The sequence below is a fragment of the Cavia porcellus genome, unplaced genomic scaffold (genome assembly GCF_034190915.1).
Source record: "Cavia porcellus strain 051 isolate PalLab524CR breed Dunkin Hartley unplaced genomic scaffold, mCavPor4.1 scaffold_25, whole genome shotgun sequence".
NCBI classification, from domain to species: Eukaryota; Metazoa; Chordata; class Mammalia; order Rodentia; family Caviidae; genus Cavia; species Cavia porcellus.
This window is the reverse complement of record NW_026947508.1, coordinates 47,141,943-47,213,002: the sequence shown is the minus strand read 5'-3', so window position 1 is coordinate 47,213,002 and position 71,060 is coordinate 47,141,943. Positions and strand designations below refer to the sequence as shown.

Below are 71,060 nucleotides of genomic sequence, written 5' to 3'. Positions count from 1 at the left end.
GTTCACCTCTAAACCACATTTGCCAGAAGCCCTCTCCAGGCTCCATGTTGTCACTAGCACAAAGCTGCTGTGCTGAGCAGTAACTGGAGGAGGCAGTGGTTTCCTTACTGGGGAAGAGCACTGAGGCACCATGCTGCAGTATGGACAGGGCCTTTAGAAATGGGATCCTTCCTCCTAGTGCTGGACAGCACATGGACTTTGCTCTTCTGATTTTCCCCAAATATAGAGATTTGAAGCAACTTTGCTCATGGGAGAGGCTTCCCATCCTGCCCTTTACTATGCCCACCAGGAGGCTTCCCTTCAAGTTCCAGATAAAAACTCAACCTGTCTTGATTCATCTGGACCCTCATTTCAGCATTTCAAAATGAGGCTCCCTGCTCATTTCCTGGAGCTGGTAATGCTCTGCATCCCTGGTAAGGATGGAGGGAGATGAGGATGGAGAATGAGTGAGAGGGATGGGGTCCCACTGTTACCTGTGTTGTTCTCTCCATGTGAGAGACTGCATCCTTCAGGAACAGGGTGAGAACAAGAGCTTGAGGTCTGTGTGAGTGAGGAAAATTCCACTGGAGTTGGAGCTATGGTGAGGTGATGATGTCACAATGAAAGAGAAGGATGATCCACATTAATTCTCAAGTGGGTGCAAATGTTGGATACTTTATTATAAGTGAACACTTTTTCCTATATATGAAAATCGCAAAAATAATTTAGCTTCAAATATGAAATAATGGAGACAATATGAAAATGAATCATCATGCCTGTACATGACCTTGTCTTTCTATCCAATGATTAAGGGTCCACAGGAGATATTCAGATGCCAAGACCCCACTCTCTCTCACTCTCTTTGGCACCCGGAGAACCAGGCTCCTTCTCCTCTAGTTCCAAACAGAGTCTTGAGCATAGTGATGGAATCATCTATTTGAGATAATGGTACATAAGCCATACCAGGCTCCACAAGGCATGATTTTTCAGGTTTTCAAAAAGCACTCTTCGGTCCTAGAAAGGTGCATTAGCAGCTTATCAAGAAACGATTTCACACTCAAAATCTGCAGAGGTCAGGGTGAGGAGGCTGGAGTTTATTACTGTTATCAAGGAATAGTATGTCCTCCCCCAGTGATGCAACCCTGAGAAAAATCCTCCCGGCCTGGAAGGTCCAGCTGGTCACCTGCAATGTTGGGCACACCAGAAGAGTTTATTAGTACAGCAGAGTGCAGAAAAGGCCTCTGTGCATGACTAAGTAGAAAATCAAAAGAGCATGGGGACCTATGTTCTGTGCAGACTCTGCCACATAAAGAGGATGTGGCTGACTTCCACAGGTTCCTTGAGCTTTGCAAATTCTATTCTTTTTTTTTTTTCAATTTGGATGTAAACCTGAGATGGTTAATAAGATGCAATTGGTGTATAACATTTGTACTCTATCTACCTTTTTTTGCTTATTGTGTAAGGTTCACTAGGGGATGAGGTGGTGTCAGTCTGGTTTACAGGTTGGGAGACCCAGCCTACTACTCAGGAAGGATCAGAGTTAAAGAGGTACCTTTTTCACTTTCAAGTATGGATCAGACCCAATTGCAATATGGAGGAAGGGTGCATCATGGAAGGCTAACACCAAGATTAGTAATGATCCTGGCCATGTATGCACTAGGCTGTATCACATGTTCCCCACCAATCCAGTGGGCACAACTGAACACCCAATTCATTTACGAATCTGACCTCATCAGAATGCAGGAGTGACTTGAAAACAGGAAATGACCCCTCATTTGTCACAGGAATGCCACAGAACCCACTAACATAACAAGATCCAAAGGGGCAAGAGAATTCTCAAGGAATATCTAACATGGATCAACAGTAGTTAGGGAATTTATGGTTATGTAAAGCTCTGTCTTTCCATCAGTACCCATCAAGATATGGAAATACAGTAAAAAATCAATTTAATTTAACAAATGTATCAACTGTAGAAATAAAAAAGGGTCAAAATAGTGCAGAGTGAACTAGAAACACATAAATTAAAAAAGATGAATTTGATAATATAATAAGCTTAAAAGGGGACTGAAAAAATGATAAAATAAACAGCATAATACAACAATAAGAAAATGAGTCATAGAAATAAAAAAAGGACGAGAGATCAAAATACTGGACCACATTAAATATAAATAAATAAAGTTGGTAAAGGAAAACACAAAACAAAGCAGAGCAAGTGAAGCAAACTCTAGAATTCTCTTGCTGAGAAAGTTATATGACAGAAGTATTTTTCTAGGTTTTCTAAAAATGAATTAGTACTTATGTGAGGAGAGTGGTAGATCCCAGCCCAGGACAGGTGTGCTTCCCTCTCCAACAGCAGATTCTGCTGACAGGTGAGCTCTGCTATATCTTAGCCCCTAGGCATGACCAGGAAAGTGTGTGTGTGTGTGTGTGTATGTGTGTGCATGTGTATTTGTGTGTGTCCATTTCTGTTTGTCTGTGGGGGATGAGGTGTCACTTTGTAGGCCCAACCCCCTCTAACCTGCAATTTACAATAGCCGCCCTGGTATGCGAGAAGGAGGTAGAATAGGAATGCCTGTTCTCAGTGAGACCCCTCACCCTCTGGAATCCATACTGTGAGCTGGCTTTGTTTTGCAGAAGTCTTGAGGAAGTGGCTGGCCACCCTTTGTGACACTAACAGCAGACAAATTAACAACATTCTTGAGCTAATGAATTTCTTCCTGGGCTAGAGAAGTTATGAGAACTGGTTGTGATTATTTACTTCACTTAGATAGTTTTAGAATAAACATTGTAGTCTGTCACGTTGTAGCTTGCCACAAAGAATGCCTTTTCACCACTTAATTATCTGGGCTCTGTGAACTGATCGGGTTTACTATATATGAATCCTAAAATAAAGATTGTGCGTGCAGTGCAGTGTAACGCGGTGCAGACAGTAAAGGTGTCTCTCCTGTCTTTCTTTTCCGAGCACTGTACCCCCCGTGTCCCGATCAGGCGTGTGTGCGTGTTTACCTTGCCCGGAGTTCAGAGTGCTCTAAGACACTCACGACAAGTGGCGCCCGAATTCAGGGACTCCGAAGGTCGCTTAGGAAGGTAAGTATAATTTTATTACGGGGAAATGGGACAATCTGCTTCCTCTCCTTTCTTAAAAATTCTTAAACATTTATTATCTATATATGGCATATCGCTCAGGTCAGCTGACTTGGATATGTGTATTGATACAATTAAAGAATATAATCCTTGGTTTCCAGATGAAGGAACTTTGGATGTAGAAGTATGGAGGAAGGCAAGGGTTAGTATAGAAAGGGCTATGCAACAGGAGGAAAAGATTCCTTTACGTTTTTGGGCTATTTGGTCGGTTGTGTACTCTTTATTAAAAGCTATGGAAGATGAACATATTGTAGAAAATCTTCAACTAGAAATTAAGCCAGTTATTCAGGAATTGCCCCTCACAGAGGAGGAGCAAAATGTAGTTCAAAATGACGCTATCGCTTTAAGTAGTGAAAAGGCGTCCAAACTAAAAGTAAAATCCACTACAGCCGACTCAGCTTTAGCTGCCGCAGCAATATCAAATTATGACAATCGCCCAATTTTACAGGCTATACAGCATTTAACACAAGAGGTGAAACAACTCTCCGTTAAGCAGAACCCGCCTGTAGTTCCCTCTGCACCTCCTCCATCTAACCCTAATTGGAGTAAAGCCAAGCTAGCTTTGGCTGATCTACCAAAATTAGGGGATTCTGATGAGGAAAAGCCTGCCTTTGCTTTCCCTGTAATCAGGCCGCAGCCAATAGATGGAGCGGCAGTTCCCCCTAGATGGGAAGCATTTAATATAGATGATTTAGCAAAATTAAAAAAGGCTGTAACCCTTTATGGCCCTCAGGCTCATTACACTAAAGAATTAATAACGTCGGTAGCAGATCAGTATGGTAATCTTGCTCCTTATGATTGGAAGGCCTTGGCCAAAATTCTTTTAAAGGAGCCAGAATATTTACAGTGGCACATGTGGTTTATGGAAGGTTGTGCGGAAAAGGCAAGACAAAATGCTGACGATCGAGATCCTAATATTAGACTCATTTCTTATCCCATGCTCTCTGGTACAGGTTTCTTTGATACTGTTGAGCATCAGGCAGGAGCTCCAAGAGAGATTCATGCTCAATTAAAAGATATTGCTTTAAAAGCTTGGGATAAAATACGGTCTAAAGGATCAGAATATGGATCTTGGGCTAAAGTTCTGCAAGGAGCCAATGAACCGTATGTTGAGTTCGTTGCAAGACTTCAAAATGTTATAGAAAAAACAGTAGTGGGACAAGACTTACAAGAGCATCTCTTAAAAATGTTAGCTTTTGAAAATGCTAATGATGAATGCAAAAGGGCTTTAATTCCAATAAAAGATACTGGAACGATTGACAATTTTATAAAACAATGTAAAGATTTAAATTCAGAATCTAGGAAAATGCAACTGTTTGCTGAGACCATGGCAACCACGTGGACTAATTGGCAATCTAAAAAGGAACAGTCTTTAAAATGTTTTAATTGTGGTCAGATAGGACATGTAAAGAGGGCCTGTCCAAAACTTGTAGGCAATGATCAAAAAAAGAGATCTAGAGCTCCCGGCTTATGTCCAAAATGTAAGAAAGGAAATCATTGGGCTCGTGAATGCAGGAGTAAACAAGTTAATTCAGCTGAACAAAAGGGAAACGGGAGAACGGGCCCTACCCCGGGCCCCGGACAAATCAATGGGGTAAATCTACCGTATTCTCCCTACAGCCAGCCACCCAACACAGTGCCGCAGTGGACATACCAGCCTTAAAAGATGTAGAATTAAGAGGAGGACAATCTCCCGTGAGAATTCCTACAGGAATTTTTGGTCCCCTGCCTGCGGGAACTTTTGGCTTGCTCACGGGTAGATCTAGTTTAAATCAAAAAGGCATTACTGTTCACTTAGGAATTATAGATGCAGATTATACTGGAGAGATTCAAATTCTGATGTCCTCACTTACAGATTATAAATTATTAAAGGGAGAACGTATAGCTCAACTCATTTTACTGCCCTATATCCCAATAGGATCCTCTGTTGTTCAGCGAACAGGAGGGTTCGGCAGCACTAACCCTATTAATGTAATGTGGACAGCTAAATTATCTCAACAACAACCTCTTATTAATATTTTTATTGAGCATAAGAAAATTCAGGCTCTTATAGATACAGGCTCGGATATTACTATTGTTAAACCTACTGATTGGCCTTCTCATATTACTTATACTATTATTCCATGTAATATAAAAGGAGTAAGTAAAACTCCAGTAAATACAATTGGACAAGCCACAATGCATATACATATAAAAAATGAAGAGGGTCAAGTTGCTGTTATTAAACCTTATATCTTAGAGGTGCCAGTTTCTATTTTAGGAAGAGATATATTAGAACAATGGGGAGCTTATATACATTTTTAATATTTTGCATGTTTCTACAGCTTAGGGAAATGAATCCTTTAAAGCTTAATTGGAAAAATGATGACCCAATTTGGATAGATCAGTGGCCTTTGACTACTCAAAAGTTACAGGCAGCGCAGGAATTGATTGATCAACAACTTGCTCTACATCACATAGAACCATCCACATCTCCTTGGAATTCTCCAATATTTGTGATAAAAAAAAAATCAGGCAAGTGGAGACTTTTAACGGACTTACATGCTGTAAATTCATCCTTATTTCAAATGGGAGCCCTTCAGCCCGGCATTCCTTTACCCTCAGCGCTCCCTGCTGGTTGGTTTGTATATGTTATAGATTTACAAGATTGTTTTTTTAACATCCCATTACATCCAGAAGATAGAAAACGGTTTGCTTTTTCAATTCCTCAAACAAATTATCAAAGACCTTATCAAAGATATCAATGGAGGACTTTACCCCAAGGAATGAAAAATTCCCCAACTATATGTCAAATTTATGTTGATGCAGCATTAAAACCAGTGCGTGCACGATGGCCTCAGGTTTATACGGCTCATTTCATGGATGATATTTTATTCTCATATAGTGATAGAAATGTTTTAGAAGATATTTTAAAAACTTTACCTCAATATTTTTCTCCGTTTGGACTTGTAATAGCACAGGATAAAATTCAAAAGGAAGAAGTTAGTCATTATTTGGGATATATTCTTACTAGACAAAAGGTGATTCCACAAAAAATGTCTATTAGGAGAGATAAGTTATCCACTTTAAATGATTTTCAAAAATTATTAGGGGATATTAATTGGCTTCGTCCCACACTAGGTATCCCTACCCATGCATTACAACATTTGTTTGCTACTCTACAGGGCTCTTCAGATCCATCCAGCCCTCGTTCTTTAACAGCAAAAGCAGAGCAAGAATTACAGTTTGTAGAACAACGAATTAAGGATGCATTTTTAATTAGGATTGATCCTAAATTGCCTCTAACTTTATATATTATTAATACTTTTCAATATCCCTCTGCAGTTTTAGGTCAGAATGCTATGCCAGTAGAATGGGTATTCACTAAAACTAAGCAATCTAAAAATGTTATGCCTTATATTGACATGGTTGCAGCTTTAATTATGAATGGTAGAGCTCGTTCTATAACTTTGATAGGAGAAGATATAAACAATATAGTTATCCCTTTAACTAAGGAACAATGGGAATATTTGTTGTCAATTACTGAAACCTTACAAATTGCTTTAGCAGATTTCATGGGAACTTTTTCATATCATTTTCCTAAAAGTAAATTATGGGATTTTTTTAGACGTCAACAATTTGTGGTTAATACCTTATTAGCTGTACAGCCAATTCCACAAGCTTTGACTATATTTACAGATGGATCTAAAAATAAAGCTGCATATTGGACTCAAAAATCTTACTGGGTACGTCAGACAAATTTTAACTCTGTACAACAAAATGAACTTTTTGCTATATTACAAGTGTTTTTAGATTTTCATAACCAACCTATTAATATTATAGCCGATTCGGCCTATTCTGTTGGAGTAGTGACAAATATCTATTCAGCTGTGTTATATTCTAATAAGCCTGCTTTATTGTCTTTATTTCAAAATTTACAAATACATGTTCAAAAAAGAAATCATTCTTATTTTATTACTCATTTACGTTCTCATTCTCAGTTACCCGGACCATTAGTATCAGGTAACAATGCAGTGGATTCCTTAGTTATGTTCACTACACCCGTTGAAGAACATCAATTTAATCATGCGAATGCAGGACATTTGCATCTTAAATATAAGATACCTTTTACAAAAGCTAAACAAATTGTAAAAGCCTGCCCTATTTGTAGACCATTACATTTAAGAATTATTCCCGCAGGTGTCAACCCTCGAGGAACTCAACCTAATGAGTTATGGCAAATGGATATTACACATGTACCTTCTTTTGGTCGGCTTTCTTATGTACATGTAGTTATTGATACATATTCTTCATTTCTATGGGCTACTGCTCAACAGGGAGAATCCACTAAAAATGTTATTGTACATTTATTGGAGACTTTTGCAGTTATGGGAATTCCTTCTAAAATCAAAACAGATAATGGACCTGCTTATACTAGCAGAACATTTAAACAATTTTGTGATCTCCATAATATTATTCATATTACAGGGATTGAATATAACCCCCAGGGTCAAGCTATTGTTGAAAGAGCACATGGCACTCTTAAGTTGCAAATTAAAAAATTAAAAAGGAGGAGTCAGGAGGATATTCAGATACCAATACTGTTTAAATTGCAAAACAGTCCAAAAACATTACTGCATCAAGCATTGTTTATTTTAAATTTTCTCAATTTACCACAAGGTGAAATATTAACAAGAGCTGAAAAACATTTCGAACAACAACAACAGCCCTTTGTGATTAATGAACCTATTTGGACTAAAACAGCTCCAGAGGCTGAATGGGAGAAGGGCACACTGCTCTATAAGGGGAAAGGTTTTGGTTATATCTCCACAGAAAATGGAATTCAGCAGTGGGTCCCTGGACGATGGATCAGGATCCGCGCCTCCAGACCCTGTTCGCCAGCCCCGGAGACAACTCCCCAAGGAACCGGAACCGTGCCTTCAGAAGCGAGCCCGAAACCAGCTAGAGGCTGAAGATGCTGAGCTTGTTCCTATCGCAGCCATGGCCAGATTACAGCTAAGAAATTCCCGCCGCTCACAGCGACCAAATTTAAATCCCCTCCCTACATGGGGACAATTAAAGAAATTGACCATAGAAGGGCAACGGCTTGTCCTTCAAGCAGGAAAGCCTTTAAACCCTGAAAACTTGTTTTTAGCTTTATGTGCCTTGCTCACTGTTGCGTCGGGGACTGAGGTACCTCCACATTCGTACTGGGCATATATTCCAAATCCCCCTTTATTAGAACCTGTAAAATGGGGAACTAGTGATATTTTACTTTATACCACACCTAGAGAAATTTTGTCAGCACCGTGGGCTGATTTAACCCCCCACAATCAAGATGATGGGACATTATTCAATTTTACTTATTATGGTAATCAAAGGCCTATTTGCATTGGGGAACCGCCTTGCATCCCTCTGGGATGGCAGTATTGGATTCAACATGGAATAAAAGCAGGCAACAAAAGAACAAGGCTTCAAGCCTTGGCTGCTCAAACCTTTAATGTTACCTGGAGAAATTTAACAGCACCTGATACAAATACATTTCCTGTATGCCCTGAATTCACTTATAAAAATATTTCTTATTATCCCATAATTTGGCAACTATGTATGGGAAAATTTGCTAAAAATATTGATGGGTATATTATTTGGGGACCATTTGGAAAATTCGTTAATGGATGTGCTGAATGGAATGAGACAAGATGTAATCTCTCTGTTGTGTATAGTCTTCCAGATCCAAAGAAAATAACTGACGGAGCTCCTATATTTCATCAGAAGACGGCTCTTTTGTGGTGGGGAGATGGTGGAATCGCTAACCCTGCTGTTGCAGCCGAAGAATACCCTCATCACCTTCAAAATCATATTTGGAAGATTCCAGCCGCTATGCAACCTGTAACCTTGTACAATGTTTCCTATTCAGGGACTAGTCGATCTGTATCTACTACTTATAATTTTACTAGGTTTAAAATGTATAATATTACTGTTTGTGCACCTCTGCCTTATGTCTTTTTAGTGGGAACTTTTAATTTTACACATTTTTCTTTTACTTGTTTAAATTGTCAATTGTTTACATACTTAAATAGCACACTAAATTTCACTAAGCCTTATACAGTTATGCTGTTACAACAAAAAACTCATATTTGGTTGCCTGTAAATTTAACTCGACCATGGTCTCAAGACCCGGTAATTTCTGTTACTACTGAATTTTTTAAACATCTGTTAAAACGTACAAAAAGATTTATTGGAATAGTGGTTGCTGTACTGTTAAGTCTGATAACTGTAGCCTCCCTAGCAGCAGTCTCAGGAATAGCTTTACAAACCTCTTTGCAAGAAAAACATGTTGTAGAATTATGGCATGAAAATTCTCATGAACTTTGGTTAACTCAGTGGCAAATAAACGCCAGACTACAACAACAAATAGACCTCCTTAAACAAACAGTTGAATGGATGGGTAGAAAAATATTGGCTCTTCAGCATCAAGTGTTTTTAAAATGTGATTGGAATTCAACTACTTTCTGTATAACCCAACGACCTTATAATCAAACAGAACATGAATGGGAAATGATTAGAATGTATCTAAATGGAAACACCTCTGCCCAGGAGGAAATAGAATCTTTGCATAATCAAATTGACAAGGATTTTGCAAAGCAAAATGATGATGAATCCCTAGCACAATTCGCGCAATTGCTTGCTCAATCTTTGAAAGGATTAGATTCCAAAGGAATCTGGCAGAGCATAACCCACACTTTTAGTGGCATGGGACTTAGTTTAATTATAGTTCTCATTGCCATAGTTCTTGTGTATTTTTACTGCATAAGACGAAATACTATTAATAACCTGATCTTATGGAAATTGTTGTTAAAAAATAAAAAGGAAGGAAGTGTGGGGGATGAGGTGTCACTTTGTAGGCCCAACCCCCTCTAACCTGCAATTTACAATAGCCGCCCTGGTATGCGAGAAGGAGGTAGAATAGGAATGCCTGTTCTCAGTGAGCCCCTCACCCTCTGGAATCCATACTGTGAGCTGGCTTTGTTTTGCAGAAGTCTTGAGGAAGTGGCTGGCCACCCTTTGTGACACTAACAGCAGACAAATTAACAACATTCTTGAGCTAATGAATTTCTTCCTGGGCTAGAGAAGTTATGAAAACTGGTTGTGATTATTTACTTCACTTAGATAGTTTTAGAATAAACATTGTAGTCTGTCACGTTGTAGCTTGCCACAAAGAATACCTTTTCACCACTTAATTATCTGGGCTCTGTGAACTGATAGGGTTTACTATATATGAATCCTAAAATAAAGATTGTGCGTACAGTGCAGTGTAACGCGGTGCAGACAGTAAAGGTGTCTCTCCTGTCTTTCTTTTCCGAGCACTGTACCCCCTGTGTCCCGATCAGGCGTGTGTGCGTGTTTACCTTGCCCGGAGTTCAGAGTGCTCTAAGACACTCACGACAGACCATGAAAAGAAAGAAAAAACTCAAATTTCTAGAAAATGTTTATGTATTAAAATTCTAAAAAAGGATTTTCAAAACTCCTTAATTCAAGAATAAAAAAATAGAAGAAAAAAATAGAAAGTAAAAAAATACTTGAATAGAATCTTCATTAAAGAGGATATGTGGGTGCCAAATAAGCATGTGAAAGATATCCAAAATCATTGTGCAAATTAAGACCTGTGTTCATATGAAAAAACTGGGGCATAAGTCAGCAAATTAGAGAATTTAAACAAAGTAGGCAGATTTTTGGAAAAATGCAAACTACCAAAACTGACTCAAGAAGAACCACAAAGTCTGAGTAGATCTACATTAATAGACATTGCGTTAATAGTCAGAAACTTGTCCTGAAGAATGCACTGGAAATTTTCATTAAACATCTAAAGAAGGATTAAAATCAGTGTTTTACACAATCTCCCCAGAATAGGAAAGAGAGGAACCATTTCTTAGTGTATTCCATGAGAACAGTAGTACCCTTATGCTATTAGGACAGGAGTGTCATGACAAAGAAAACAAATACGGATCAACATCTCTTATGAACACAGATGTTTTTTGGATGTGATTTGTCGCCATCAAAACTCATGTTGAAATTTGATTCTTATACATCAATATGGAAAGGTGGTGGGAATTTAAAGAAATGATTTGCCATGCGATCTCTATGCTGAAGAACAGATTAATGTCTCTCCATTCAGGATCTTTTCTAAATCCTTTCTAAATCTCAGATTGAGCAGGCCATGTGGCAGCCCTGCAGGTGTGTTCAGTTTTCAGTTTCAACAGCTCCCAACAAAATGCCAGTTCACCCTGGTGCCGTGAAACACAAGGACTTAACACATATCTACAGTGTTTTACCAAAAGGTATAATACACATTTTTCTCAGAAGTGCATGAAAGTTTCTGGTATAAACATCTTTGACCATAAAACACAGTGAAATCAACACAAATAAACTGAAAAAAACACCCTGCATGTTAATGGATCACACTTGAATAAAAGCAGAATTTAACAACGCAGTTAACCACAAATATGAAGCAATATATGAAGATTAAATGATGCACTCTTGAATAATCAAGTAGTCCAAGAAAATGTCAAGGAAAAAACTTGAAAATTCCCACAATCAAATGACAATGGGAACACAACATTCCAAGCTTAAGGGACACAAGGAATACCACTGAAAAAGAGAATTTCATAACTGTTAAGGTTCACACTGAATAAACAGATAATCCAAATAGATAACATACAATTTAAGGCTCTGAACACAAGCACCCTCCTAATTCAACACTAGTAAAAGAAGGAAATTTAAAATCTTAAAATGAGTATCAATAAAAATGAGATTAAATAAGGATTTTACCAGTAAATCATGTAAAAACCTAATGTAATCCCAATATCAAATATTGTAATCCAAGTATTGTAATCCTCTTCCCAGGCTTCCTCTCAATCTAAAAAGTTATATTTGTAATCCTATTCAGACACTGGCATCCTGGCAAGTTAGTTCAATCAACCACTTCCAATGCAAACCACAGCAAGAGTGATGACACCAACACATATGCAAAGATAAGGGCAGTCAAAGGGTCCTAAATCCAACTCAAGTGAGGATTTGGAAAGGCCTTGATTCAAGGCCTCTCCCAGAACTTATTATCTTATGAAGACGGGTAGATTAAAAAAACACCTTTGCAATATGCAAGATGATAGGCAGAAAGATCAGTCTGAATAACTTAATGGGGATAGCATATGAATGAATTAAGGAGGCTGGTGGTTCAGTTTCTGATACATAAACATTTACACCCCAGGGACCCATAGTCTCTTACTTTGAGGCTAGCACCCAATTGACATTCCTGGAACTGAGTGGCTCTGCCATCCTGTAGTGCTCAGATCTTTTATAGAGAGCACTATGTGAGAGAGCAGGACACTGTGAGACAGACTTCAAAGATTACACATCAGTTCAGCTGTCCTAATTTGCACTGCTGAAAGGCAATTGAAGAACGAAGGCAATACCATTGCCAGCTCTGTACATAGCTGTATGTGGAAATAAGACTTGATTTAACTAATGTTGTGATTGTTCGGTGCTCAAGGTGGTGCATCCATGTAGACTTCTACAAGATCCAATGTCAAACTTTTTCCAAGATCTTTTTGAATTGGAAAGAAAGGACACTGTCAAATTCACTATGATAGGTAGGATTACCTGATATGCTAATCTTGACACTTATACTGACCAATAAATCTAATCCTAAACTTAAATCTAAAGCTAAAGTTTGACCTTGTCCCTAAAGCATAAAGCTAAACCTCATCATTATTCTTAACTTAACCTGAAACCTAAACTAACACTAACTCTAACAAACCCAACTGTAATATTAACTCTAAGCATATGGGGAAAGAAAACCACTAAACTAATTATTAAACTAACCTTACAATTAACCCTGAATCTAACTCTAAATCCTTACCCTAAATCCGAAATACAATCTAAACCTCATCCTAACCTTAGTCCTCATCATAACCCTTATGCTCCCTTTAATCCCTAGACCTACCACTCACACTCATGCTAAACCTAAACCTCAAACACATTTGCAATCTCTTACCCCAAAATTTACTCCTAATCCCAACACTTAACACTAACCCCAATCTCAACACCAACACTGACTGAAATTATACACAAATCCCAAGGACAACCTCAACCCTAAATCTTGCCCTAACCTGAAGCCGGATCTAAAATAGACTCAAACCCTAGCAGGTTGGGAAGGGTCATCCAGCATTTGAGGGGACATGGGAGAGGCAGGTAGGGGAGGGGAACATGAGGAAGTGACCTCACTTCCTTGACAATGCTTGCCTAACAGAACCTAGAACTCTCAAGGCTGGTTGGCTACATTTACTGGTAGAGAGACTCAACAACCAGGAGGATGTTTTCTTGCTGTTTCCCAAAATGCGAAGGCTCAGGCCACAAGAGTTGGTGGAGAGAGGGTGTTATTCAAAGGCTGAGAGGCTCAGGCAGTCGTCAGGCCCAGAGCCTGGAGCACACTGACCCAAGAACCCCCAAGATGACACAGGTGAGCCCCCAACAGGTCAGAGTCAGCCGGGAGAGCCCAGAACCCTGCCTGCCCCTGTGGTGTGTGGGGCAGCATGCGAGAGTGAGTGTGAAACCAGGGGACGCGTTTGGCAGCTGATAGCCTGGGGGCTGAGCTCTTTAGAGCTGCTAGTGTACCCAAGCTTGAACTCTCCCTTCGCGCTGCCACCTCAGGACCCAAGGAAGTCCAGCCCAAAGCTGGAGGATGCTGGCAAGGTGGGGAGCATGGAGCCAGACATGCTGAAGAAGCTGGTGTTCAACCTGGTGCTTGCCCATCAGCGCGGGGACCCCTTCTTCGTGCCTGCCTTCCTGGCCATCTACAGGAGGTTCGCCACCACGCGGCAGGTGCTGGATCTGCTGTTCCCCAGGTGTGCCCCACCTCCAAGTCAGGGGGCCCGGGGAACCTTGGGAGCTCTTGGGGATGAACCCCCTGAAACGTTTTGCACCCTAATATTCCTGAGAAAAATGCTTTACTCAGAGGACTCCTGTTCATAAGGCGCATCCAAGACCAAATAGGCAGGACCCCAGAACAGTAAACCTAGGTCGGGCTCTGGGTAGGAGATGGGGTCCTGGAGCTGTAGGGTTTCCCCAATCTACCCCTTGAAGGAACTGTTTAGATGGAACTTCCATTTTCCTTTGTTCCTGCCTAGAGGAACACAGAGCGGGGACCTTTAAGGGAGTCCCAGGACCCAGGTGCCCTCTTGATATGTGGGCACAACTGGCTAGGCTCACCCACAGCACAGATGTCTACACAGCACCTACTGTGTATGGGCACCTTTCCTGAGGCTTCTCTGTCGTTCGGGGAGCAGCGCAGAGGGACCTCTCTGGCTTCCCAGCCTCTTTTGCCATCACACAGTCTTATGCTCCCCTAGACCTCCTGGGAGGCCAGGACAATGAGTGCTCAAAGGTCACACCCTCCTGGCTCTTCTAGGTACAACTTCTTCCTCCCAGGCTCTGAGCAGGACCAGCAGAACAAGAGGTGAGAGGCCATTGGCCTAAGAGGGATGGAAGAATCCTGTTTCCAAAGTGGGGTGCAGAGGAACTAGGGTGTGGGCGGGCTGAGAAAAACCGGGGTCCCTCAATGTTCACTGATTCCCATCAGAGGGCTTGGATCTGAGGCTGGGCCTCCAGGTGAAGAAAAACAGACAGTTATGCTTAGGGTTTTGTGCATGAAGGATGCCCCCATGTTTGGTCTGGGCACAGAGCAGGTCTTCATGAGGATGCATCTGTGTGCAGAGCAGGTCCCTGTGAGGATACACCTTCATGCAGCCCATTCTCAACCCAGAGAACCCTCGGCATGCAGGATGGAGGCTGCCCAGGAGGTGTGGGGCACAGAAGACTCACACATGTTCTCTACACCTCTGCCCTCTATGCCCAGCTTCTGGCTGGCAGGGTGGGCTCTGGCGAGCAGTGCTCCCATCAGGCTCCATGACAGGGGCCTAGGGCAGGGGAGAGACCAGTCCCCTGACTCTCCTGCCCTCCTACTCCTAGTGCTCTGAGCTCCATCCTGGAGACCTGGCTTCTCCAGTACCCAGAAGACTTTTACCAGCACCCAGACATGGACAACCTCAAGCAGCTCGTGGCCTATGCACTCCTGAACCTTCCAGACTCAGACATCATCCTGCAAGTGTGCAGACTTTAGGCCCAATTTAGAGTCCACTAAGAGGGATCCCTTTCCAGAGGTGAGTAGGAGGCTGGGGTTAGTGACTGTGGGTGGTGGTGGGAGTGCAGCAAAAGTCATGGTGGTGCCACCAGGAGGAATTTCCAGAGGCTGCTGCTGGCCAGGAGCAAAGGAAGAGGATGGGACCACCGATGGGGCTGGACAAGGGTTGGGACGGGTCTTGCTGTGGGGTCATTGCCTGGGCCTTCTCTGGCAGGAAGTGGGCTGCTGTGCCTTGGGAAAGGCACCAAGAAGGGCGGTCTCCCAGGAATTTTCTGTCCTGTTGCTCTCCTGCCACCTCTAGGGCCACAACTGTTTCCACAGCAGCAACCATTGAAAGGAGCAGGAGTGGAGCTCTGGGTGGATGGGTGAACAGAGCTGGACACGCAGAAACTGGCCAGCCTGACCTGACTCTCCCTCTCTCTCCCCTCTAGTGGCTGATCAGCGGAATGCAGGACAATTTAGACAACCTCACCTTGCAGGACTTCAATTGCACGTCTGCCTCCCTCCCTTGGAAATGTTGCCTTTTTTTTTTTTTTTTTTTTTTTCCTGGTTTCATTTATCTGTAGTTGTCCGGCGCCGCTTCCATCCCGCGGAATGTAGCACACGAACACTTAGCCTCTGCAAGCACCTTTATTGACTGGGCAACAACCTCAATACACGTCCGTCCGTGACGGCTTCTTCCGTGTTGTGCCTTTATTGACTGGGCAGCAACCTCAATACATGTCCATCCTCGACGGCTTCTTCCGTGTTGTGCATCGGGCACTTCCTATACTTGGGCTTATATAGCTAATGTTATCCAATCATGGGATTACACGTGGGGACAGGCGATTGGGCGGCAACAAGGAAGCAATCAATCATTACCATATATGGCGGGGACAGTAAGGCGAGCAAGAACCAGGAAGCAGGATGTGTGTGCCATCTTGGGCACACGATGGGCGGGGGAGCAGCGAGGCGGTAGGCGGGTGCCATCTTATGAATATGCTCTCATGAATAACATGGCCGGCTCCCAACATCTCCCCCTTTCTTATTTACAAGGAAGGACAGCGAGACTTTCCAAGTGACTACAGAGGTCTGTACCCCGCTGTGCATGGCTCTGAGGTCATCCCCCGGCACAGGTTGGCCACCCCCGCGTCGGAAGGGACCTCCAAGCCTCATCCTTTTGCGCAGGGCTAGGGTAATTCGGATGAAACCTAGATGCATACAGACATATAGCCTGACATCTCTCTTCAAAAACCCCAAGAGTAGAATGTCATGCAGTACCATTTGGTCTCCCACCTTGGTACCTCTCGCTGTCTTAATGGAACGGGGCCTGTCTTAGGTTGAGCAAGGTGGGGTACCTTGATCTTACCCGTCTTCGGCTCGCCCATTCAGCATCCTTATAACTGATGCTCTGCAACATGAAGGAGATATGTAGCCGCCCGACCACCAGATGGGCCAGCCTCCGCCTGCTGCATAGCCGCCATGGCTGTAAATCTGACTTGTTGTTGAGTCTGCATCAAACGATCAAGCAAGCATTTAACAACCACTAATCCAACCAGGATAGCAACAGCAATAAAAATCCAGGTAGTCAAATTGGGCCAGGAGAACCAAGAGGTGACATGATTCCACAAACCCGAGAGGACATCCCCTAGGGTGGACAGGTCAAATCTGACCGGGTGCAATTGAATTTTGTCCATCTCATCCAGTCCTTGGTTAACAATTAGGGACATGTTGTGAAATTTTGGCAAATAAGTGTCCTGCAGCCATTTAGTCATGGTCTTTGTAGTTTCAGTCAGGTTGGTGCGAACAGGGGTGACGCAGACCCGGAAAGGCAGCCACCTCTGATCACAGAGTTGAGTGGCGACCTGCCACAACGCATCAATCTCCTGTCCGATGAGCTGGATCTCTTCTTGTAGCCGAAGTATAGCCTGGCTGATAAGCTCAATCTGTTGCCTTTGAGCCTTGATGGTCTCTCGTGTGGCGTTGCTCAGCCGATTGACTGCATCCATGGTCAGCGCGAGCTGCTTGGAGGTCCATGCCTGCAAAACAGCCTGTCCCACTGCAGGGACAAACAAAGAAGAGACCACCCCCGCTGCCTGCCACAACCAATCTTTTGTCCCTCTTTTAGTTCTGGTTGGTAAGGAAGAGAGCGAGATCTGCTGTGAGACCGATCCAACCCAGCCCTGGGCTTGCACGGGAATCCAAAGATCTTTTCTATTGGTAGGGGCCACTGCGTCACCCAAACCGGGGTATCCGATTTCCATGTCAGTTTTATAGGGGTGGGCGCGAGAGGCATTACAGCGGCCCCTAAGAAAAACCCAGTCCTTTCCTGTGCCTTTTAGTGACGGCGGGCACAGGAGAGGTATTTCCTTGCAATTTGATGCCCAAGCCTTTGCCAGGGGTATAGCCCATCCATTTCATCATGTTTTGAGACACCTCAGAACATCCCGTATGTAGGGTGATGTCCATTTGGACTAGAATATCTCTGCCCCAAAGGGTTACTGGGAGGTTAAGGACATAGGGTTGAAAAGACCCACCATGTCCCTCCTCATCCTGCCAGGGAAGGGACTGCGCACTCATACTGGGTGAATGCACAAATCCCAATCCCTGAAGGGTCTGTTCTGCCACATTGAGGGGCCAGGAGGCCGGCCAATCTTTATGAGAGATGATGGAACGGTCAGCGCCGGTATCTAATAACCCTTTAATTTTCTTACCATTGACCGAGAGGAGCAACATAGGCCGTTCCTGCAAGGTCATATGGAGGCCAATAAAATTTTTGCCCGTGGACCCGAAACCCTGGGCACCCCGAGACTGTTGCTTAGCTGGATATTGACCATGCAAGCTGGGCAGAATAAGTAACTGGGCTATCCTATCCCCTTTGTTTATAATCAGTGTTCCTTGTAATGACTGAGCCATAATCTTAACCTTGCCCATATAATCAGAATCGATGACACCTGGCACAACTGTAAGGCCACGAAGGGCCACTGAAGAGCGCCCTAAAAGCAGGCCAACAGTATTCGGTGGCAATGGCCCCTTAAATGAAGTTTCTATCAATTGGACTCCCATTTCAGGTGTTCCTGCTGACCCTGGGGTAGCCCTGACTAGCTGTTTACTCCCGGAAAGGGGCTGCTGGGGGAAAGGGGGCCCGCCTTGTAGGAGGGCCCCCTCTGGCCATTTTTTTGGCTGTGAGTCTTTACGGCCAGTCAGAGAATTGCCCTCCTTATCAAAAACGGCATATGAGGCAAGGCCCCTACGCAGGACGTCCCACAAGCGACCATGAAACGAGCGGCGTCCGGAGGACGGAAGTGTGGCAGGGAAGGGAGGGGGCGGCCCCCAGCCTCCAGGTGCGCTCATTTCCTGGGGTGGCGCCCAGGGAGGGGCAGACGGGGTTGGTCTCGTCCCGCCTGGGGTATGTACTTCCTGTATATCATTCTCCACTCTCTCGAGCTCTTCCTCTAAGCTCTCCATCAGCCCTTTAAAACTGCAGCACTGTTTGCTTATCTATCCTAATCCCTCGTGCCCCAAGCAACATCCGCAATGATAGGGCGAGGGGGCCACAATTAACATGGCCCATTTCAGCAAATATAGAAAGCCCCAAGGCGCTATAGCCAGCAGAGGCCTGCCCTTCTTTTTCGGGCAATGTCGATCCCCTCAAGGGGTCGACCAGTAGGTCCCTTAAAGTGCGTCCACCAAGGGCCGGGTTGAGCCTCCGCTCACCCGCAGGTACGTACCGTCTCTCAACGCAGTCACAAGGAGCCGCAGAAGGCACGGGAGAGGTTTCGAGTCCTCGTACGGGCCACCAGCTGTCCGGCGCCGCTTCCGTCCCGCGGAATGTAGCACACGAACACTTAGCCTCTGCAAGCACCTTTATTGACTGGGCAACAACCTCAATACACGTCCGTCCGTGACGGCTTCTTCCGTGTTGTGCCTTTATTGACTGGGCAGCAACCTCAATACATGTCCATCCTCGACGGCTTCTTCCGTGTTGTGCCTTTATTGACTGGGCAGCAACCTCAATACATGTCCATCCTCGACGGCTTCTTCCGTGTTGTGCATCGGGCACTTCCTATACTTGGGCTTATATAGCTAATGTTATCCAATCATGGGATTACACGTGGGGACAGGCGATTGGGCGGCAACAAGGAAGCAATCAATCATTACCATATATGGCGGGGACAGTAAGGCGAGCAAGAACCAGGAAGCAGGATGTGTGTGCCATCTTGGGCACACGATGGGCGGGGGAGCAGCGAGGCGGTAGGCGGGTGCCATCTTATGAATATGCTCTCATGAATAACATGGCCGGCTCCCAACATGTAGTTATTTTCTGTTAAACATTAATAAAATTTTATGGACTGTCCCTCTATTTATAATAGGACTGTCCCTCTATTTAAATGCACATCTAGTGGAGCTAAGTCCTCACACTGTGCCGTGCTCCCAGAGGCTCTCTCCAGCAGCAGCCCAGAACCCCTGGCACAGCCCCTGGTCTGTGGGGAGGACTCACCACACCTGCTGAAGGAAGGGACTGAGGAAGTCCCCAGGTGATGGGGACTCTTGAGTGCTGACCGGCAGGGCCCTGTCCACCTGGCACAGGACTGGCTCTGCACTGGGCAAGCAGCATACTGCATTCTTGCAGAGGCCCTCTCCTTGAGTGTCATTTTCCTGGCCTGTGACATACACAGCAGTACTCTCCCTTGCCTGAATGATGACACAGCAAAGGCCTGGCATGTTGAGCTCCTTAAGGCCCTGAGGCCCAGCTGGGCCCACTCCCAGTGTGCAGTGCACACAGGCAAACTGGAGGAGGAATGAAAGCACATGTTTAGAAGGGATTTGATTGTACAGAAGAGGTGCAGAGCCTCGGCTGTGTTCTGAGTTGACCATGGAGCCCCTCCACATGTGGAAGCAGGCTTGTAGCTGGCAGAGGGGGTCTGTGGAACTTCGTTGAGAGGTGTGCAGGGAGGGTCCAGGAGTAAACCCACCGATGTGACCACTTACGCGACACCCTGGCAACACCATGCCGAGGCTCACCATGAAAACTTTGCCCAGTTACCTGAAGACCTGGGCAAGATCCCACCTCACCGAGACAGGGGGACCTAGGGAGGAACAGCAGCAGGACACAGGACAGGTGTGATCACACCATTCCCTGGCTGCATTGAGCCACTTCTCTCCCTGTGCAGCAGCACCCTGTGTTTCCCCAGCCCGGCCAGGGGACCTCTGAGTCACAGGCACAGAAGTGGTGCAGGAAATGAGACACTGTTTCCAAGGACAATCTAGAAGAACACTGGGCTTCACCAGCTCCTAGTACACCTAAAACTCCCGACCTCTAGCAGGGCAGTGCCTACGTGGAAGCTCTTACTGGGGTGTTACAGGAGCAGCTGCCTGTGGACTGCTGTTGCTGAGGTCGCTTTTGCTAAGAGCCCTGTCCTTTCCCTGTGCCTCCTGAACCTTGATGGGTGACTGAAATGGAAGGAATTTCTCCTGTTTCTTTTGATTGTGTTTTGCTTGCTCTCCACACTTGGGTCAGTGCATGCTCATCTGCATCACTTACAGGTTTAGTCCATCATGGAAAGTCAGGAGATAACTGCACTCTTTCCTGCCCTCTGTGCTGTGGTTGCATCCTCTGACCACTTGCCCCCATTTGAATCCAACTCAGGGCCAGCTGCCACTACCTCTGAGGGAGGCTGACTTTCTGCAAGATGCATTTGCAGGCAGGAAGCCAGAAGCTGTGTGGGAGAGGGGATCCAGCACCTCTAGGCACAGCCTCTTCTGTAAGCAAGGGCTCATCCTGAGCTCAGTGTGGGGCCTGAGATGTGCCTTCTTGTCTTTGTTACTGTAGCCTCTTCTCAGCTGCATGTCTTGCTTTGTACTGTTTGCTGTTGTTCTGGGGTGTTGGTTGTTTGTTGGTTTAGAATTCATTTTGTTTATCTCTACTCAAAAATGGAGTTAAGTATCAAAATTCAGTGTAAACCTGTTTTCATGAATTAGTCTCCAATTATACCAGGTAATTCTTCATCTCTGTCTCCTTTTTCCTTAAGTAGGTGTATTTCTTAAGTCTCTATAATTTATATTTATATATAATCTTTAAAGTTTTCCCCATTTTCTTCCTGGAGAAAAGGAGAAATTACTGTCTTCTTACTAATGGCCTGAAGTCTAGAGAGACACTCATTCTAGGTTAAAGGCAAACTGACCCTGCTCTGGCCTGTCCCCAGCAGCTCCCCCTCCTCTGATGGATGTGAACTCTCACACCCAGAGGCAGAGCTGTAAGTCTCATGTGTTAAATTGAGTGCTGTTGTCCAAGATGAACTGAAAATCACTTTAAAAAATATGTCTTTGTGGTACTTTAAAGAGCAGTATTTGTTTTTAAATACCACCCATTCACAGTCTAAAGCAGCTCCTTAATTTTATTATTGCTCATAGCAAATGACTTGAGTGAAGTGTACACTTTTAAGAAATGCTAAGAGCACTCAAGGACACTAGAAAACTGAAATTGTTCTATGTACTTTCAAATGATGTTTCCAATAACCCCTAAGGGGAGAAGGATTATTGGGTGGGTTAGTAGATGACCAACTCTAGACATCATCAATTGAATAAACCTGGTAGAGAAGGCAAAGTCAGGATGTCAGAATCACCAGTTGTTGGGTAAAAATCTCAAGATGAGAATTTATTTCTCCAGACATCTCAAGTCACTAATCAAACATGTCAACTAGGGCCAGGAATTTAGCTTATCAGCAAAATACCTGCCTGGTAAGTGCAAGGTCCCGAGTTTAATTCCTGGTAAAAACAAAACAAAACAAAAACTTTATTTTACATTGAAGACAGTGACAGTGCATGGGGGAAACCTAATTGTCCACAGGTAACTTGACACAGTCCCTTAGCTTTGCCTATGGCTGAGACACAGTGCTTGATCCTTCCAACATAAGGGAGGGGGATTCAATGTGGTCATGTTAAGGAGATTCAGTCCGTGGTCAGTTGGTTCCAGAGAGGAACATTATGACCACAGGCAAAATGGAACACAAAACCTTATTAGTTCATGGTAGTGAACAAGTAATACAAGAAAACACTGCCAGGGAGGAGGAGTTAAAGGATCCCACGATTATACCTCCATGATATACCCAGAAGTGTGCTCTACCAGTATCCAGCATGAATGTTAAAGCCAATCACATTCACAGCCCACCTTAACTGCTACATGCACTTTCAGGTGTTCCTTCTCCACTGAAGTTTGCTTTATGGATAAACAACTCATCAGGAGAAATCATATGTGTAAGATACCCAGTTTGAGGACAAGAACACTGTTGACCTTTTCATCAAACATTCCAATGAATGACTGAAAATACTATAGAGGTTTATGGGGGAATTCTGGGAATCACAGAAGGAAAAAGATGCAGCCCGACCACACCTGTCAGTCTAATCTTCTTAAAGACTAATTTCCTTTACTTTGAGAAGTCAGTCAACGGTGCTGGCACTGTAGCTAAGTGACAGACCACTTTTCACTGTGTACAGTCCTGATTCACTGTCCAGCATGGCAGGAAAATAACAGTTAATTCAGGTGAGGAAGCCCTACACACACCAAGTGTTGACTGAATTATCTACTAATTTAGACAAAATCTACTTTCAGGGGATAAAGTTCCCTTAGATTTTCTTAAATGAATTGATGGCTTTGGTTTTTAATTGTAAATCTGAATAACATTTCATTCTGTAATGTAGACCCAGTGGTCCTTTGAGTCAAGGATATCAGAAAGTTTCCTACACGGAAATTGGCTAAAGACATCAGAAAGAGAAAGCAAGGTGGATTGGTCATCAGTTATTTTTCTTACTGTTGTTAAAGCAGAGGAGACGTCCATGTGCCGGTGTGAGTTGTTGGAGACTTGGCTTTCTTTGTCTTCTGATTTCATGGAAAATCATATATACCATTTAGTGCTGGCTAGAAATATAGAGCTTTATCATGGGTGAGTGACATTGATTTGTTCTGTGGGCCTGGAGTCCAACTAACTGGGCAGCAGGCTCAGACCACACCAGTATCATTCTACAAATTTTATTTCACAGAACACCAAACTCTACTGTTTAGTCTTCAAAACAAGGCCATAGCACTTAATATGGTTTAGAAGGTGTCTAGTTAGGGCCACCTTGCTGTTTGGCAAGACGCTCACTGAACATATGAAAAAGCGATTAAGATGTAGCTCAATGTAAGGAACTGGGTTCAGTCCTCAGTACTTGGTTTGAATGGAGGGAAAGTTATCTGTTTGTGTTTGTTATATTACATAAATCTTGATAATAGCCCTACCCATTCCTGTTGCAGGCTAGCTTTTATTATCATGTTAACATAATTGAAAATTCTCCTGTGTTGGTCCTCTGATTCATAATCGCAGACTACGTGACTGTTAAGGAAGCTGGTGCTCCAGGTTTCTGGGCTAGGGTTGGACCCTACATCTGGGCATCTGGACTGCCGTATTGAGGCATGCTGAACCAACATACATCTATCCCCAGATGTATAATGATTAAGATCCCAGACATAGAGCATAAAAACAGTTACTAAAAACTTTTAGAGAAATGACACAACTCACCTATCAAGGAAAGGGTATTCGAATTAAAGCAGACTTCTCAGCACAAACCATCAGGTTAAGATGAACTTGGAGTGAAGCATTTCTAGCGCCAAAAGAAAACAATAGTCAACCCAAACTGATATACCCAGAAAAAACTATATTTCAAATTTAATAGAGAAACAAGATACTTCCATAACAAAAAACTACTGAAGAAAATCATATCTACCAAGGAAACAGTATAAAGAGTATTGAAAAACATATAGAAAGAGATAAAAATGACCACAATCTCCAGAACAACAACGGAAACCAACCACCAGGCTGGACAAGAAATTAAACAAGGTAGGAAAGTGGGAAACCAACAACAGGAACATCACATGGCAAAGTCAAGCCAATACATATCAATGATATCCATAAATGTAAACGGGCTCAATTCAATGTCAAAAGAAGCAGGTTCACAGAATAGATTAAGAAACAGGGCCCCCCCAATTCTATGTGCACAAGAAACACAGCTGACCGAAAAAGAAGATCATAGACTAAAGTCAAAGGATGGAAAACAGTATTCCATGCAACAGGAACCCAAAATAGGCAGGGGTATCTATTCTGTTTGCATACAAAGTGAACTCCAAACCTAAAATTATTAAAAGAGATAAAGAAGGCCACTACATACTTGTAAGTAGAAAACTACACAAAAAGTGCTTTTATAAATAAATATGCACCAAACAGGAGGACCCAAGTACATAAGACAAACACTAGTGGACAGGTAAAACCAAACACACAGGAAAACAATTATAATAGGAGACCTTAACACCCCACTGTCACAAAGAGATAGATCAACCAGACAAAAGTCAGCCAAGAAACAACAGAACAGAATCACACCTGTGAATGGATGGACTTAGTGGATTTTAAGTAGTGTTCCACCCAACCACATCAGAATGTACATTCTTCTCAGCTGCACATTGGACAGTCTCCAAAAAGATTATATTTTAACTCATAAAACATTTCTAAGTAAAATCAAAGGGAATGAAATTATTCCACGCATAATATCTGATCATAGTGCACTAAAATGGGAAATTAATGACGAAATCTGCAAAAGCTGCATAAATACAAGCTGAAATATTGCATTGTTTCGCTTATATGAGGAACCCAAAAAATAAAAAGCAAAATAAACACAGAAAACTGGAAGTAGGCAGGTAAACTACTCTGAAATGGGACGGGGTTGAAGACATAAAGAAAGGGGAAGAAGGGTCATAAAGGCACATTAAGATGTGTTGCTCACATGCAGCACTCTACATAAGGAATGCAAACATTATGTACTGCAAGCATGTACTAATAAAATAGAACTTGTAAATGAAAAATAAAACAGGGAAATCTCTGAGGCACTCTGTCATATATACGAAGCTGCCATTCCTCAAAATACAGATGACCCTGCAGGAGGCTTCTCTTACCCTCCAATAATGACTTCACAGCAGTCCTGTGGGCTTGCAAACGGGTTTTTACTTAGTGATCATGCTTTTTTTAATACCTAAAGAGAAAGCTCACATCTTCCTGTTGATGACAAGTGTGTAAATAATCAGTGTTAGGGAAAACTAAGACCCACAACAAGAGATTAGAGCAGGTGAAAATGCTTTGTTCTAGATTTTCCCCTAATGGAATGGGTTGTGACTCACCCATTCTTAATGAAAGCAGAGGGGATATTATTGTTTTGTTGTTTGTGGTACCAGAACTGAAGTACAGGACTTCACACTGAGCCATATCCCTGGCTTCGTTTATTATTATTGTTTTGGAATAGGGTCTCCGTAAGCTGCCCAAACTGGGTCAAATTTGTGGTTCTCCTGCTTTATCTTCCCATATTATTAGTATTGCTGATATAACATGAAATATCACGCTCAGCTTGACAGGGTATTTTTAAAACGAAAAAGCATGTGGATAGTATTAATGTAGACAGCTCTTTCCTTACCAAATTTTGGCACATTATATTCTTAGACGTTTTCTAGGAAGTCAGGGGAAATTTCCATTGTCATCACTTGATTTTCAATATAATTGCAGGATAATAGAGACCACTAGAAAGCATCTCGGAGCAGGATTGAAAGTCAATCAATTTACTTTCTATGTTTACTTGTGAGTCTGTCCCAGGCCTAAGCCCCTTGTCTGGAGGAGGGCTGTGGATTCACAGGAAGCGAACCTCTGTGAGTCCCTTGTCCCAGCTGAGGCTCCAATCCCAAATAACTAGATAGAGACTGTAGTTTCCAGCATCTCACCCCTGCCCTGCCATGAATGATAACCTGGAGTTAAGATAGTTCTCCTCATTAGCATATTTTACTATTTGGAGAAGTCTTTAAACTGACTCTGATGGTCCTGCTCAGCTGCCCAAACTCTCCTCAGTATTTCCTTCCTTTGTCTGAAATCCAAATAAATATGGAGCACCTAAATAAGTTCTTTGTCTCAATCCCCAGAGAATCTCAAATTCTGCTGGAAGGTTTTAATCGCAGAACCCTAAACTACACCACCAGTCTCTTTTTAATTAAACCTTCATCATCCTTTTCTTTGGGAGGTTGTGGGCCTGATCTTCAATAGTAGACCAACTTGCATTGTTCTTCTCCATAACATTTCCTCAAAGTAGAGCATGTGTTTAAATGCTGACACTATTAATTTGAGATGTATGAAGCTAACAGTATGCCAAGAAAGGATCTATAAGGAAATGCCACTTCATACTTTACGGGGTAAAGCATAATCTCTTTGAAAGCAAATGTTTTGAACAAAGAACCTCATTTCATTAGAATTATACTATATTTTAAATAACCCAACTATAGAAATCACTTACTCAAATAGTTTTAACTGATCTACAAAAAGATAGAAGAAAAACTATATTTAATGAAAACCCATAGCAAGAGTTTCTGGTTTGCATGAGAGACATAAGTACAAGTTAACAGGATTTAGTCTCAAGTGTAAGACAATGTCGTCCTTGACAACTGATATAGGAAGTAAATAAAAGTCATTTCATCTAGAGAAAACAATGTATACAATGCCTTACTATAGCATTCTGGTGATACCCTGTGTCAACTTGAGAAGTTTAAAAGTATGAGACTTAGCAGGGAGCCAGGACCTTATTTTGTAAATATTCTCTATTGGTGCAACAGGAGGGCACAGAGATTTTGTGAGTGCTGCATCTGTGCTGGGGGCAGGGGTGGCCTGCATACAATATATGGGAGGAAAAGAAGCTCATCTCCCCCTCTTTTGCTCTGGCTGCTTTTGCAGGCAGCTCCCTTGAAGTGTGCCCTGTGCAATGCTATCTTACCTTGGAGCCAGCTGATTATGGACCGAAACCACCATAGTGAGACAAATAAACCAATTCTTCCTTCTTTTTTGGGTGTCTGGTATTTTGTTCCAGCAATGAAACGAAAGTAACCAAGACATACAGGCAGTAATTTTCTAGAAAGAACCCCAAATGCTTAGGAAAATAAAGCAAAAATTGACAGATGGGATTGCATCACACTAAAAAGCTTCTGTACAGTATGTAAAACAGGGGCAAAAAGATAAAGCGCAGAAGAAAACATATTTTCTGATTTCTTCTGACAGAATTAATGCCCCATGCTTATAGGGAATTAAAGAAACGTAACAAAAATCAAAATAAACCCAATTAAAAATGATCAAATTACCTAAGTAGATATTTCTGAAAAGAAGATATACAAATGGTCAATAAACATACACAATTGCGTGATACGATTAGCCATAAGGAAAACTGAAATAAAAATGAAAACTAAATATGATTTCACAATAGCTAGAATGGTTTTTGTTATTTTTAAAAAGTCAATGATGATAAAGTTGTGGAGAAAACAGAACTCTTACACATTGTTACTTTGAAAATAATTCACACAGCTATTATGGTCCACAGGCTGAAGGACCTTCAAAAAGACTAACAGTAAACTTACCATATAATCTAGCTTTCCCATTACTTAGTATAAATTCTAGGAAAATAAAATCAGCGTACAAAAGTTATACCTGCACACCAGTGTTTATCATGACACTATTAACAATAGATAGTATATAGAATCAGTCTAGTGGCCTTATGGATAAATTGACAGATAATGAAATGTGGTATTTATCTAGAGTAGAGTATTATTAACCCATTAAGATGCAATAGAACTAAATCATAGTGTGTTGAGGGAAATCAGCCAGACACACGAAACACCTACCACACTTAGTCCTTCGTAGATGAAAACTAAACTGTTTATTTGAATACACCGTGATTATTATGGGCTGGGAAGTATGTAAAAGTAATAACAGGAGGGAGGATTTTCTCAGGGAATTATGTATGTGTTGAAATACCAGACTCAGCCTTCCTAATGTGTGAAGTCAAGCATTTAAAAATATTATTCTAAAAGTGGTGTCATTGTAATATTTATAACTTCACGTTTTCCAATGTAGTTCAAAAGTCTAATATATTTAATAGAACTACTGATATTTTGGGGCACACAACATATATTGATGAGATATTGTAATGTCAGCAGCTGAGCAGGGGGAGGAAAAAGCAAAGAAGAAGCAGTTTTTTTAAAAAATATATTTTTCTGATGTTAAGTTGGTATAAATTCAGAAGTGTTTTAACTTTAAAATGTTAATTGTAATTCCCATAGTAACCACAGGCAAAAATATCTTAGCCTATATACACAAAGGTAAGTGAGAAACGCGTTCCAATATTTTATTTTATTTTTTTAACTTTAAAGAGAAGAAAACTAAACAAAATGAAACAGAACTATGCAGATCAGAAGAAAGCTGTGTAAGTAACAGATTGTGAAGCAGGTCCCTGGCTATCATACTGTCTCTTTTTTCTTCCAAATAGTTCTTCATATCTTCACACACAGCAAATGCATACAAAACAAAATACTATTAAACTGATCAGAACTGAATGAATAAAGCATTGTAGGCCCTCAAAACCAGACAATAGGGGCTGGGAATTTAGCTCAGTGGCATAAGCACCTGCTTTGCAAGTACTCAGTCGTGATTTTGATTCCCGGTACAAGAAAACAAAAACAAACACACACACACACACACACACACACACACACACACACACACACACACACAAAAGAAAAACAAAAAGCAAAACAAAACAAAAAAAAAACCCGACATTAGGGAAATCAATATTGGCCGCCATAATGTCTCGCGTTCTCTTCAACATAACAGTCCTTCCTTCATGTGTGTTGGAATTAAGCAATACCAAGCAGACTAAAATCACTCTGAACAAAGAATAATAGTATTGCTGGATTTCACAGCACGATGCTAGGGAATCAGCACTGGATACCGTAGTGTCTCCTTTTCTTCAAAATAGCTGTTCATTTCATCATGCACTATATAATTGATTCTCATAAACTGTTTAGGAAAAGTTCTGCCAGGTATAAGTCTCTACATGTTTATCTATCTTTTTGTATTAGAGGGAAACAAAAAACAAAACAAATTCCTAGAAAATCAAAAAACAAAAAAGACAAATAAATAACAAAGCAAAGAGCCCAAAACGCTGACATTATAGGCCTTCCAAACAAGGTGGTATGTGCATATCTAGAGCTTTTATGCTACATAATGATCTTCCAAAGTTTACTCAGATCATACAGCAATGTGCACAATGTTTCCAATCCTCTGAATGTTAACTTTTTGTTCCAAAAACTTACAGAATTTGTGGAACTATCATTTTTGCTACCCTATGTGTGTTTATATAATTTTAGATAGTTTTCTTTTCCCTTCCTTGTTCTTTTTGATCATTTTCCCTGAGATACTACTTTTTCCCTTTTAAGCAGATACTTTTTCCTTCACTGTATTTGTTGAGTATTTTGTACCTTATGTACACTTACCATTTCTTACTCTGGGGAGACTATATGATGTTTACACATGTGAGTTTGATTTATTTCACTTATGAGTATGGTCTCAATTTGCATCCATTTACTTATAAATATCTCAATGTGAACATTCTTTATAGTTGAGTACTATTCCATTGTATAAAAATAGCACATCTTTTTTTTTTTTTTGCCATTCCTCAATTGATGGGCATTTATGTTGTTTCCAAGATATCACAAATTGTGCTTCTATAAACATGGGTGCACACACATCACTGTGATATGATGCTTTCAGTTCGTCTCGGAATATGCCCAAAGTGGAATAGCTGGTCAAATGGGACCTCCAATCTCAGGTTTTTGAGAAATCTTCAGACTGACCTCCACAGTGGTTGCACCAGTATGCACTCCGACCAACAATGCAGGAGAGTTCCTTTTTCCCCACAACCTCTCCAGCATTTGTTGTTGGTAGTTTTCTTTATCCTGGCCATTCTTTCTAAGGTGAGATGGATTCTCAGTATTGTTTTAATTTGTATTTCTGCAACGACCAGTGATGCTGAACATTTTTAATGTATTTATTTGCCATTTCTATTTCTTTATTTGAAAACAATGTATTCATCACAGATGCCCATTTTTTGATAAGGTCTTTGAATTAGCGGAACTTGATTTTTAAAAATTCTTTATGTGTTCTAGACAGAAGACCTTTATCTGAGGGACAGTTCACTAAGATTGTATCCCAATTTGTGGGTTTTAACTATGTTGGAAATTTCTCTTGACATGCAAAAACTCTTTACTAGGACGTGAACCGAGTTATTGAACCTGTGAACTATTTCACACACAGTTTGATTCTTGTTCAAGATTCTACCTACCTACCTACCCCTATGTCTTTGAGATTTTTACCTACTTGGTATTTCAACAGATTTAGTGTTTCTGTTTTAATATTTAGATCTTTGATGCTTTTAGACTTTAGTTTAGTACATGGTGCTAGTCATGGGTTTAGTTTTAGTTTTCTGCATATGGTGACGAATTTTTCCAGCACCATTTATTAAAGACACTGTCTTTCTTTCAGTGAATGTGTTTGGCACCTTTACCAAAGATAAGGTGGCTGAGTGTGTTTGTAGTTGTAGTTGTATCTTCTAATATATTCCACTGATCTTCAGGGCTGTTTTTATCCCAGTACCATTCTGATTTTATTACAGTAGCTTTGTAGTAGAGCTTCAAATCAGGGATTGTGATGCCTCCTGCCTTGCCTTTGTTGCTTAGAATTTCCTTTGCTATTCTAGGTCTCTTCTGGTTCCAGGTGAATTTTAGGAGAGATTTTTCTAGATCTGTGAGGTATGCTAGTGTTATTTTGATTGGAATTGCATTAAATCTGTCTAACAATTTTGGGAGAATGGCCATTTTCACAATTTTTGTTCTTCCTATCCACGACTAATGGATGTCTTTCCATTTTCTGAGGTCCTTTTGATATAATTATTTTCTCTGAATAGGTCGTTTGCTTCTTTTGTTAGATTAATTCCTAAGTATTTCATTTTTCTGATGTTATTATGTAGGGTGTGGCTTCTGTTATTTCTCTCTCTGTGATTTTGTTCTTAATTTCTAGTTTCATGGCACTATGATCTGATAACATGCATAGGAATGCTATTGATTTTTGAGTGCTGACTTTGTATCTAGATACATTACTGAATTTATTTATTATACCTAGGAGTCTTTCAATGGAGTATGAGGGTTTTCTATGTAGACTATCACATCACCTACAAATAATGATAATTTAAATTCTTCTTTTCCTCTCCTTAATTTTATTTCTCTGTAATGTCTAATTGCTCTGGCTAATATTTCCAAAACTATATTCAATAGGAGTGGTGATAATGGACATCCTTGTCTTGTTTCGGATTTTAGGGTAAAGGCATTCAGTTTTTGGCAATTTCATATGATATAATTTAATATAATAATTTAATATGATGTTGGTTTTTCATAGATGGCTTTTATCATATTGAGGTAAATACCACTTATTCCAATTTTTCTGTAAGGCTCTCAATATGAACAAGTGTTGGAACCTCATTAAAAGCCTTTTCTGCATCTATAGAAATGATCATGTGATTCTTATTTTTGGCTCTATTGAGATGTTGGATTGTATATATTGATTTGAATATGTTGAAACATCCTTGTATTCCTGAGATGAATCCCACGTGGTCATGGTGTATAATCTTCTTGATGATTTGCTGCGTTCTGTTTGCCAATATTTTATTGAGAATTTTTGCATCTACGTTCATTGGGGAGATTGGCCTGTAGTTCTCCTTTTTTGGTTTTGGTTCTTAGGTTTTGGTATTAATGTTTGCTTCCAAGAATGAGTTAGGGAGAATTGCTTCCCTTTCAATTTCATTGAAGAGTGTGAAGAGTGTTGGCATTAAATCTTCTTTGAATTTCTTGTAAAATTCTGCAGTGAATCTGTCTGGACCAGTTTTTCCTCTATTGATAAGGATTTAATTACATTTTCAATTTTGTTAATTGGAATTGGGATATTTAGCAGTTTTATGTCTTCTTGATCCAGCTTTGGTTGCTCATATGTTTCTAGAAATCTGTCTGTTGTAGTCAGGAGTTGTACAGAGAGAACAATTAGGTTCAGGACACGGAGTTTATAATATTTTTATAATGGTCACCGGGAGTAACACAGGAAAATGCAGGAAATCTATACACCTCACCAAAGACATAGATTATTTAGTCAAGAGCCTAAACCCCACAGCACATGTCCCACATGAGTCCAGATAAAAACCCAGACCTCAGTACAATGCCTCTCACAAGTCCAACTGGAGGCCCAAAGCCCACAAGAAGGACTCACGCCAGTCTCTTTTATGGATCCGTGTGGGGAAGACACAAGGGTCAGCGGTGGAAGCCAGAAAGTCTATGCCAGCAGGATGAAGGAGCTGTGGTGGTGGGATGAGGGTTCTATGCTGGAGTCGAGAAGTCACACTGACAACAAAGACCGGAGCTATCCTGAAAGGCACCACAGCCATCTTCAGTGACACGGAGGCATCAGCTCCTCCTCCGACAAGCTCCATGGGGTACATGTCAGGAAGCAGCGTGACGAGGTCATCCTGGAGACCAAGCAGCACATGTCTTCCCCTCCAGAACCAGGAAGCAATGTTCCATGTGAGGACCAAACCTTCTCCAGGAGATCCAACAGCACAGACAACAACTCATAGGTGAACCCACAATGCCACCTGAAAGCCTCAACCTTCCCCACCTCCCTTCTTCTCCACCTATTTATCCTGGCAACTTTCTTCAGGTGAAGCATCTTCGCTCAATGCCATGCTGATGTAATCCAGCTGGCGTTAATTTGACCACCAGTTCTTAATCCATAACACTGTCCATTTCTTCTGTGTTATCAATGGTATGAGATCAGATGTTTCTGAAATAGCTATTGATGATCTTCTCTATCTCTATTCTCATAATTTCAACCTTTTCATTGTTTATTGCATGAATTTGAGTTTTCCTTTCCTTTTTTTGGTAAGGTTGGCTAGGGGCTTATCAATTTTATTTATTCTTTCAAAGAACCACCTGCCAGATTTATTGATTCTTTGTATTGTTTTCTGAGTCTCTATTGCATTGGTTTCTGCTCTGAGCTTTATAATTTCCTCCCTTGTTTTGTCTTTGGGCTAGGCTTCCTCCTCTTTCTCTAGATGTTTGAGGTGTATCATCAGGTTGTTTATTTGTATTTGTTCTGTTTTCCTGATGTGGGAACTCAGTGCAATAGATTTTCCTCTGAGGATTGCTTCCATTGAATCTCACAGATTCTCGTAATTGTATTTGTATTTTTGTTTGCTTGTAGATATTAATTTTTCTATAATTTCCTCGATAACCCACTGATTGCTCAGGAGTGTGTCATTTATTTTCCATGTGTTTGTGTGGTTATTAATTTCTAGTTTCATGGTACTATGATCTGAAAATATGCATGGGAAAATTTCAATTCTTTTGCATTTACTTAAGCATGTTCTGTGGCCTATTATATGTAGCAATTTTTTTTTTGTACCAGGGATCAAACTCGTGACTGCGCACTTGCAAAGCAGGCACTTATGCCACTGAGTAAATCCCCAGTCCCTCAGGTGGCATTTTTTAAAATGTCTAGAGAGGCCTCTGTCAATAATAACTAAAAGGATGTATTTTTTTAAAGCAGGAAGGTAAAACTTTTTATTTTGGAGACAGAATCTCATTACCATGTGGTCCAGGCTGGCAGTGAACACTGTGTAACCCATATTGGTCTCAAACTCGCAGCAATCCTCCTGCCTCAGCTTCCTCAGGACTGGGACTACAAAAGTGTACTGCCACACTCAGCCAAGTCAAGAAGGTAAACTTGAAGCTAAAGTTATTTTTTTTTAAATTTATTTAAGGAGAAAAGAAAAAAAAGCAGGGAAAGGGTACAAGTTATACAGATTTACAGAAAAAAATGAACAGTAGGAAATCACTAGTTAATGGATTACATATTTTCATCTTAGAAGTAATTGTTCAAGTCACAAAATTAAAGCTTGTAAAGTGGACATTCCATCAATGATACTGCAAACAGTTCTGTTCATTGATCCAATAAAACTCTGTGATATCATTTTCTATTTTATACACTTAAATATACATGCAGTTATATAGTTTGGAGCACTTTCTTTTCCTCTCTTTTGTACCATGACTATTACGCATTTTGGGTTTCATTGCTCCCACGGTTCTTACTACTTTTTTGGAAGAGAGTAAAACCAAATGTGACATAACAGAACAGAATCGGTCAAGTCAAAAGGGTGGACATAATAGATAATGTAAAAACATAATACAAGGTGATCAACAATGGTTACCATAATGCCTCCCGCTATCTCTAATAGAATTGCCTATATCGTTAGTTATAATACAATTGAACAAAACAGTAAAGAATAAAACCGACAAAACCAAAACATTGGAGACATTGTAGGTCTTCAAAAGTAGATAAAAGTCAACAAGAATGGGCGTCATAATGAATCTCATTATCTTCACAGCTGATGCCTAAACTTTCGAACCTGATACTATCCAGCAAAACAGAATAGGGGAACATCAGTTAAAAACCAGATGGTGAGAGTAATACAGGGCTTTAAATCAAGGTAATGAAAAGTCAAAGTGGGTTACTATAATATCTCCTGCTATTTTTTTTTCCTTTAATTAAAAGGATAAAGATAAAAAAGTAAATAATGGAGTGGAGATTGAGATAAAAGAGGGCATAACAACGAAACAGCGCAGATCAAAACATAACCATTTAAGCAGAATAGTGTTTCACCACCAGATAATCCTAACCTAAAAGTAGTTACCATATTGTCTCTTTCTTTGAAATCCTTGAGTACAACTTTGTATACTGTAGCATTAAGTATATCAAAACAATGTAAAACCATTCAAGAGAATGACAGCATTACAAAGTATTTAGAATCGACTAACAGAAAATGAACAATGGTTTCTGTATAATCTCCTTGTCTTTAAAAGGTTTTTGCTTATACTATCGTACATAATAAAATCCAATAAGATACAGCCTATTTAGACCATTGGAGACAGAAGGACAAAAGCTAGATGAGACTTCAAAACAAGATGATACTAAATCAGTATTACCTATTAAGATGTCATTTTCTCCAAAATAGCTGTTCCTATCATCCAATCTTCTCTGTCTCATTTCTGTTGAGCTCTTTTTCTGTCAGTAGCTGTCAGTTTGTTTTCTTCATTTTGTTCTCTGCTCCATTCCTTGTGGCCTCTCTGCCATTATTTCTGGATTCTTTGTATTTTTCTTTTTTTAGAATATCCTGCAATACTCTCTGTAGAGTTGAATTGGTGGTTGCAAATTCCCCCAGTTCCTCTTTATCCTGGAAGCACCTTGTTTTTCCATCAATTTCCAGGGACAGTTGTGCAGGATATCTCAATCTTGGCTGGAGATTATTATCTTTCAAAGCTTGAATTATTTCCCCCCATGCTCTTCGTGATTTGATGGTTTGTGCAGAGAAATCTGCTGTAATTCTGATGGGTGTTCCCTTGTAAGTGGTCTGTTTCTTGTCTCTGACAGCTTTTAATATTCTGTTCTTGTATTGAATTTCTGGAATTTTTATTATTATATGCCTGGATGTTGCTCTGTTTGGGTTGTAGGTAGCTGGGGTCCTGTATGCCTCATACATCTGAGTATCTTTACCTTTTGCTAAATTAGGAAAATTCTCCTGGATTATTTCTGTGAGTAGCTTTTGTAGTTCACTTGTTTGTGTCCCTACTTCTTCTTTTATGTTCTTAATCCTTAAGTTATGGATCCTCTTATCATCTTCTTGTCTTTGTATTATTGCTGTTTGTTTCTTTGTTATTTTTAAGAAGTTTTTCATTTCATTCTCCCATATTACAAGTCTGCCCTCCAGTTCAGATAGTCTGTCCTTAGTTTCTTTCAAGCTGTTATGCCAGTCTTCGATAGACTTCTTAGTATCTTGGTAGTCCCTTTGAACCTGCTTCACGTATTCTATGCTTTCTCTGTTTTCTCCATCAAACAATTCTCCCCTTTTTTTCTGTTCTTCCATTCCGCCACCTGTTTTTTCTTGGGTGGTACTTAGCATTTCTCTAACTATTCTGCATACTTCTAGCTTCAGGTCGTTGATAACTTCATTCCTGAATTTGTCTATGAGGCTCTCTATATGGCGCCTTATGTGTATTGGCGCGGTGTCTGCTATTGCCTGTTTCTCAGAATTGGGGGCCGAGGAGCTTTTCTTGTTGGTGCCTCTTCCCATGCTGCCTCTTCTTCTCTGTTCCTTATATATGCAAGCTTATATAAGAGGCCCAGCTTCCCTGCCTGTCAGCCACAGCCTGATCGAATTGCGCCAGTTAGGTGTTCCCGCTCACCGCTGCGCACCAGGGAGTTACGGACCAGGCAGCCTATGCGTCTCCCCTCCCGGCCACCGTCAGGCTCTGGGATCTGGGTTGGGACAGCCTACCGGGTCCACCGGCAGCGTCATGCAGGCCAGGCACTTTTCACCAATCCCGCCCGAGAGGGGGATGTGTGGCTGGAGTCACCACCGCGCCCTGCTCCTGCAGGACTGCCCGAGCCCAGAAAGTCCTCCGCTGGAGTCAAACTGTGGTAGAGTGTCAGTTTCTCTCACTCACCTCACCACAAGTCAGTGCACGCCTCCCTGCCGTTCGCAGATTGCCATTGTCAGAGCTTCTGTGCATCTCTCTCCTTGCCGAGCCACTGTAGAGGCAGCCAGCCGCCGCGCGGCGGGAAACCCAAATCGCGGCTTACAATGGCGCGGGGTCCAGCCTCCACACTGATTCTTTTCTGTTCCTGTTTTAGCACCAGGACTGCATTCCAAGTTGGTTTCTCTCAGCCCAGTTCGTTCCTGAGTCAGCAGAGCATATCTCCACCTGCTTATGTCTCCTTAGTCCGCACCATTCCTGGCTTCTGAGCCGAGTCTTTCAGAGAGCCTCCGGTAGTTGCTGTTATCTGTCCGCCATGTTCTCCCGGAAGTTAAAGTTATTTTTTTTAAAGCCTAAACCAAATCAGGTGTAAGGAGAAAAGTTGATATTAGGATCATGACCCAGTAAGTCCACAGAAGAGTAAGAAAATATAGAGATGAAGCAGACAGCCCTAGAATCAAAGATGGCAAAGGCAAATGTGAGTGAATTTGAAATGAAGCCCTTCTCAAGGTGGTCTGAGGGGCTGTGGACAAAGTCCCAACGACACATATTCTCAGGGTGTGGCCCAGTAGAAAAGCAAATGCTTCCTCTCTTTCCCCTTGCCTTTGTCAATCCAATAATTTGGGCATGATTTACTGTCTTCTCCAAACAGTACCATGGCATAGGCTGGAAACAGAATGGGCCCTCCACTCGCCTCCCTCTTCCTCCCCTTCCCTCTCCCACCTTCCCTCTCCTCCTCTCCCTTCCCTTCTCCTCCCCTTCCCTCTCCCACCTTCCCTCTCCTCTTCTCCCCTCCCTTCTCCTTCCCTTCCCTTCCCACACAGAAGAATGATAGCCGCCTCTCAAGTGAACTCAAGGAAACTGGAGGAGCCCAAGCCTCCACCCATGCCCTACTTCCCTGCTAACTCACATTAGAAAAAGTTAAAGAATTTGAGTTTCCTGATGAAAGTCTCAGAGTGGGAGAGGAGAAAAGAAAGTGGAGTGAGGTTTTTAGGGAAAAGAAATAAAGAAAACCAGTGAACTCAGCTACTAGCTGCTGCCTATGTAGTCCCTTGAATCTGCACAGCTTAGGATATGTTCCCAGCCACCCAAAAAAAAAAGGGAAACCTTGGCTTTAGACAGATTGAGTCTATGCCCTTCAGTGTCCAGAATTAGAGAGGTGAGGAAGGGAGAGAAAATGAATTAAATGAATAGTTTAGAGGGTCTTCAGTTATCTAAAAAAATTTTTTTTGTCTTTTTGAGACAGGGTCTTGCTATGTAGGTCAGCCCAGGTTTGAGCTCACTTTGTAGCCCAGGCTGGTCTCGAACTCGAAACAACCCTCATGGGCCTCAGCCTCCAAATGCTGGGATTACAGGTGTGTATCACCACACCCAGCCCTCAAGTATTTAAGAGCTGAAAATACGTATGATTTGCAGAGATGGCTTCCTCGGGTGTTATCCTAATGCTGGAACTCTCCACTGTGTCTCTGGACTCATCTTCCCACAGCAGGTGTGTGAGAAAACTGCTTGAGACACTGGACAGGTCTATACTTGTCTCCGGGGTGAGGAAGTTTTAGTTCCATCTCACACAGAAACAGGAACATGGAATGTTGACCTGAGAGGATTTTTCATGGGGCCACCGTTCTTCCCAGGACGTATCTCTTGACAGCAACTGCTTTGTATCTTCAGTTCTTTTAGTTCTTTTAAATCTTCTTAGCAATGTTTTTATTATCATATATGTAAATATATAAGGCATGCATTATTTGTGGAGAGTCCATACATATAGAAATTTCTTCTTAATCCTTTTATTTCCCCTCCTCCCCTTATCACTCCCTCCATCCCTAGATCTCCTTTCCATCTGCAAAAGGTCTACCTGTTTACTATTGTCTTGTATTTTTCCATTTAAATTGTTTATACTCTCAATCTCATATAAAAGAAACATATGATATTTAAATTTCCGTATCTGTTTTATTTTGCTGAACATTATGATCCCTAAGCATACCCATTTGCTTACAAATGACTCAAATCCATCCTTATTTATGGCTGGTTAATACTCTTGTGTAATAAACCACATTTTCTATATCTGTTCATCTGTTGATGGACATACAAGCTGCTTCCAAGATTTAGCTGTTAAGAGTTGTGCTGCTCTAAACATGGGTGTGCACGGATCACTGTAATTTGAGGTCTTTTGGGCAGATACTGGGTAAAAGGAATTTACACTGAGTTTTTTGAAAAATATTCACTCTGACTTCCACAGTGGTTGTACTAGTTTACATTCTCACCAAAAAAGTAGGAATTATATAAGCCCTTTGGTTATGAGAGAAAAACCTTGATATAACTTCCACAGAAGCAACTTATATGTCAGATCCCCTGGGTTTCCAGTTTTCTTTTAGTTCTTTCTTCCCTGGGAGAGCTAAATATTCACACATACACACACGTGCACAACTACATATACAGAGGTAAACTTTTGTAGATAAGTGATATACTCTAGTAATGTGCATTAATTCCTTTCTTGCTATTTTCACATAGATACATATATTTTATATGAATATTTGTTATACCTTCTGTAGTATGTTTTTTAAAATTTGGTTATAGGAAGATTTTTAAATCCCCAGTACTATGGAAAGGAAGTCTATAGTGATTGTTTTATAGATGCAAGCTGAATGGACTACTTTAAAAAAAATCATTCTCAGTTTAAAAAAAAAAGTGCGCAAAAAGCTGACAAATCTACCCCACTGGGAATATATAGAGAGGTTAGTAAAATAATTTCCACCTATAACTCATGTGAAAGAAGATATTTAGTCGCTGGTGTGAGGGCCAATGAATGGAACTCCCCAAACCTTATTTGTAGCACTTGTTAATTTCCACAGTGTTTGTATCCTAAAAGTGACTGGATTCAAACTCTCACAAAATTCCTAAAACTTTAACAATTAGTTCTTTCAGACCAGTATGAGCCAGCTCCAGTAAGTCACTCCATTTATTCCTGGCTGAGTACTAAAAGCAATCAGATTGCACGCAACCAGAATTTGACCCTGAGCCAGGCATATCGGGCCCCAACTGGATCATGGTTCATATGTTTCACCAGGTTATTCACCCTGAAGTCATGTCCATAAATGGTTCTACCAAGAATCAGAGAAGAGGTATCTCTTCCTGTGGGGTGCAGCTGATCTGGCTGAGGGCCGGGCTCTCAGAGGACAAAAGCCTCATAAAACGGAAGGATTAAGCCAGTGTAATGTTTTTATCTGCTGGTGCAGGTCAAAGGTTTCCATCTCTTGTAACACACAAGAGTGGTAGCAGCCTCCCAAACATTATTTCAAGAAAAGTCAGTTCATCCTAATAGAGGGTACACCATGATCAGAGCAGTGCCGCTAGAAGCATAGCAGTCCTGTGAGCTCCGGTTTCTTGGCATAGTTTTGCCAAGATGCTTTTCAAAGTTCTGTTCTCTCTCTCAACTTATCCCAAACTCTGGTATCAAATAGCTGTATGAGGCTTCCACTTTAGCCCAGAGCCCTTGGACTACTTTACCCACAACACCAGCAAATACTTCTAGTCTCCACTAATGGGTTTTATTTCAGTAAAGTTTATTTCAACATCTTCAAATGGCAACGTCCCTTGTCTCCAGTTGTTTCTGGGGCCAAGGGACAGGATTGTTGTGAGAACAGGTTGTACGCTGAGGCAAAGTCCGAAGTCTGGAACAAAGAAATGGCAACCAACCAATTTTGCTATAATTGTTTTGCCCAAATGGATGCGGCTATGTAAGTCCTATGTCACAAAATGTCCCAGCATCTCAGGAAGGAAAACTTTCCTTCCCTTGCCATCTGTTGTAATCAGGGGCTACAAAGAAAATAATTACACACAGGACACATAATTTACAGTATTATTTATAATTGTCACCCATGGAGTCAAATACAAAGAAAGTGCAGGAAATTTGTCCACAACGCTAAAGACCCAGAAAATCCAGCCAATGGCCTGGATACCATGACGGTAACCTGAATGAGTCCATCTGAATACCTGGAGCCCACAACAATGACCCGTGCAGGTCAATTCCATTGATCTGTGCTGGGAAGGCCAAAAGGTCAGCAAGAAGCTAGAAAGTCCATGTCAGTAGGATGAAGGATCAGTAGTCAGGAAGCCAAGGGTTCTGTACTGGAGTCAAGAGGTGACACTCAAGGACCTGGGCTCCCCTGCAAAGAACCACAGCCATCCACAGCAACAGTGAGATCCTGAGCTCCTCCTGTAATGAGAACAGCAGAGTACATATCAGGAAGCCATCATGATAAGCTTCTCCTGGAGATTAAACAGCATCCATCTTCCCTTCCAGAGTCAGGAAGCGATGATCAAAGTCAGGACCAAAACTCCCCCAAAGTGAACTGCTGCCATTCTCAGCAACAAAGTCCCAAGCTCCTCTGATGATAATAGACAAGTTCATATCAGAGGAGCCAGCATGACAGGCTCCTCCAGGAGAACCAACAGCTCCGAACAAGAACACTTAGGAGAACCCACAGTGCTACTGTTCCTCTCCAGGTCTCCTTTTTATGCTGGCAACAGTCCTCAGGTGGGCCACCCACACTCAGCACCATGCTGATTCAGTTCAGCTGGTCTTAACTTGACCCCAATGACCAATCCCCTATACCACCCGTTTTCATCTTTGGCCCCTTTTCTTTAAGCCCATTGTAGTTCTTGAATATTTGGGTGGCTTAAGAAGTAGAACTACTAAGATGTGAGCCAGTGACAACTTGTTTAGCCACCGAGTCAGCTGCCTGATTTCCTTGAGCTTCCATAGAACTGCCCATCTGAAGTCCAGGGCACTGAAGCATGGCTACTTTGGCAGGCAGCCAAACACCCTGTAAGAGGCCTAACAGTTCCTGGGATTTCCTCCAACAGTCAGGAAGCCTCTCTCCCAAGAGACAGCACTGTGCACATGTAGAGTCCCAAAGGCATAGCTGGAATCAGTGTGAATGTTCAGCTGCTTGTCTTTTCCTACCTCCAAAGCCCAGCAAGGGCGATCATTCAGCTTTTTGCACAGATATCCTGAGAGGCAAACCTCGGACCAGACTGCTCATTCAAGAGTGACAACTACCGTTCATGCCCTCTGAACCCCATTGATTACCATGCTGCCATTTAAAAACAGAGTCTAGTTTGGGCTCTGGAAGGCCAAGTCCTGCAGGCCCTGTGGAGCTGAGTAGACTGTCTTGATTGTCTCTGTGTAGTCACATTCAGGTGGCTCCAGGGATGTAGGCAAAAGGGAGGCAGGGTTAAGAGCACATATGGTTCTAACAGTCGGGGTCCTCTAAAAGGGTCCCTTGATATTGAGTCAGTCTAGTTCCTGATAACTATGTGCCACCAGGTCCTCTCAGCAAGGTCTCTACTGCATAAGGAATAAACATATTTCATCTTTGTCCTGAGTCAGTTTGTCTTCTTCTTTTCCTAGGACAATAGTGGTGGTGATGGAGTGCAGGCCAAGAGGGCCATCCAGCTGCTACAGGATCTAACCCTTGGGACAAAAGTGCTACTGGGCACTTCCAAGACCCCAGGCTTTGAGTCAGGACACCCCAAACAGTGCCTCCTTTTTCATGGACAATAGCAGAAAAGGTTTGGTGATGTTCTGCAGTGCCAGGGCAGAGGCACTTACCGATCTCTCCTTCTAAGTCTCAAAAGCTGTCTGATGCTCAGGGATCTACTCCAGGGAAGAGCTGTTTCCTCCCTTCAAAGCCTCATACAAGGCCTTTGCAATAGCTGCAAAATTGGGAACCCATAAGTGACAATACACAACTGTTCCTAGGACTTTCATCAAGTCCTTTCTACATAAGGGTTCTTCCAAGCTTTGGATGGCCTGGGTACGTGAGGGCTGACAATAAGTGTGGCCCATCCTTTAATACAAATCTCCAACACTTCACAGTTTGGATACAAATGTGAATCTTTTTCTTCTTTGCAATTTTTATTTTAAAGAACATAAACAGAATCAAATCAATCAAAACAAACCAGTGTAAGTGATACAGGACTTCAAAACAATAGGAAATCAACAATGGTTACTGTAATGCCTTTTATTGTCTTCAAAACAGCTGCCTATAATTTCAGGCATAATAAAAACAAAATAAAATGGAATAGAGCCAATAAAAACAAAACAATGAATGCAATAAAGGATTTCAAACAAGACAAGAGTAAATCCAAAGTGACTACCATAATATATCTTGTTCTTTTTGAAATAGCTGCCCATGCCATCCAATATAACAAAATCAAGCAAAACAAAATAGAATAAAACCAAACCCAACAAAATGAAAATGATACAGGACTTCAAATTAAGATGATAGGGAATTAACAATGGCTACCACCTTTAGAAGGAGGTCCCCCATAGATGCTAAATCTGACAGCTTTTTTGTTCCCTTCTGGCACAATTCTTGCATCTCCACAGCTAAAAGCAAGTCATCAACATATTGTAACAGAGAAATATCAGGATTTTCTTGGTTAAAAGGCACTAAGTCTTTGGACAAGGCCTCCCAAAAATTTTTTCAGGAATTCTTAAATCTTTGTGGGAGTCTTGTCCAGGTAAGTTGACATTTTCATCCCTCCTCATGTTCCTCCCACTGAAAAACAAGTATTTCTTGAGACCCCACAGACAAAGGGACGCAAAAGAAAGCATCTTTTAAATCTAGCACACCACACCACGTTCAGGCAGGCAGAAGTAAAGTAAGCAAGGTGTAAGGGTGTCTGACAGTAAGGTGCAGGGTGACAACCAAAACATTACAGCTCAGAAGTCCTGGACTGGCCTACACTCATTTGCCGCAGGCTTTTGAACTGGCAGAAAAGGGGTAATCTGTGGGGACGGACACTCTTTCCACCTTCCTGCCTTAATCAACCTCTGTACATGGGATTTAATTCCCTTTTGAGCCTCTATGGTCATTGGATATTGTTTCAAGTGAATGGGCTTTGCATGTCCCCAACTCCACTATTGCTGGGGCACATGAGCCTCCAAAGCTGAGGGGCTGTCTTCTGCCCAAACCATAGGGAAATGCTGAACCCAAGAGGGGAAGACAAGACACTCTGGTGTCTGCTGTCCTGAGTCCAGGAGATGATATTTTTCTTGCATAGAAATGTAACAGAACAAGAACTTCCAGAGGGGAATTCTCCCCAGTAGTTAAAATGGTTTCCCTAGGAGTGAAAGAAAAATCTGAACTTGCAGCTTGTGAAGGAGATTTTGACCCAGCACAGGGGAAAGAACAGCTAACTATTTGTCATCCAAGCTGAATGTACCATAGTTCACAAAAGGAATGTGTTGAAGATTGGCCAGTTGCCCCTTGTACATGTATCTTTTGCCTACAAGTCGGACTACTGGCTGGGTAACTACAGATACATCTGTACCAGTGTCCACCAGGAATCTGATAGATTTTCCCCTACATTTGGGCTTAAGGTGGGTTCCCTGGGGCTGAGAGACAGAGAGCTATGACCCCATCATTCTGCAGTTTCCCCTGAATCCATCACAGCCCTTCTCTCCTTCCCTTGTGCAGCAGGTTTGGACATTCCCCCCTGGAAATGCCCCTTCTCCTTACAGTAGACCTCTGGTCTGGACCTAGAGGAGGGCCTCTCCCTGCCAGTCAGGCCGCTTTCCCTTCTCTTTTCCCCCTGGTCCCTGACCGAACCCTCTCTTGTGAGCTGCCCTTGACACCTTTGTCCTTCCTCCTCAGGTCTGCACCTCTTTGCTCTCTGTTGTGCCACCTTCTGAGCTACCTCAGTCAGCTGGGTCACAGTCGTTGCTGCGCACCCGTCCAGTTTCTGTAACCTACCGTGCATACCAGCAGCGGGCTGCTGACGAAAGCCATGTTAATAACGCCGTGTTCGGGGGCTGGGGATTTAGCTCAGCGGCATAAGCACCTGCCTTGCAAGCAGGCAGTCGTGAGTTCGATCCCCGGTACCGATAAAAAGGAAAAAGACAAAAAACAACAACAACCAAAAAAAAAAAAAAACGCCGTGTCCTCGGCACCGGTGGGTGGGGCGGAGCGCACATCTGGTAACTCTCTAGGAGGCGCTCGAGGAACGCACTGGGGCTTCCAGTTAGTTCCTGCTACGCCTCCGCCACCTTGTTTAAATTGGAGAGGCGGCGACCAGCGCCGAGAAGCCCTTCTTCCAGGGCCCTGCGATGTGTGCACCTAAATTCTGAGCCCTGGTTCAGTCTTTGGTCCCAAGTCGCTCTTGTTCAGTTCCCTAGTTCTGTCTCACCAATCCTCAGCTGCTTTCCAGATTCTCGCTCTCCTCTGAGGAAAACAGGGTAAACCTTAAGTGCTGACAGTCATCCCAACTGGGCCGGTGTGTGGTAAACACTGACTCCAGCAAGGTGACTAGACTCCCGGCTGCTGTGCAAAAGGAGGATTTTGAGCCTCCCAGTTATAGAAGTCACTAGTCCCACAAGGAACATAAACAAAGGTCAGCTGGACCGTTTGCCCCGTCCAGGCATGGCCATCTGCCAGAGGCAGAACGGGGATGGGATCAGAGAAAGACTTCTCTCCCACGGGAAAGGGGTCGCCAAGCGTGGGCCACTTCTTGCCAGCACAGGACATGTCCCGCCACACTTTGGGACCAGTGTCCGGTGCAGAGAGCTCCTCATCCTGGGGGTGGAAGCCGCCTCTGACCCTGGAGAGGCTTGCCAGCAGGGATGGCAGCAAGGAACCGACGGGGTGGGGGCAGCGCAGGAGCCAGGGCTGCGGGGTCGCCCTTCTCAGGAGCCAAGGCCAAAGCAGGCAGTTTATCCTGGAGGCTTTTCCTTCTACCAGCATCACTCACTCAGGAGATCCTCAGGCACACACTGTAAGCCATGGAGGTGATACCTGACCCGCAGCAAGCAGGAATCTACATAGGGCAACTGATCTGGGGGCCCTGGCCTCCTGGTGACCACATCCCACACTCAGCTGGCTACCAGAAGACAGATCGTCCCTTCCGATGGCCATCCCACACCAGAAAGGCCATTTTAATTTATACAAACTGTGGCATTTTCTCAGTTTCATCTTTATCCCCAAAGCACCTTTACATCTGTCAGAAATTTTAAACATGCACTCCAAAAGTTTTTTTGCTACCTGCTGATACCATAGCTGCCAGATTTAGAACAAAAGAACAGCAGTGTACCTCAGTACGGCCCCGCCCCTCAATCCCCAGCTATGGGGCTGGGGATTTAGCTCAGCGGCATAAGCACCTGCCTTGCAAGCAGGCGGTCATGAGTTCGGTCCCCGGTACCGATAAAAAAAAAAAGAGAGAGAGAGAGAGAGAGAGAGAGAGAGAGAGAGTCCCAGGCTAATGAATGTGAGCAGATGGAGCCCCCAGGATGATGTGTGGCAGACAGGCTGGGTCCTCTGGAGTCTCCAAGTGCAGGATTGCAAGAGACAAGAAAGGCAAGAGTAGGTTGGGCAACAGTCATCCAAGCCAGGTGACAGATTCTGCTGTGACCTGAAATCATAGGTGCAATGGGGGAGGATGATAACACAGACACACTGACAGACAGACAACCCCAGGAAATGGTTACTGCTCCCCACAGACAGTTTGGAAAAAATTCAATGATTGACTCTGACCAAACATTTGACCATGCTGAGACTTAAGAATCACTGTGTCCCGTGGCTCCCACAAATTTAACCAAATGCTAACTCAAAGAAACAAGTCCATGGATGAGCCCCAAATGAATACCAAAACAGAAGCAAATTTGCAAATGCTTACCTAGGTCAGGAGATAGGGATCAGTGGTTATGAGGTATTCTGTCTCACAGTAAGGTGTACACACTAGGAGAAAACTTGATGTCAGGTACATGGAAGCTTCTGAGTGGTGGATGGAATCTCTAAGCTTCCCCCCGCATCGGCTTGCTGTTCCTCTGATGTGTTGGATCTGAGCTGTCCTATGACTGAGGGTACCAAATATATCTTTAACTTCCTGAATAATGTGCTCCACTGTTGGGATACTCAGGGTTTCTTTATAGTAACTCTTAGAGGATAACTGAGATTCTAGGTTACCTTAAATGAGCCCCACAAAATTTCCCAGGGAGCTTCGTTTAAATATCAAGTTTGGTTGCCAAATTTGTGGCTTCCTCAAACACAAACTCATGATAAACATCAATATTTTCCATCGCCTCACTGAGTGATTGCAGTGCAGCAGTACAAACTACAGAGAAGACATCAGAAGTTCGTCCCTGGACATTCGTCCCAAAGGCCCTTGTAAAAGAAAAGACGTTTTAAGGACAACAATCATATCAATAAAATCAAGATCCGTCACTGCACTACAGAGTGCAAATGCGCGGCCAGCTATACAGTTATTTCACCTAATATTTGTGTCTCCTTGCAAGAGGTCCACTAAAACTTCAAAAGCATCGTGCCTGCCTGTCCACTGAGAATGACAGGTTTCCTTCAGTAATTTACCCCTTTCTTTACTGCTCTGAAAAAGAACAGAAATTACATTGCCAAGTTATAAGAGTAGTTGTGGTGACCGATAGAAAAAACCCAAACTTCCTCAATTGCTCCTTACGCAACTAATCCCTCCCACAGGCACTGATTTTGCCAAGCACATGTTTAAGACACAGGAGGAGCAGAGTGTAGCCAGCTTGGGGATATTTCTCTAGAAGTCTAGAAGCAACCACTTTCATTTTAGAAGAAAGTCCACTAGACACAATATAAGCCTGGCCATGACATTACTCCGTATTTTTTCCCCTCTTCTCAGTTCTGGCAATGTGAAATTTCACAGCCAAATTTGCTGCATCAGCTTCATAAGGCAAGAAGGCCACAAACTCTTCTCTCAGGTTCTGAGAGTCATCAACAACCCTCACCGAGACAGGTAAGGGCTCTTCTTGCTACATCCACCACGTCATCAGACAGGATGGAACAGAAGTACAAGTATCTCACTTCTCTGATGGTTTCTTCCCGAATGCAGCTCTCACAGACCTCTAGCATCTGTTTCTGCTGTGTTTTTGAACAGAACAATATGTCCACAGCTGTGGTTTCAAAGCTTTCTCAGGACCTCTTCTTCAGGATGTATTCGGTGCTCTAGCAATGCTTCAAAGCTATCAGGCGTAAAGAGGCCTTCTGGAGTTTTGTCAGTCTTATGCTCATCAGAAGATTTGTTTTTCCATAAGAATCAAAATCTCAAATAGAGACATTAAATATTCCTTGTTTTTCTTCTCTTCAAGGGTTAAAGATAACACATCTTCATCCCGCTCATCGCCTACCACGTCTACACCCAGATTCTGAGCACTGCTCTTGTTGGTTTCTTTATGTTTCTGGCCCTGTTCAGAGATTTCATCAAATTTTTTTCTGTTTCAGTGTCTTGATATCATCTTTTTTTTTTTTATCGGTACCAAGAATCAAACTCACGAATGCACATTTGCAATGCAGGCACTTATGCCACTGAGCTAATTCCCCAACCCCTGATATCATCTTTACTCAATTCTTCTATTCATTTTCTGTGTCTGTAGGCGGACTGTTCAAATGACTGGTAAGTGGTCCTGCAAGAGCTAGTTCTACAGATCACAGAGGTCTCAGAATGCTTGGCACACGATCGGTAATGTTTATTTAGTTGTTCGGGTGTTGTATCCAAGTCTGCTCTCTCACACTTCTCCACTCACTTCTGCAATCCGCAGGATCCCTACAGAAGGTCAGCCCAGATTGCAAAAGAGCTCTTCCCAGTGCAGCTGGGGAGGGCACAGAAGTCTGCACTGTTGCTCTGTCCCAGTCCTCCACTTCCTACTTCCTCAGGGCAGCCCTCCAGCCCTGGGCTCGGGCAGGAAGCCGGGCCTGCCAGCCAGTTCTGCAAAACCAGCACAGGCTTTTTTATTTTTAAAAGATCTCACTGAGTTGCTAAATTGCTCAGGCTGGGTTTAAAGGTGCAATCCTCCTGCCTTAGCTTGGACTGTAGGTGTACAGCATCATGACCTGATTCAAAACCTCTTAATGCACTTATTTGCCATTTGTATACTTTCTTGGGAGACATGGCTATTCAATTCCTTAGCCCAGTTTTTAATAGGATTTGAAAAACTTTTTTGTTGTTGAGTTTCAGAAGCTTTCTCAATATTGCACTTGTTTCCCCACTCTTAGTTCTATTTTTAGCAATTTAAACCTTTTTTCCTTGTCCATCAAACAAAAGGCTTCTTTCTCAAATGTGGTGATCTTTTCATAAGCATCAGCTTTTGGTTTTATTGATTTTTCTCTGTTATCTGTTCTCTGCTCTTTTTATTTATTTATTTATTTTATACTGGGGATCAAACTCACAACCCTGCTCTTGCTGGGCAGACACTTACACTGCTGAGCCAAATCCCGGGCCCCTGTGTTTTATTATTATTATTTTTTTTTTTTTTGTCTTTTTCGTTTTTACCGGTACCGGGGACTGAACTCACGACTGCCTGCTTGCAAGGCAGGCACTTATGCCGCTGAGCTAAATCCCCAGCCCCTCTGTGTTTTATTTTTGAGGTGTCATCTCACTGTGTCTCCCAGGCTGGCCTGGAACTCGTGGCACCCCTCCTTCCCCAGCCTCCCAAGAGCTAGGATTGCAGACGTGGGCCATTGCTCTTGGCTTGTTCTCTCCTTCATGGATCTGTGTCTGAACTGTATTATTTCCTCCCTTCTGTTAATTATGGATTTAGTTTATTCTTTTTCTAGCTCCTTAAACAGGCAGAAAGCAGAGAGTTGAGAGCAGAGTGAGGTCAGAGACAGACCCTTCCAGGCCACACCCTGCAGAGGTCCCCCCATTTTGATCAGGCTTTGTCATCAACATCACATTTAACTTTAAACTCAGCAGGGAACTCATTCACTGAGGATTACCACACTCCCATGATCCAAAAGACATCTGGATACAAACCACAGCAAAAACCTTTTATTTATGTATAATGTCCTTCCTTGTCTCTCTTTTTTCAATTTAAATTTACTTTATTTTTTAAAATCCATTTTATTACAAAGAGAAAAAAAAAAGAAAGCAAAATTTCAATGAAAACAAACAAATTTCAAAGAAAACAATATGTCAATCAAGGTGCAACAATGGTATATACACTGCACATTGTCATCCCCAAATCATTCACCAAGCACAAGACATCTGCTTTCAATTGTCTGAACAATACCAGTGCAAATCTACCTTTACTATCTTTTTTTATATATGTATTTGTATACATCCACATATGTTGTTTCTTTCAGCTTCTCACACTAGTGAGACAATACGATATTTACATATGTGTGTCTTATTTATTTAACTTATGAGTATGGTCTCAAGTTGCATCCATTTACTTATAAAAGTCTCTAGTTTATCCTTCTTTATGGCTGAGTAGTACTCCATTACATACAAGTACCACATCTTTTTTATCCATTCCTCAGTTGATGGGCATTTAGGTCGTTTCTGAAATCTAGGTATTGTCAAATGTGCTGCTATAAACAAGGGTGCACATATATTGCTGTGGTATGATGTTTTTAATTCTGTTGGAAAGATATCCATAAGGGAGATAGCTGGGTCAAAAGGAACATTTAGTCCTAGTGTTTTGAGGAATCTCCACACTGATTTCCACAGTGGTTGCAACCATCTACACTCGCACCAACTGTGGAGAAGGGTTTCTTTTTTCCCCAAAGCGCCTCCAGCATTTGTTATTGTTTGGTTTCTTGATACTAGTCATTCTTTCTGGGGTGAGGTAAAATTTCTGTGTTGTTTTAATTTGTCTCTCAAATGATCAGTAATGTTGAACATTTTTTCATATATTTATTTGCTGTTTGTACTTCTTTTGATGCTCATTTATGGATTAGGTCTTTAAATTGGGGGTGCTCTGATTATTTTCAGCTCTTTATATGTTTTGATGTTAGTCCTTTATGTGAATAACAACTTGCTAAGATTTTTTCCTACTCTGTGGGTTGTCTTTTCATTCAGTTGGTATCTTCTTTTGCTGTGCAAAAGCTTTTTAATGAGATCCTAGTTGTTGACTCTCTGTGGCATTTTCTGTGCCACTGGGGTTTGGTTCACGAGGACTTTGCATACAGTTATGTCTTCTATCTAGAGGATTTCCAGGAAAATGGCAGAGTGGTGAGCAGCAGAAAAAGAAATTCTCCCAGTTTTGGTGTCTAGACCCTGGAATATAATCAACATGAGGAAGAGAAGGAGGAGGGAGGTGGGTCCCATGGCACGGGAAGGATCTGAACTGAGACTTGAAGCCCATGGAGAGAGATAATTCAGGAATCCAGCAAAAATAAAAAAGCAAGGGGGTGGCGTCCCTGCTGCCAGGGAGAACCAGCATAGAAGACACCTCTGCCCCGACTCCCCCAACCGTAAGCAACAGAATGTAACACAGGCTGAGATAATAATAACCAAGGTAGGGAAACAACCTGACATGTGTGTTGTTTGCTTGACTTTGCAAGCCTGGGACCAGGAGTCTACGCAACTATTTAGAGAACAGCAATATGCAATGAGTTCTATCTATTCTCTCTTCCAGCAGATTTAGCATCTCTGCTGCAATATTAGACCTTTGATCCATTTTGATTAGTTTAGGGCATGGTAATGGACATGGGTCTGTTTTCAGTTTGGGCATATGAGAACCCATTTTTTTTTTTTTTTTTAGCACCATTTATTAGAGAGACTGTCATTCTTCCTTGCAAGTGTGCAGTTGTGAGTTCGATCCCTGGTACCGATAAAAAAAAACAAAAAAACAAAAACAAAAAAAAAAAAGAAAGGAAAGAAAAGCCCATGTCTGGGGGCTGGGGATTTAGCTCAGTGGCATAAGCACCTGCCTTGCAAGCATGCAGTCAAGAGTTTGATCCCCGGTACCAATTAAAAAAAAAAAGAAAGAAAGAAAAGAAAAGCCCATATCCTAGTGGATACACTGAAGAATTCTGCAAGAAATTTAGAAAAGATCTAATGCCACTATGCCTCAACTCTTTAATGAAATTGAAAGGAAAGCAATATTCCTACATTTATTCCTGGAAGCATGCATTAGCCTGAAACCATAGCCAGGTAAGGATTCAATTAAAAAGCATAACTACAGGCCAATCTCCTCTGAGCTAAATCCCGGCACCCTACACAAAAATCCTCCATAAGATACTGGAAAACTGTGGGAGACAGCTCCAGGCACTCCCCTTAAACGCAAAACAATTACTGCACCTCTGATTATTTGGAGACTTATTTCATTATACTGATATATAGAGAGCTGGCTACGGTATTCCCCTCTCTCTTCAATTGGCTCTAAGTATTGCACATAAGGCTAGCTGAGGTGCTGGTGTGTAATCTCTAAAGCCAACAGACAGTACTGTCTCCTCAAATAGAGTTCTCTGTGTAAAGGATACGAGCACAGCGGGATGTCAGAGCTAATAGCTCTGGGAATGTCAGTTGGGGAGGTGCCTCAAAGTAAAGAGGCTATGACTCCCCAGGGCACAAGAGTTTTCATATCAGAAACTAAAGGGACAGCCTCCCCAAACAACTCAGTTGCTACCTTAATTAGACTGTGTGAATTGACCCTTATGCGTATCTTTATCTCTGCAATTTACAGAGATGCCATTCTTACACCTTGCCAGCCAGCTCAAGTTACCTAATTCCCTCCATCCTCACTATCACTCATCCTTGATCCACCCCACTTCTTCTCAAGATAATAAACGCTGGGAGAGGCCTAGGATCAGGGCCTTTGTCCACATGTCCTCGCAGGAATTGGATTTAAGACTCCTTGGCTGCCCTTAACTTGGAATATGTCTTGGTGTCTTTACTCTCGCCGTGAGTTGCATTGGTGGTGGTACACTGGAATTAACTTGCTGGGATTCTAATAACATCTTATTGGGATTACAAAAATAACCTTTTGGATTGTGAGGAAAAGTAGAAAGAGGATTACAATACTTGGGTGACTGAACTCAGTATTTGGGATTACAATACAAACAAATCATCAAAAAGATTTTATACCATGACTAAATAGGATTTATCCCCAGGATGCAGGGATGGTTCAACACATGCAAATCAATACACATAATACACCATATTAACAGAGCCAAGGACAAAAACCATATATGATCATCTCAATAGGTGCAAAAAAACTTTTTGACAAAGTCCAGCACTCATTTGTGAAAAAAAAAAAAAAAAAAAACTACAAGAAATCGTAATATATGGTTTTTAACTCAATCTGATAAATACCATCTATAACAAACCAATAGCTAACATTATACTAAATGGACAAAAACTGAAAGCTTTCACTCTAAAATCAGGACCAACACAAGGACATCCACTATCACTACTTCTATTTAATATAGTTCTGGAAACATTTACCAGAGTAATTAGACAAAAGAAATAAAGGCAATAAAGATAGGAAAAGAAGAAGTTAACCTACCATTAGTTGCAGATGACATGATACTCTACTTAGAATACCTCTAAGATTCCACCAAAAGACTTCTAGATTTAATAAGCAAATTCAGTAACATAGCTGGTTACAAAGTCAGCACTCAAAAATCAATAGCCTTCCTTGTACATCAATAACAAACTCACTAAGAAAGTATCCTTTTATAATAGCCCTGAAAAAAATGAAATACTTAGGTATCAATCTAACAAAGACAGTAAAAGATAGCTACATTGAAAACTACAGTACTCTTGGAGGCCAAGAAGGATAACAGGAAATGGAAAGACATCCCTTGTTTAGTAGAACTAACCCACACAGTGAGAATGCCCTATTCCAAAAAATGCTGGACAGATTTAATGTAACCCCAGTCAGGTATAACTGCCACTTGAAGCTGGGATTACCGGCATCAATCATCGTGCCCTGCTACCCAAAGCTGTCTGTTACAGCTTCCCACACTGACCTAGTCCTGCTACCCACGCTGCTCATAATGCCTTGTAACAAATCCACCTTCCTCCAGCTGGTCTAGGTGGCTTTCCCCTGCTCGGCCCAAACCTCCTGGCTGCCAGTGGGCCTGTTATTGTCAGAGGTTGTGTTAATCAGTAACAAAGGAACCCCACATACTGGTGAATTGAAAGGGAGACTTTGCCAGTTTAGCCATAGGTTGAGGGCCAGAGCTGTTAGTGGCTTGAGGTCTTCAAAAAGGTAGGTAAGAAAGAATTCAGAGAGCAGAAAGCTTGTCCACTGACACTCTTGATCTTCCACGTTAAATGAAGTAAGCAAGGCCTCTGCAAAGGCAGCGCAGATGGACTGAGGGAGGCAGAAACTAGCAATTCACATTCACAGAATTTTTTTTTTTTTGTCTTTGTTTTTATCGGTAGCAGGGATCGAACTCACGACTGTCTACTTGCAAGGCAGGCGCTTATGCCGCTGAGCTAAATCAGTAATTTTTGTGGGGCAATTCATTGAGCATTACACTGCGATAAATAAGCATTACACCCAGTAGGTGAAGCACTAACCTGTCGTGTCTCCCCTTCTGTTTAAAACACAAATGGAGTGAGCCAGTGGGGCCAGTGAATGAAGGCAATGTCCAAGTGACTAACAAAATGCCTTATTTTATTTTATTTTATTTTATTATTTTTAGACAGTGTCTGGCTATGTAGTTCAGGCTGGCCTTGAACTCCTAATGTAGCACAGGCTGGCCTCTAATTCAAGGCAATCCTGCCTCACTCTTGGGAGTGCTGGGATTACAGATTTACACCACCACGCTTTATTTTTATTTCTTTGTCTTTTTCCTTTTTATCGGTACCAGGGATCGAACTCACGACTGCCTGCTTGCAAGACAGGCGCTTATGCCGCTGAGCTAAATCCCTAGCCCCCCCCCACCACCACGCTTTATTTTTACACCACCACGAGCTTTATTTTTGTTTTATTTTATTTTATTTATTTATTTATTTTGAGACAGGGTTTCCCTATGTAGTTTGAGCTGGCCATGAACTCGCTTTGTAGCCCAGGCTGGCCTCGAACTCTCATCGATCTCCTGCCTCAGCCTCCCAAATTCTGGGATTACAGGAGTGCGCCGCCACCACGCCTGATCAGAAAAAGCGTATTTTAACTGAACCGACATTTACTGAGCATATGTGCAAGGTTCACATGCTCCGTTCAGTCGCCACATCACCACCGCGAGGCGGTCGCTGTTATTTTCCCTGCTCTTCAGATTAAAACACTAACTGTAGGCGCGGCTGAAGCCTCGCCCCGGATCCCATGGAGGCGCTAGGCTTCCCGCCTGGACCTCGGGGCACAGCTGCGACGGCCCCTCGGCCCATAGGTGGAGCCGTTTCCCAGGCCTCGCGGCCGCCGGAACTCAGTGCGCAGCGGAGCCGGCTGGGATGGGCCCCCTCTGCGCCTCCGCGGCCCGCGCCCCGATGCTGCGCGCGCTGCGCCTCCCGCGCCTCTGGGGGCCTCTCGGGGCCCGCGGCAGCGCCTCGGACGGGACCGCTGGAGGCCGCGAGATCCAAGTGCGCACCCTGGAGGGTCCGGACCAAGGTAAAAGCCTGTGCCGGGGCGCGCCCGGGAAGGGCTCAGCCAGCGCCCACCGGCACCGGGGGGCCGAGGCGGGCAGGCCCGGCGCCCCAAGCTCGCCTGCGCGCCCCGGGAGGCCGAGGCCGTGGGCGAGGTGGGGCGCCGCGCGCTTTGGAATCTCAGATCCAGCCCGTCTCCTCCCAGGCCGGGAGCCCCACGTGGCGCAAGGCCGGCGACGCGACCGCGGCGTGGCGGCGGGACCTGCCAGGAGAGCGCGTCTCCTCCTCTCCAGTCGGAGCTTGGGCTGTGCGGGAGGAGACGCGCGCACTGCAGGGCTGACACTGAGGTCTCCGGGCCGGTCGGGACCTATGAAGTGCCCGAGCTCCCCGCACCCCCAGGGCCCTGGCGGCTTCGGGGACGAAGTGACCGAGCCATCTGCGGGGCGCGCGCTGAGCGGGAGGAGCCAGCGCGGAGCCGGAGCGTCCCGAGGTCGCGGCCGAGGGCGCCCGAGGCGGCCCGCCTGCTGGCTTGGGGGAGGGAGCTGTTTGTTTGGCCTTTGGACTTGAGTGTGCTCCACGGTGCCGATCCCTTTCAGAACAGCGGCGCAAGACCCTTATCTTTCCTTCCCGCTGGTCCCATGTCCCTTCTCTGGCCAGTTATTCTTCTCAGAGCTGCGTTGCGTTGTACACTAAGCAGTCCAGATCAGGTCTGATTTCAAAACCTTGGATTTTCAACCAAGGAGTCATAATTGATTCTTCTAGGTATTCAGTGATTTACATAGGTAAATCACTGTATAGGTAAATCACAGTAAATACAAAATTGCCTGGCGTGGTGGCTCACGCCTATAATCCCAGCACTCAAGAGGCTGAGGCAGGATTCTTAGGAGTTTGAGACCAACCTGGGCTACAAAGTGAGCCCAAGACCAGTTTGAAGTGCCCAATGAGACCTTGTCTCCAAAAAAAAGACCAAAAAAAAAAAAAATATATATATATATATATATATATATGTATAAAGTTGTCAGGAACAATAGAGCTTTTGGCTCCCTGGTAAGTATTTGAATCATTTTATGTAGAATGAATAACAAAGGTCACCAGATTAAGCCTCAACCTCTGCCAAAAAACCTGGAGAAGACTAAAGTCAGTGAGGAAAGAAGAAAAGGAAGCCCAGAGGATGCTGGGAGATGTGAGGGAGCGCTCACAGCAGGAGAAAGCCCTGAAAGTGCCAATCCCACCCACTGTCTGACCTTCCTGTCTCCTCCCTTGCCCCCAGGGGCTCTGTTTGTTCCAGCCCTTTTCTCTCTGCCTACAGGATGCTTTCCAGCACTATCTTAGCATGCTGTACCTTTAGGTTTCCTGTTTCTGGACTTGCCTGTGTCAGAGGTTTTAGGCGAGTGTGTGTGTGTGTGTGTTGTGACTGGAACCCAGGGCCTGTCCTAGGCTCAGCAAGTGGTCTGTGCTGAGCCCCCTGCAGTTAGTTGTTCACTGTTTGAGAGGGAACTGTTAGCTGTGGCTGTGACTTAAGCAGACCCTCATGTTTGGGACTTCGTTTCCCTAGTTAGGAGTGAGGGATTTTAAACCAGACCTTCTCCACACTGCTTTCCCTCAGCCACTGTTGACCCCACCCTACCAGCTAGCCTTGCTCTAGATGGCAAACATCTTAGAGCTTTCCGTGATACAAATAACTGGCTGCAATACACATGCCATAGGTTTGCCACCACTGCTGGACCATCCAGACAGAAATGACCTCAGCCAGCTGTTCAGGAAAGACTCGTGGCGGGCTTGGTAAGAGAGGGAAGGGCCAGACTGAGAAAACAGGGCCCAGGCGTGTGGATATGCACATTGATGTCACACGTGGGTAACTGAAAGTCAGAGACACCCTGTCTTGAGACTCCGGGCCTGGGGTGCAGTCTCCTTAGATCCTGCAGGTGCCCTAGTCTCTGCTCATTTTGCCTTGTGTACCACACACTCAAACTCTGGCCTGACGCTTTTGTACGTTTCATGTCTTTTAGTACTTAGATCAACCTTTTAGTCACTTCTCTTCGCAGGTCAGGTAACTGTAGATCAAAGGGTAAAGACACTTAACCAAGGCCCTGGAGCTGGTTGTCCCATCTGTGGCTTACGCCAAGGATTGTAAGACCTGGCCGTCAGTATTCTGAGAGGACAAAGGTGGAAAAAGGAAATGAAGATAAAAGATGAGAATGGTCTTGAAAGATTGATCTTAGCGGTAGAGCTGTGACTTAGCACATTTGAGGCCTTGGGTTCAGCCCCCAGCACCAGCAATCAAGCAATCAATCAGTCAGAGGTGAAAGCCAGAAAGGAAGCTGTAGAGGGAAAAGTGTCTCACTCTCAAGCCATCATGATTATATTTGTCTTCCATTGCTGTATAACAAACAACCACGAACTCTGTTGCTTATCCACACATTTTCCTCCTGCAGTTACCGAAAGTCAGAAGTCCAGCTGCAGCTTAGCTGAGGTTTCCATGTCAGGAGTTAACCTGGATACAGCTGTGGAGTTGGCAGGGAATGTGATTTTATCTGGCTTTTCAGGGGACTGGGGAAGGGGGTGGGCTTCCTTCCAGCTCCTCCGACAGGTAACAGAATTCACCTTCTTGTGACTCTAGGACCAAAGTCTTGTTTTCTTGCAGATTTTTGAGCAAGAGTCCCTCTCAGTTCCGTGTCCTGTCTTTGTAGCCCCCGGAGTCTGAGTAGACAGAGCCTGGTGTCTATCACAGCAGGATCACAAAAGTCAGATCTGCTGCCTCTGCATATAGCTTAACCTGATCCCAAAGTGGCATTATATGCCATACACTGTTTCCCGTTGGTTAGAAGCAGTTTGAGGTCCTGTCTGCTCAGGGAAAGAACTTGAACTTGCTTAGGGTGTGAACAAGTGGCCCAGGGTCTGCACCCCTGCCTACTGTGAGATTTGCCTCTGATCTTGCTTGTGTCCACCACGGTTCTTTTACACAGAGTCACACCATTTTCTCTTCTGGCACCAGAGCTGTGAAGGACCCCACAGGGCCATCTCAGCAGCTAGCTGCGGGACCTCCAGGCTGCTGAGCTCTCAGAGCTTGCTGCAGGTCTCCAGGAAGCCAAGAAGCCTCACTTGAGTGAACATCACAGTTCCCTGCCCTGTGCACGGCTCTGTAATTCCTCTCTGATTCCCTTGATGAGGTAGAGCCGGCCCTTGCCACAGATGGTAGGGATGAGTTCAGACTGTGGGGTCCAAGGACAGATCGCGGGGGTGTCTGTGGGTGTATTGAGACACCGGGCTTCAGTGTTTGAAAAAGGGGAGGGAAGGAAGGGGCACGGTTAGGAACTCCTTCCCAGATGGAGGCATGTGCGCTTGTGGGGGGTGGGGGGCAGCGGACTAGAGGTCTGGGCGGGAGGTGAAGAACCAAAGAGCCTGCAGCGGTTACCGGCCACGCGGGGGCGCTGTGTGAGAGCTCGGCCGGCAGCCTGTGCGCAGCACGTTTTGTGCGTGATGTGGTTGAGTTGCGGGGGAAGGGTTAGAGAATGGAGGTGAAGAATGTGACAAAATGAGTGGAAAACTCACCCAAACAAGGGAGGGGACCCCAAGAAAGACAGACACAACAGCGATCAAACTTCTCAGGGAGGGGAAGCAGGCTGCTTTGCCCTTATGGGTGCTGTCAACAACATCTGGACTGAAATCTTCCGTGTTTCAGCAGATGACTTTTTAGGGGAAGACAGCCCAGGAGAGACTGTGGGAGTCGTAACAGGCTTTTAATAAAAATCAAATTTTTAAAAACTAGAGAATCTGGACTGGGATGTCTAATGATGCCCACTTGGGTGATACAATGATAAAGTAATACAGAGGAAGCCTGGTGCAGGAATCCCACTCAGCTCCCTCCCTGGGCGGCCGAGTAAGAGGGATGCAAGTTCAAGCTCAGCCTGGGAAATTTAGCGACCTGGGGTGTCCCCGGGGGTCTAAACAGTGACCAGTATTGTGCTGAAGAAAAAAAAAAAAAAAAAAAAAAAGGAAATAGCCGGGCGTGGTGGCTCAGGCCTGTAATCCCAGCACTCGGGAGGCTGAGCAGGAGGATCATTGCAAGTTCAAGACCAGCCTGGGCTACAAAGTGAGCTCAAGGCCAGCCTGAACTGCACAGCGAGACCCTGTCTCAAAAAGACAAAACAAAACAAAACATGGAAGTGATTACGCAAAAGTCAGAAGAGTTACTCTGGAGAAAGGTAGGAGATGTGAGGGGTCAGGTACACGGTGAGTTGTTGGCACAGTTCCATTTCTTGGCTCTGGGTGGCAGTTACAAGGGCATTTGCCTTATCGTAAGTTCAACTCTAGAGTCAAAGGTTCAGCTGTGAAGGGAATGATACAGAGGAAACCGTGACACGGAAGGTGTGACTGTCTGCGTGCACGCACGCGCACGTGCTGATGCTTGTGCGCGCGCATTTGGTGGAGCAGGCAGGGCCACTGCAATGGTTGTTCTTGTTCCTCCTCCTATTTCGCGCCATATTTCACAAGCTCTTCTAAAAGGAAAGGTTTTTCTCTCCACTTTACAGTTGGAAAAACAGGCCCTGGTGTGTAATGGCTCCAAGTCACACTACTCCAGGCCAGAGTCTCTAAGCCCCTGGCTTCCAACCCTCGGTCCGGCCTTGGGTGAGCAGTGCCAGCGCCCTCACCCCAGCCTATGTCTCCTCTGCAGGAATCACAGAGATTCTGATGAACAGACCTGGGGCCCGCAATGCCCTGGGCTACGTCTTTGTGAGTGAGGTAAGAGTGGGGCATAGGTGGGTCCGGGCTGGGGCTGGGCTGCACTGAGTGGTGTCTGACAGGTGTCCTCCACAGCTGCAGAATGCTGTGGCCCAGCTGCGGGAGGACCAGCGTGTGCGCGTCCTGCTCCTCCGGAGCGCCGTGAAGGGTGTGTTCTGTGCAGGTGGGTCCCTGTCCGCAACCCATCGCTGGGTTCTGCAGACCTGGGGGAGGGGACAAGGTCAGCTCCAGCATAGGCTGCACTATTCCTGTCGTACAGCTGTGAACTGCGGTGGTAAAATCACCAGCCTAGAAGCCTACACTAGTAAGGGACAGAATAGAATTCAGTTTGGTGTTAGCCTCTCTGACGCACACCAACTCTGCGACCCCCACATTTTGTTCCAAGCCTTCTCTAGGAAATGAGAGCTGTGATTGCAAGCAGGTTCACAAGGTCATTTGTCCAGACAGAACTCTGTACCCTCTGTCCACTCGTAGAATCCCAGTCCCTGTCCCTGAAACTCAACAGCGCTCATACCGTCTGGTCCTCACACAGGGCCAGCAGCATGAACGCCTGTTTCACGGGCAGGGGGAAAATGTACCCCAGGTCCAGAAGGAGGAACAAGTCGAGGAGCATGGCTGGGCTGAGCTGAGCACTGACTCCTGAGGTGTCCCTGTGAGGGGCAGCTGGCCAGGGCCCCGGGCTCACTCTCCCTCTGTTGACAGACCCTGGGCCGTTTTCACCTTTGGTCATCCTGTGGAATACCCACAGCATTACCATGCAAGTATCTGAGTTCCTGTCCTCAGTTCTTTGGGACCAGACACTGATGGCAGTTTTGTTTAGCTTTTTGAGGACTCACCTAACTCTTTCCATCACACCATTTTCCAGAACATTCTCACCAGCAACTCATGTGATTCCGCTTTCTCCACATCCATGCCTACACTCCTGTGTTTATTCCTAGTACTGAAGATCGAATGCAGGAGTATCCTACCACTGAGCTGCACCCCAGCCCCTTTTTATTGTTTTATGTTTTGTTTAAGTAATAACCATGCCCATAGGGGCTGGGGTTTTAGCTCAGTGGCATAAGCACCTGCCTTGCAAGAAGGCGGTCGTTGAGTTCGATCCCCGGTACCGATCAAAGGAGAAAAAAAGAGAGAGAAAAAAAATAACCATGCCCATGGTTAATGGAATTTCATTGTGGTTTGATTTTGGATTTTCCTGAAGACTGGTGATGTTAGCATCTTTTCGCTTGCTTGGCTGTCTGTATAATTTCTCTGGGAAAACAACTTTTCACTTAGTTTGCCCACGTTGAATTATTTCCTTGTTGACTTGCAGTTTTTTGTTTTGTTTTGGGTTTTATTTCCGTGCTGGGGAGTGACCCCAGGGCCTAACCCATGCCAGGCAATTGTTTTACCCCTGTGCCACCCCACACCCCAACATTAATCCTCCAGAAATTATACCTGCAAGCACTTCTCCCATTCTGTGGGTTGTCTTTTCACTTTTTAAAAATTTTTTATTTTATTTATTTATTTTATGTTTTTCGTTTTTACCGGTACCAGGGATCGAACTCACGACTGCCCGCTTGCAAGGCAGGTGCTTATGCCTCTGAGCTACATCCCCAGCCTCTGTCTTTTCTCTCTTGATAGTGTCCTTTGAGGTCGGAGCTGTTCACTTGGATGAAGTCTGTCTTTTTTGCTGTGGCTGCCGCTCTGACACTCTTCTTCGTCCTCTGACATCTCTTCATGTTTCTCTCCCTCTCTGGCTGCTTCTCCTCTAGTCTCCTTTGCTAGGTCTCCGGCCCCCAGGGTTTTCCCCAAGTGCAGGTGCCAACCCCTCGCCATCTGCAGGTGCTGACCTGAAGGAGCGGGAGCAGATGAGCGCCACGGAGGTGGGGGTCTTTGTCCAGAGACTCCGAGGCCTGATGAGTGAGATCGGTAAGGATCTGGGAGTGGGGTGCAGGACTTGTGGGGTGGGGTGCCCCCTGTTGGCACCAGCCCCTCCTCAGCCACCATCCACTCTGTTTTGAGCCCTGTGGGAGACAGAGGGAGGGGCACAAGGACTTCCCCAGGAGGAGGGGACAAGAGGATGCAGACAGCATTTGTACAAGAGAAGACTCTACTACAGTGACCCTGGGTTCAATCCCAGCTGGGTTCATCCCAGGGATCAATCCCAGCTAGTCCAGGAGTCAAGCTCACCAAACATGCTTTCAGGCTTCAACAGCTGCTATTCCCTTTGTCTGGAATATGCCTTCTTGGCTACCTGAGCTTTTACTGACCTTGTAGGACCTCCAGTGCCCCCTCCAGGAAGCCCTCCCAACCCACCATCCACGCTTCCTTTTGTAGGAACACTGGGTTTCTGAGTGACTGCCTGATTACACATTTGCCTTCTCTATTAGCCTAGGCCTCGAAGGCATAGTAGCCAGATCCTATTCAGCTCCCACCAGGATGGAGCTTGGCACACACAGGCAGGACCAGGGAGGCCAGCAGGAGAGGGGTCCAGAGCAAGGACCAGCCAGCCTGCCCCCACTGCCATCCCCGGGACCCCAGAACCTTCCCTGGCAGGACAGGAAAACCTACTTCTCAGATAATCTGGCTGAGGGGCCAGTGCGGCCCTCTGTTCTGCCAGGTGGGGTTTGGGTCCTGATCCCCCCAGGACCACACAACCTCAGCCCCTCTTCATCCTGCAGCAGCCTTCCCTGCGCCCACCATTGCGGCTATGGATGGCTTTGCCTTGGGCGGAGGCCTGGAGCTGGCCCTGGCCTGTGACCTCCGAGTGGCAGGTACCACGAGTGCGCGTGAGGTAGCATGAGGAGGGGTGAGTGAAGCAGGGTGAGCGGAGGGGCCTTCCAGCCAAAAGAGAAACTGAGGCACAGCAGGGGACACAGAGGGAGCACAGGGCAGGCAGCTTTGCCACCCTCAGCTTCAGTGCCTGTCTCCTACAAGAGCAGCTCCCATCTTTTTGGGAGTGTTTACTGCAGCCCAGAGTGACACTGATAGGACAGCAGAAAGGCAGAGAGGACCAGGCTGGGGATTTAGCTCAGCAGCATAAGCACCTGCCTTGCAAGCGCCTGCTCGTGAGTTCGATCCCCGGTACCAATAATTTAAAAAAAAAAAAAAAGTACACATACCTTGGGACTGGGGATTTAGTTCAGTGGCATAAGCGCCTGCCTAGCAAGTGTGTGGTCGTGAGTTTGATCCCCGGTACCGATTTAAAAAAAAAAAGAAAAAAAAGTCAGAAAGGCAGAGAGGGAGCCAGGCCAGAAGGCGATGCTCAGCCTGCAGTTCTGGCTGAGCCAGATCTCTTCCTAGGACTGAGCAGAGGTGAGCAGTGAACAGCCAGGGGGCTGGGCCAGGCCCTTTGCCTCCAGGGCATAGGCACTGCCAAAGCTGGCATCACTTGTGCTACAGTGGAGCCTTGAGGGGGAGCAAGGAGGAAGATCATCTCGCAAGACACCCTGGCTTGGCCGCTGTCTTGGTGGCAGTTATGGTCACGGGGCTGAGTGTCATTGGGGCACACGCTCCCTTGTGCTTTCACCGCTGCCCCAAGAACAGCACTGAAAAATGCCCCAAGAACAGCTTCTGTCTTCACAATGCAGGCTCAGATGGAATCCATGAGATCCTTGGCCACTCCTTGGCCGCACTGTGCAGGTCCAAAATTGGCTTATGCCCAGGAAACTCAGAGAAGAGGCCTGTGAATAGTCAGTCAGGGAGAGTTTCTGCGGAGGCAGAGCTGGAGTAAGGTGAGCAGGAGAAGATAGACTGGAACCAGCAGGAAACTTCAGGTGGGGCCAGAGAGCTTAGAGGTATTTTAAGGTAGGAGCAGGAGCTGTACACACTGAAGGCCAGCCCTGAGATAAGGGTGTAATGAGACAGGGTCCATTAACCCTCAAACAGGCATCAGGCACCTCGAGGAGCCCGTTTCCTGTTCAAGCACCATGTGGCCATTTGATCCTTTGCTACCTGCATAGGATCTTTTTTCCCCACCCTGAGGCTCCGGAGGAGACTCTACCAGTAGGGGGCAGGGAGGAGTCCAGGCTTGAGCCTCCTGACTGCCAGACTGGGGCTCTAACAGGCAGAATCTGGGGCGGCCTGGGAAGAGGTTGGGAGCACGTGGAGTAGAGGTGGGTGACTCTTCCCCAAGGATAAGCAGTGCCGTGTGAGATGGAGAGGGAGGGAGGAATTCACTGTGCTCCTGTTTAAACAGCTTCCACAGCGGTCATGGGGCTGATTGAGACCACTCGAGGGCTGCTGCCTGGGGCAGGTAAGGGTCCCCACAGCCTGGCCCTTCTCTGTCTGCCCAGTTCCACTCCCTCCAAGTCCTGCCCAACTTTCCTCTTTGGCCCTTGTGCTGGGCTCTGCTTCCCATCCCCACTCAGCCTGCAGTCCTGAGAAGCTGTGGCCACCCCATCTTGGTCTTCTTGGGATTCCCCCTAGCCCCAAGCCTGACTTAACCTCCTTGCCCTCCATCATGAAAGGAGGGACTCAAAGGCTGCCCCGCTGCCTGGGGGTGGCCCTGGCAAAAGAACTTATCTTCACCGGCCGGCGACTGACTGGGGTACAGGCCCACACTCTGGGGCTGGTGAACCACACTGTGGAGCAGAACGAGGAGGGTGATGCTGCCTACCAGCGAGCTCGAGCCCTGGCCCAAGAGATACTGCCCCAGGTGAGTAGCCAGGCCAGCGCGGTCCGGGGGAGGCCCTGTGGGAGGCAGCTCTTCAGCTCACCAGGGAACAGAATCAAAGCAAATTTTGGTTTTGAATTAAATAAAAATTGAATTCTGAAGGGTGGAAGCCAGTTGGCCTGAAGCCCTCAGAACAGCTCTGTCCAGTGACCTCCTGAGGGGATGACACCACCGCCTCTCTGCTGTGTGGCACGGTACAGGACCTTTTAAGTACATTAGGTAAAAATGAGCCCCTCATTACACTGGCTACAAATGCTACTAACAGCCACGTGTGGCTGGCAACTGCTGTTCTGTACAGTACAGCCTTTAAGTGTCCCTAAAGATGGAAAAGGTGAGAGCCTAAAGTGGACAGTGACCGGCCCATCTTTCCTGGTGAACTTTTCAAACATCTTGCGGGACATGTATCAAAGACTTGCTAATTTTTAAAAATCCTCAAGGGGCTTGGGATAGAGCCCAGCAGTGAGTGTTCGCCTACCAAGTGTGAAACCCTAGGTTTAGGGTGGTCCCAGCACCACCAAAACCAACATCAACAGAACAGCTCTACTAGTCTCTGGGGATAGTTTCCCTAAAGGTTTAGAATTGGTCTCCATAGCCAGCAGGCACAGGGACACATGCCTGTAATCCCAGCACTCAGGAGGCTGAGGCAGAGAACTCTTGAGTTTCAGGCCAGCTCCGGCTACATAGTTAAGACCGGCTGGACTAGCGTGGTTCCTGGATGTGTGAGGGAGGGGCTGTCCTGACGGAACAGATTTAGGACACTGCCCAGGACCAACCCTTCGAGCTGCAGGGCTCGAAGCCCCTGAGTCATGCAGGATCTTCTCCAAGAGCCTGAGGTGCTCTGCCAGCTTCTCATTAAAGGGCACAGAGCAGCGAGACCTGAGAGGTGGGGAGGTCGTGAGCTTCTGTGAAGATGTAAGAGCAGGAGAAATGGAGTTAGAACCTCCTCTCTGTCAGCCGCTGTCCGTATACCTCAGGTACTGGCACAAGGCAGCTGAGCTGAAATGAAGATCCTTTCATTTGTGAGAAGACAGACCCAGAAAAGTTAGGGACTTTTGCTTATCAAGGTCACAGAAAGAGAGGTTTCTTTAGCTCACAGATCACGGAGGTTTCAGTTCATAGTCGGCTGGCTCCGCGGCAAGGTGGACGGCAGAGGGGCTTCACAGAGGAGAAACAGCTCATGACGTGACCTCGAAAAGCTGGGGCCTTCAAAGGAAGAAGTGTTACCAAGTTCTGAGGTGTGGGAGTGTCCTTCCAAGAGGTGGTTTCTAGGTTCTTTCTGTCCTGAGCAAAGAACTGACACAAGCTCGAATGGCAGCAAAGGATCACTAACGGTAGGAAGAGAAAGGGGCTCTGCCGAGGGACAGAGGTGCAGCCTGCACACAGCACACCGCGGCCTTCGGACTGTGCTGTATCCATATTAACATGCCTTAGTTACTTCTGTCTCACTGCGGACTGAGGACGAAATACCCAACACCCAAATTAAGGTTTGTTTAGTTCAGTTTGTGGAGGTTTCAGTCTAATTGGCTGGCTCCAAAGCAGGGAGGCACATGGCACAGGGACAGCAGTTCAAGGCGGCAACAGATGGCAAGAGCGAAGTGTGGGCGGGGAGCAAGCTCTTCTCCCAGATTGTAAGGTCCCCCCCCAGCCCTGCGCAGGTGTAGCGCTTAAACCACCTCCCTGCGTCCTCTTGCATAGGCTCAGAACTACAAAGTGAGCATCCTGGCAGCCTGCTGATGGCTCAGTTAAACTTCTCAACTTCTCAAGTTGATACAATGTATCAACCATAACAGCATAAAGATAGCTAGGCACCCTGGCACATGCCTGGGAATCCTCCTCCTTCTAGGAGGCTGAGATTAGGATGGCAAGGCAGTTTAGGGACACCTTTCTGAAAAGAAAGAAGAAAAAATTTAAAACAAGCATTGGGCACGTGGCTCAGCACAGTCCTGGGGTTTAAGCCCTACATGTTTTTCCAGGCAGGGTGGAGGGGTTCACTCTACCTAAGTGGAGACTCAGTGCCCTTCCCAGCGGTCTTGAAGCCCTCAGCTTTCTGCATTCAGAGCCTCTGAATGCACAAAAGAAGCCAGAATGACCCGAGGGAGCGCCAGACAGTAGCTTCCCCAGGGAGCGGTCTAGCTGCACCTGGAGACCGGGTTCAGTTTGCCTTTTGATATAAACTGGGTAACAGAATCTCAGGATGATTTGTTTCCAAATGTTCCAGGTTAATGGCATTCAACTAATACAAGTACAATATGTGTTATTTCAGTACTTGAAAGGAGCTCACATACCAAAACATAAGTCTTCTACAAATTAGGAACCACAGATACGAATCTCACACCTGACACCTTCTGTGTAGACTGTTGTAGCCTTTTTAAAAACCAACTTGGGAATCGCGAATGAAAGGTTTCCAGGTTAGGCTTGGCGTGACACACGGCTGCCACCTAGTGGACAAAGCTCAGAGGCGAGAGCCAAATGGCCGGAAAGTTAACTCACTAGAAAAAACCCACCAGTAGGTCATGGGCGAGAAAGGTCCACATATTAAATCAGGTTTCTCCTTTAAACAGTAAATATACAGTAGCATTAGTTAGGGGTTTCAGTTGTGTATTCTCTATGAAAGAAATGGAACATGCCATGTCTAGAGTGAGCCATAGTCTCATTTCAAAATAACTATTTCTAGGAATTCTTTTTTAAGATACATACACATCCACACAGGTACATATGTTCACACACATCGTTTTTACTCTCTTAAGTGAAAAAGTTAATTTACTTGGGTACTTAAGTAACAATATATATTCATGGCAAGTAAATCAAACAATAGAGGTGTGAGAATGACATAGTGAAAATACAAAAAAAAAAATCAGTAGAGGGCTGCATTTGCCGAGTGGGAGGTGGGGAAGGAAGCGAGCCAGCCAGGAGAAAGGTAACAGGGAATGCAGCTAAGTTCTTTACTCCCGAGCTCAATTTCACGTCTCCCGTGGATACCTGGAGGGCAAGCACGCCCTTCAGCGAGCTGCTGGGAAAGGGTGCTCAGAGAGCCTCCGGAATGGTAAGCACTGGAAGGAAGCGCCCCAGCTTCCAAGGACCAGGAGGGCTGGGGTCAGGGTCTACTTCCTTTACTGTACCTGAAAAAGCAGCTTGACCAGAGGCAGGATGATTAAATTTAGGAAATACAATGTACCGGAATAGCTGGGGTCAGAACTAACTCAGCCCAGCAGAGCTGTGCCTTTTTGTAGCGCAAATCTCAGTGCTGAGCCACTCAGTAAGCACAGGTTCTCTTTTCCCCAGGCCCCCATTGCTGTGCGGCTGGGCAAAGTAGCCATCGACCGAGGGATGGAGGTGAGTTTCCTGGCACAGAGCCTGGGTCCACACAAAAGGCAGCAGTTCCTGGCTCTCGGACAGCAGAGATGGAAAAAAACCTCAGAAACTGAGCTTATCCACACGTTTTACATCAGCTCCCTCCCTGTGTGTCTGTTTACTTTCTCGAAGTGGTAAATGTGACGTTGAATGTCCTGATGACATTCTGTCTTCTTCTCTGCACTGTGCAGAGGGAAGTGAGGTTCATCAGACAGATTACTTGCCCGAAGTCAGAAAGTGAACAGAAAGAACCAGGGTCTGTGTGGTCCTAGTCAACGCTCTCAGCTTGGGTTGGTCTCAAGCAAAGGGCCGGGCTTACGCTGTGTTGCAGCTGATCTGCCTGTGGACTTCTCCTTCACACGCTGACCCTGGACCTGTGCTGGGAACTGGGACACAAGTCACGGCAGGCAGGGAGTGACACACTCCAACTGCTGATGGAAGGGACTTGAGGGTACCAAGCAGATGCCTCAGCAGTGAGAGCTGAGCCCACTGTTAAGCTTGAGAAAAGCCCATTAGGAGTATTCAGCTCCCTCGCCACCTGCAGCCCCCTGAGGCCTCTGTACAGGGAAGTGCGGGGTTAAATGTTTCCAGGGCCAGGCCCTAGGAATGGGAAGAATTCCAGAGAAAAGCCAGAAGTCAGAGCAAAGGCACCAGGGAGTGTGAGCAGGCAGCCAAAAGGCTGGAGCTGCTCTTCTGCCTGAGGTTTGGCTGAGTTTCTCAGGCGTGTAGCAGGGCTCACGACCCTATGAAAGTGAGTTTATACCCACAGTACTTACAGGTGTGGGAGCAGTGAAGTTCGAGCAGCAGAGGCTGGAGAAAGTGCCAGACCCCCAAGGCCTGCAGCTATCCCGAGTGGCAGGAGGCGAGGGGAGGAACCAGTGGGGAGGGAGTGACACGGGCTTGAGCCAGCAGTGTGCCCCCACTCCCCTGTGCCTTCTTGTCATGGTTGTGAGTGGTGTTCCTCTCCAGATGGCAGGCTGCTTGTCAGTCAGAGCTGAGCACAGGAATGGGGCTGGGTGCACAAGATCTGACCAGGGGGCACTTCCTTCTTGCAGGTGGACATTGCATCAGGAATGGCCATTGAAGAGATGTGCTATGCCCAGGTATGTGGCTGCTGCTGGCCCCTGCACACTTGTTAGCAGTGTGTGACCCACTGGGAAGGGTCCTCTCAGCCCCAAGTTTGACTTTAGGCCCTGCCATCCCTCCTAACGAGCCTGGTATGGCGCAGGGGAACACATCCCTGAGAGTGTTTCCTGATTAAACAGCAGCTCATCCCGCCCCACTTAGTGACCAGACTTGCAGGAAATGGCACCAGCACCTGACAGGACAGCTTCTGCTGTCCCTGCCAGCCAACACTGCAGGGCTGGGCAGCCGTGCGATGTCAGGGGCTAGGTGTGATCTACAGGTGGTACCCAACTGAGGGCTGCACACCTGAGGCTGGCCCAACTCTCAGTGAGTAAAAAAACAATACTAACCCCAGGTAGTAAATATCCTCAACACTCCTGACAGTAAAGGGCTTGGGGCTCACAGACCTACTGAGGACTATGCTGCTGGATTCAAAGCCAAGTTTCTTGCTGCAGTTTGAGCTCTACTGAGCAGGTGCCCACCCAACTGCTATAGAACATGAGCTCTCTGGAGGCAAAACAGGGTGCAAGGAAAGGCCAGGGGTGATGGGGCACAGGGGCCCGAGGGTGCCCTGCCTCCTCCAGGAGAGCAAGGAACAGCTCTGAGGCCTCTGACCCTGCACGGCCTAGACAGAACCCAGGGCCCTGGCTTCGGCATGGGCTTGGGAAGCTGGAGCAGCCGGGCTTGTGGCCGCTCTCCCTGCTGCTCCTTAACTTGTATCTGGCACATGGTTACAGAACATCCCCACCCGGGACCGGCTGGAGGGCATGGCAGCCTTCAGGGAGAAGCGGCCCCCGAAGTTCGTGGGCAAGTGACCTCGCCCACGGGCGCTCATCCCAGCACCTCGCTGGCCTTCAGTTTCTTCACAAGGAAGTGACAGATACGAAATGAATGACCTGGTACGAAGGCGCTGCCCATATGGTCACGGCTGCCTTCCTTGCTCCTACCCTACGTAGAGAGTCACTGGTGCTGGCTTGCTTTGGAGAATGCTTGGTTCTCCCGATGTAAACGATAAAACTCCAGGTTAAAGCAGCCCTGTCTCTGGGTGGGTGGCTCTCAGGCCCTGGCTCTGGCCTCTTCACCGATGTGCTTTCACGAGGGACAGCAAGAGGCTGTAAAAAGCTCCTTGTTTCTTCCTTTGGACAAGAGAGATTCAGTCAGTCTGGCACTAATTGAGCCAGTATCAGAACTTGGACCTTCGGGTCTAGTTACTGTATGCTGTATAACCTTGAAACCTGCTAACCTCTACAGGCTTCACCTTTGTTATCTGCACCATGAATCTCTGTGAAGATTTTTAAGCTCTCACTTTCAATAAACATGTTGTAACTATTAACTTCCAGTGTCCTGTGAGGATCAATGAAATCACTGTGATCACTGCCTATGACCTGGAAGGTGGCAGTAGATCTCCACTGGCCTTCAGGAGTACAAAGACAGCAATTTTTTCCCACCACGGAGGACTGAATCTGCATCGCTAGCCCTTTCTAATTTGAGACACAGTCTGAGTTTCCAGGCTGAGCTTGAGGCTGCAATCCTGCCTCAGCCTCCTAAGTAACTGGGATTTCAGGTGTGCACCACTCCACCCAGTAGCAAGTAACTTTAATGGAGGGAAGAGAGGTTGGGAAATAAGCAGGCAACACTGGAACCTCAGCTTGCCTGGCGCGTTGGAATAAGGTTCGGGATTGGTGTGAACAAAGGTGAACAAGGGGATGAAGTCCTTAGACAATAACAAGACCTGGGGAGGCCTGGTATTCACAGATCCACACTAGGCTCAAGACCTGTCCCTTTACCAAAGCTGTGCTATGGTCATCTGCTTGCAGGGTATGAGCCCTGGCTGAGCGTCCTGAGCATAGGCACTGATACACACCAGTATTAGTGCCGTTTTGCACTATAATGATGCCAAGATCACATGTGTATCCTGAGAGGAATGAAAGAGGAGTCCAGGCCTTCGAGTCACAATGCATCTTCACTGCGGTGACCATTCCAGAAAGTCGATCTTACTGGACTTCCTTTTTCTCATCTGGTTAAGCAGAGAGAATAAAATCTTGGGAGGACTGTTGTGAATAGAAAAAATCTGAAGGGAAACCTGCTTT

General features: G+C 44.6%; 2 protein-coding genes and 1 long non-coding RNA gene across 5 annotated transcripts; 2 read left to right on the top strand and 1 right to left on the bottom strand.

Annotated features, from left to right (window-relative positions):
- The first annotated feature begins 13,058 nt into the window (after positions 1 to 13,058).
- LOC134472818 (ral guanine nucleotide dissociation stimulator-like) lies at positions 13,059 to 16,295 on the top strand. The gene is made up of 5 exons (XM_063235194.1): positions 13,059 to 13,621; positions 13,813 to 14,006; positions 14,570 to 14,617; positions 15,130 to 15,320; positions 15,733 to 16,295. The coding sequence occupies exons 1-4, from the start codon at positions 13,475 to 13,477 to the stop codon at positions 15,278 to 15,280; spliced, it is 540 nt and encodes a 179-aa protein (XP_063091264.1). The 5' UTR covers positions 13,059 to 13,474; the 3' UTR covers positions 15,281 to 15,320; positions 15,733 to 16,295.
- Positions 16,296 to 40,644: 24,349 nt separating this feature from the next.
- Positions 40,645 to 45,290, bottom strand: LOC134472844 (uncharacterized). Its single transcript, XR_010042818.1, has 2 exons — positions 44,558 to 45,290; positions 40,645 to 41,010 (listed from the first exon to the last, which is right to left on the bottom strand). It is a non-coding gene; the product is annotated as an uncharacterized LOC134472844 (long non-coding RNA).
- A 9,522-nt stretch (positions 45,291 to 54,812) lies between these two features.
- On the top strand, positions 54,813 to 70,303 carry Echdc2 (enoyl-CoA hydratase domain containing 2). 3 transcript variants are annotated; one of them, XM_003463073.5, is made up of 10 exons: positions 54,818 to 55,119; positions 59,770 to 59,837; positions 59,913 to 60,000; positions 61,662 to 61,748; positions 62,501 to 62,593; positions 64,018 to 64,074; positions 64,289 to 64,476; positions 67,777 to 67,827; positions 68,901 to 68,948; positions 69,708 to 70,303. In XM_003463073.5, the coding sequence occupies exons 1-10, from the start codon at positions 54,963 to 54,965 to the stop codon at positions 69,783 to 69,785; spliced, it is 915 nt and encodes a 304-aa protein (XP_003463121.2). In that variant the 5' UTR covers positions 54,818 to 54,962; the 3' UTR covers positions 69,786 to 70,303. The 3 variants fall into 3 exon arrangements, with proteins under 3 accessions (XP_063092582.1, XP_003463121.2, XP_023417829.1); XM_063236512.1 differs by lacking the exon at positions 62,501 to 62,593 and having other exon boundaries at positions 54,813 to 55,119; XM_023562061.2 differs by lacking the exon at positions 54,818 to 55,119 and having other exon boundaries at positions 59,780 to 59,837; positions 61,592 to 61,748.
- Positions 70,304 to 71,060: the final 757 nt, after the last annotated feature.

Excerpts from the sequence above, each read along its gene's own strand:
- LOC134472818 (XM_063235194.1), top strand. The coding sequence starts at position 13,475 with ATGTTTTCTTGCTGTTTCCCAAAATGCGAAGGCTCAGGCCACAAGAGT. Across the intron at positions 13,622-13,812 it reads GAACCCCCAAGATGACACAG|GACCCAAGGAAGTCCAGCCC; the intron begins GTGAGCCCCCAA and ends CTGCCACCTCAG. Across the intron at positions 14,618-15,129 it reads CAGGACCAGCAGAACAAGAG|TGCTCTGAGCTCCATCCTGG; the intron begins GTGAGAGGCCAT and ends TCCTACTCCTAG.
- Echdc2 (XM_003463073.5), top strand. The coding sequence starts at position 54,963 with ATGGGCCCCCTCTGCGCCTCCGCGGCCCGCGCCCCGATGCTGCGCGCG. Across the intron at positions 61,749-62,500 it reads AGGCCTGATGAGTGAGATCG|CAGCCTTCCCTGCGCCCACC; the intron begins GTAAGGATCTGG and ends TTCATCCTGCAG. Across the intron at positions 62,594-64,017 it reads CTGTGACCTCCGAGTGGCAG|CTTCCACAGCGGTCATGGGG; the intron begins GTACCACGAGTG and ends CTGTTTAAACAG.